This window comes from Pocillopora verrucosa, chromosome 8 (assembly GCF_036669915.1).
Source record: "Pocillopora verrucosa isolate sample1 chromosome 8, ASM3666991v2, whole genome shotgun sequence".
Taxonomy (NCBI): Eukaryota; Metazoa; Cnidaria; class Anthozoa; order Scleractinia; family Pocilloporidae; genus Pocillopora; species Pocillopora verrucosa.
Genome location: NC_089319.1, coordinates 15,411,707 through 15,483,795, shown reverse-complemented (window position 1 = coordinate 15,483,795; position 72,089 = coordinate 15,411,707). Strand labels below are relative to the sequence as shown.

The window sequence follows — 72,089 nt, the reverse complement described above, 5'->3', positions numbered from 1 at the left end:
GTCTAGTATCCTGCTTGCCATACAAGGATACTCTGCAATAATTTTTTTTTGCAATCCACTGCTGCTCAGAGTACTTTAGGCTGCTGATGAGATATCCCTTCTGGATATCCAACTCTACTGAGGCAGAGAACTGTACAAAAAAACAAACAAATGAGCAAATTAATTTGTTGTTGGAGAACAGTAAATTTTTGCAACTACAAAGTTGCAAAATATTTGTAAGCAAACTGTGCATAAGAAGTAAAAACACAATAAATGTGGTCATCAATGACGTATTTCCACCAAACTGTCTACTTGTACTTATCAAGAAAAGAAATCATAGCTCTATACACTTCAGTTTTAGTTCAGTATTCATGAATAAATAAGGATTGCTTGTAGACTTAAAAAACAAAACAAAGAAAAGTTTCTTATAATTACCCTCGATGGTAGTTGGAATTTTGAAAGCCATCCAGGAGGAACCTGTAGGTAAATATTTGTTTTCAAAAAAATTAAACTGTCTGATAACATCCTATCAATTCACTAATTAAACATTGGGTTTACTTCTTTTTATGCATGGTGCAAGTAAATACATATCTAATATATTTCAATAAAAATAAAGCAAATCTCGTAATTTTTGTAGGTGCAATCCCCGAGATTTCTCATCTTTAACTGACCAACTGGCACCTTGTGTGTTTTCCTTTGGGATATAATCGAAAGAAAGTAATCGATAATGTACTCTTCACCATCCTGCTAAGTTTAATATACAAGAACTTACTTAGACAGTACTCAGTTCTGTCGCCTCGTCCGTAAAACAGAGATCCTTGGGCGATTTACCCTTTTCTTTCGGTGCCAATGTCACCTCTAAATTTTCACAATCGCTGATGTTATCTGAATCATCAATCGACGTTTGAACCGTCTTAATCGAAGGACTTGATTCTGCACGCTGAAAGAGAGAGAGCCAAAAAAATCAGCTTAAGTGGATGCAAACAAAGACATAGACATAAAAATATCAGTTCATCTTTTCAAGAAAAAGATTAAGAACTCAGAGTGAGAGATCCTAAAATCAGAGAATCTTGAAATAAGTTAAATCCATCTTGTGCAAATGCAGTATTCGAACTGTAACCGTCTCTATCTCTCGTCGCCAAAATTTGATCAAGTGACTTTAATTGTGAAACCGCTGGGACTCAACAAGACTCGGGAGAAGAGGCGAACCATTCATGCGTCAAATTTTCTGGTGGGAAAATTAATTATCGTACCGACGAAGAACTCGTGTCATCTCTAGGTTCAGCGTTCATTGCAATCAATTTCTTGAACTTTAGACGCTCTTTTATAATAGGGATGTAGTGCCTTGGTACGTCTGCATCTTGGGCGATGGCAAGGAGATCTTGGCCATCGCAACTGTCCTTTTCTGCAAGATAAGATACGAACAAAGATCAATGGAGCGGTCAAGTTTGTGTATGTAAAGTTGCAGTAAAATGCGTTGTTAGGAAATTTCTTTTGTTTACCTTTCCTTTCTTAAGTCTCATTCCATGCGACTATAGCCAAGAAACAGCCTCTTCACTGATGAATTCGCTGCTATAATTCATTATTGTTTCCGACGCACGTGGTCTAGGTTCGACTTATGCGATCACAGGCGGCCCACGCTCACGTCTCGAGAAAAAGCCAACGATTAATTCGTTGTGTGACTCGGTGTTCAGTTATGAGAGGAACCGTTGAAAATTTGAACACGTTTTAAGGAATAGTGTGGGAAACGAAATATGGTCGAAAAAAGAAAATTATTTTTATATTCTTTTTTTTTCAAAAATTGCACCTCGTTGGGGCCAAATTGTTCAATCCTACTTGGCTCTTGGAAGGGCCAAATTGAGAAAAAGTTCCAAAGTAGAATTCATAGAGGCCAATTCAGATTTTGGAGGGGTCGAAATGATATCTGTCCCACCCGTTTGGCTTTTGGGGTCAATTTGGCTCTTTTCATTTTACAGTGTACCCCCCTCCCAGGGTAAGATGTAAGCGAGAAAAAGTCAGCGAAAACTTATCGTGTTATGACGTCACTCTTTTTTCAGACAACAGCGATCTACGAGGTGGTTTTCAGACAAATTTTGTGAGACTTTTGGGATAGAAACATTTTAAGAAGAACAACAGAAAACCATATATATCTGTTTTTCGAAGGTAACGATGTCTCCGTTTCGTTACCAACTGGCTGTGGAAAATCTTTAATATATTAAGCAGCACCAGTAATCAATCGGTTTTCTAGAAGAAACCGGTCTCAACTTCAGCCGCACAAACTCCACCACATCCCTCCCCTCCCTCAATCTCTAACCCTTCAACTAATTTCATCCTACGCACGAGGAACTTTTGTTCTCGAGACTCTCATGACTTGCAGCTGAAACGGAAAAAGATATTGTGCTTTGTAATCATAACAAAAGAATTCTAATTAAAATTTCATTCTTCACTCTCATTTTAAATGTGTTTTGCGAATGTCGGCGTCGTCATTGGAAAACAACGAACTACCTAGCGTTTTTCCTCTTTAACTCAAGTTGGATGCCACTATTTTGAACTTTCAACATTGAATATTTTGACGGGATTAAGTCAACGGTAAGCTGAAACTTACTTGCGGGCAGGTTCGCGTAAAATCAAGTCGTGGGAGGAAACCAAATCACCAGCAGGCGTTAAGGACAGTGTTCCTTGAATAAGTTGTACTATAATTTTGGTTGATGGTAAGACATTTTGATATAAAACTGGGCAGTTTGACTTGTGATGAATTGCGATGTTTGGTGAACTTGAAACCTAAAGCACGAGTCTCTGAAACAGTTAAGTAATAATTTAAGATCTGAAACGTCTTGAGACATTTTAGGAATGAGAGAGAGGGCTCGAAGGCTTTCTGGCCGAAGCTCTTATAAACAATTTGAATTCCAACCGAATCAATCACTATGTAGACATTTTTGACGAGTGCCGGACGTTCTACATGCGTGACTGTAGAGAAATATCCGGTCCTACTGTCACTGAAAATGTAAATATTTCAATGATCGTAAGATGTTTGAGTTAATTGATCGGAGCTCTGAAGTGCAATTTAACCGTTTCTGAATGAGAAGGAAAAGCCCTAACGCATTTTAAAGTTCTTACAGCTTGAATTCCAACGGAATCGATCGCTCAGTCTGTAGGCAGCCCTGATCTGCTGACAAATGTCACGTTTTGTTCAAGGCGTGGAACAAAAGAATTTTCCAGTCTTACTAACAAGAATGTATATACTTCAATAGCCGTAAGAAGTTTGATCTATGCAAACAAAACCGTGATATCATTGGAAGCTATATCAATATTCTGATAATTGTCCTCAGGTCCATATATTCAAAATACAGTCGGCTTTCTCTTTTCTTTGTTAGTAGAGGAAGTAGAGTTATTTACCAATTTGACCATTTATACACAGCAACCCTGTATTGAAATGGTATTTAGCAAACTAATTCACAGAAGTAGACAGTCATTGCTTGTATAGTCATATTAAGTAAGGTATCGAGAGTGTAAGAGTGCAAGCCTAAGCAAAGTAAATTATTTATCGGAATTATCAACTCAGTAACCAATATCAAACAAGTGAGACTGAAGATTTCAGTCTTCTAAGTGTTGCATGCACATGGGGTAAGACACCCTATTTACTTTAACAATCTCGTGGGGAGAATATATTCTGGTCTAAGATTTTCTGCCCCAATGTGTAATGAAGCTATGCCATTAAAATTACAAACGCATAAATTAAAATGTAAGGAAAACAGAATTAGAAATAAAGGTGTATTTGATTAAAATAGTAATTGCACTACACCTTTCTCTGCACTTTTAAATACAATGAATTTTAATTGAGATATATTCCCATGACATTTTAAAAGCTGAAGCAAATACATCCAGGATTAATAATTGGAGAGGTATTGGTCCACTGAGAAGAGAGCCTAGTCAAGCTGGGAAATGTTTCTCAACCAAAATAAGCTCTGAACTGAAATAAGAACATTATACTGGCACCTAACTGCTTCTTTGTCGACAATTTTCCTTTTAATTAGCTTATTGTCACTTCATCCAGGCAATAAGAGTTTGAAACTATAGTCTTAAATTCTTTCAGTGGTATATCCAGCTCACAACCTCAGTAATTTAATTAAGTCCTTTTTCCTAACTGTCAAGGTAGCCTATTTCCAGTCATCCAGAAGAACAAAACGTGATAACATTTTAATTACATTCTTTCTTTTTGCTACCAAACTTCAAAACACTGATACACCTTCATGAAAAGTGATTCAAGGTGAATGGCTATTTTTTCAGGAACAATCCCTCCTAAACATGGATAGGTAGACACTCAATTCAATGTGCTATGGAGCCAAAGCGACTGAAAGGAACAGTTATTAATTTTCCGACATTACAGTGTGCATGACGATACGAACGAAGTCCACGCTTATGATAATGTAAGATTACGAGACTTTGAAACGCATTTTGTAAATACATATTTGGGTACCCACCGACCAAAATGATAATTCAGTCTATTCAAAATAAAGCGTTGTTTTGTTTGTTTAACTTCAGCTGCGCTACCACATCATAGTGCTTAATTTATAGCCATCATGCTTTCTGCAAACGCTTCGTTATTTCGAGTCTGATAGAATCGTTTAATGCTGAAATGATAGACCTGAGATTTGACCGATTGACATGAAGAAAAGGCTGACGCACCAGAACGAAGAACTTTCCATCAATGCGAAGAAGCTACTAGAATCCTGCAATTTCTTGTTGGTCCATGCGATGAAAATCAATTGCAAGTGTTGAAGAAGGTAATCATGATTTATTTTAAGGAGAATCAATTTTCAGTATCTCGCCGAGCATTTTGAAATTAAAAAACGCTAGGTATTTGCTTCGGTTGTTTGGAATTCTCGAGGACAACTTAATTGGCAGCATTTTGATCTGAAGGAAAGGAGTATTTACACATTATGTAAATAATTGTTGAAGTCGATTGTCAGTTATGCTTGCAGCCGTTCTATTTTGGGTTAACAATAGTAGTGAAATCACTTAAAATTATATGCAAAGTTTCCATGAACAATGATCTTAGGATGTTCCATTTGTTCGCGATATATCTTATTTAAAGAAGGCCAAATTTCAAGTTTATCCGACATTTTCAAAATTGCACAATTCTATATACCTAGGGCTTATATCGATGAACGGTCAAAAAATTAAGGTTCTAAAAAATATTAGAATCCTCTTGCTTATCTTTTGGTAGCTATTAAAGCTCAGCTTAGAGGCTTTTTAAAATTATAAAAATTTCATGTGTCAAATATTAAACATAATACGCTACAATCTTTCAGAGGAAACGTTCACTATTCGTATGGCTTTGTATTTTGATTATTTCATCTTCTTCACCACACGAGGTACGTCAAGAATCTTTCTAGAAATTATAGAGACTGAACTATTATCACATTTGAATGTTTATCAACTCTCCTTTTTCCCTCTCTATTGTCGGTCTAAAAAAACACACGACTTGACTTACTATTTTATTTGAATGTTTTGGTCATTATAACAACAGTCCTCACTGCTCATGAAACAGTCATCTGTATAATTCTTCCAAAAAGTTAGATCCGTTCATTGCCATTTGAATGATTGATCCGTAAATATATTGCTTTAAGAGAACTAACATTATTGAACGAGCAATATTTTGAAGAGAATAAGAAGAGATTACATTTATTTTGTCTCTGAAAGATCGCATAAAAATTATCTCAGAGTGTGTCTGCTGACTGTTCTCAGTCTTCTGTGCAACGCACAGGAAATTTCAATTCTGCAAAGCAATGGGGAAAGAGAGAGTTAACTAGGACAAATTTGCCGGATTAAATCACCATCATTAACACGTATAATGATTTATTTCATATATATGTTTAAGGGTGAAGCCTTCTGAAAAGCATAAAGAAGTGGTCTACCCAGTTGTGTGCAATGGGTGCGGTGTATTACGTACAGCATAATAACGAAACATGGACAGGAATCTTTGCTTTCGTGCACTACATCTTTCTATATTGTATAGAAACTTTGAAATTTAACAGCATGTTGATTGTTTTATGCAAAGTAAGGGCACGAAATAGACTCAGCAGATGCTGGAAATTTCTTATCATTTTTGAATATACACTTTTAAGAGTCTGGTTGCATGGCTGATTTAGCAATGGAAGCCATGTTTGCTTTGCGTAACCGCCACGTGGCGAAATGTTAGCGCCACAATTAAGCGACGCTAAATGTAGAAGAGTTCTTCACAAAGTTAAGAGCAAGTATTTACAATGTAGATCAATCCGACAATCATATTTGAAATGTGGTGTGTGTGTTTCACGATGTTTTTGTATGATGTAGAGGACTGCCTAAAGCCTCTTAGCCGTAATCACGGTGGTGCAAATGCTTCAATGAAGGAAGATTAACACCGTCACTCTCTTACGCCAGCATCGTCGAAGAAATTTAGAACATCACTTTCGAGAAGGAAGATGAGAACGACACGAGTTTAAGCTGATATTGAATAATTTACCTTCGTTAAATCCCACCATGGACTGGATGAATAGTTATAGTTGAAGTTATATTTTCATTCGATATTTAAAGTGCAGCGGAATATGTTTTCTAGACAGATGATATCTTGGACGAACATGGCTAAACACATTTGGTCAAGAAATGGCCGAATGATACGACTAATACCTACTCTTAGAGCGGTGGTCCTCCCATATACACAAAGTTCCGTTAGAAATACATTGCATTGCGGCCTTTGCTTTGGAATCAGTGTAGATTTTTAAATCAGCACATCCATACAAACATAAATAAACTTTCTTCAGTCTCCCATTTACAGTGTAACATCCAAATGCTAATGTCTTCAAGCTAACTACATTAATAACTGATTATAATAGCGAGTTAATTCTATGAACAGTTTTTTGCATCATTTCATTTGGCTGAAAAGTGCTAAGAAGGGGATTGTTTGGGTCTTACAACTCAGTCTTCTTGCAGTTTTAAAGTCAAACAATTTAGAAATTTACAAATCTTGAGCTATCCGCTTATCTAAAACACCAACAAATGTCATTGATAGAGGAGTAGTAATTTCAGTTTTATGGGAAATAACTTATGACAGATATCATAGTCCATGCGAGCATAAATCAAATATTGATTTGCCAGTATATAGCTGTTCTCGTAAGCATCATTCTCTGGCATTTTAGTTAATGTGCATCGTGCTCAAATCGGGTGTTTTATTTACCTACGCTTGTATCCTCGTTTTCCGTGGGTATTTTTTTCTTACGAGAGATCACCCGAGAAGGAAAGCAGCAAAGGATTACTTTCCATCCAGCCATTTCCTAGCCACAAGTTTAGGTGATGAGAGGTTGAAGTAGAAGCTCTTCTGTAGCTTTTAAGGGCGTGGAAGACCATTATGCGGAAATCTAGTCTAAGATTTTAGACAGAGATAACACACAATGCTTTGATTGTCCTCTTTTAGAAGACAATGGCCAATGATTAAACTTTGAAGACTCATTTTGATTGCAAACTTTCATTGAAGTAAATCTAAAGATGCTGATTTTAACCTACATGTAGTTCAGTCAGGGAGTGGAATAGATTGAAATATAATTCTAAGTTATCGTCTGATTATCATAAAATACAGGAATCGTTTGTACTCGCCAGAGCAATTGTTTCTGAGCTTCTACCCGAAAGGATGTGAACAGCACTGCAAAAGTTTGAAAACGCCGCGGCAGAAATGAAATTGAAAACTGAAATAAGCCCCAAGCTCTTCTATCAGGTCTACGCGGCCATCTTCCCTGCGAGAGTGTGCCAAATGTGTGTACAGCCTTCCATGCAGATGACTCCAACCAAGTCACTCCTGATTTTTTCCCCAGTGGCATTCACTTCTTATCACAGATTCCATTTTTTCCAGACCGTATTTCCTATTTCGTATTTCCCACTTTTTACAACATAAACATGAGCATATAATATTTTTTCGAAGGGAACTTTACCAGAGTCATATCTTGCTTGATCTCTAAGAATGATCATTTTTAAGGTCGGTCTACTGTTTAGTCTATTTTCAATCTTGCAGTGTCTTGGGGGAAGAAAGGTACCGTAATACCGCGTTGTTCGTCGTCTAGAGCACACCCCGGAAGTAAAGATTAGATCGGTCCCGATTCCTATTTTCGCAGGCAACAAAATGTCAGAACATATTAAATGCGTAGTTGTGTTTAATCGGACCAAAAAAATTTATAGTTTTAACTTGTTTTATGTTTCATATTAGAAAAGCATGCCTTACAAAATGTAGCATAATTTTCAAAACCGAGCATGATTTAAAGCATAATTTGGAAAAAAAATCGGGCATGTCGGGCAATGCTAGCTCCATAATATACCACTTTTACCAGCACCATTCCTTAGGGCCTGGATATGCGTAGCCTGATAATTGGGTCCGATAAAAGGTATCGCTTTAAAGTACAGCAAGCCTTTTATCCCTTGTAAGTTTTACCTGTCAGTGATAGGAAGTGGAATGGAAGGGCTCTTAAATGCTCTTAAAGTGAGCTACTAAATGGAGCATAATACAGTGTGACGTCACGGAGCATCATAACAAGTGCTTCGCCTGATTTGCTCAGTTTAGCGGGCTAGAGGACGCCATTAATAGCGGACTTAAATTTTATTAAATTTAGACTGGCATTTGATATGAAACCATGGAATGTATATATTAACATTAATTCACTAGAACGTTAGTGTGTATGACCTTTAGCTGCTGCGATAAGTCTTTGTTCTGTATTTACCTGGTGGACCGAGACAGAACCTTGAATCAAAATACCTTGACAGGAAATGGTTCCACGAAGATGCGTCCACCCTAAGCATTTGTGGAGGATCGCATTCGCCATCTCCCTTGTGCTGGTGGCTCGTCGTATCTTTTCAGAAACGAAGAAACCCTTTGGGTCGTCCTTTTCTGTTTGGTGAAATATTCTGTAGGTAAATTATGCCACAAGAAGCTCGCTGGGATGATACCCCTCCTAAATCACATCTAGAATTCAAATTCCTAAATGGGATCGTGAAGCTCATTTCATGAAGGCCCCTTCAATACCATTTACAAGAGTGGTTCTTAAACAAGGTGGTTAATAAACGAATTCGTTTTCTTTCATCGTTTGATTAAGACCTCTTCAATCCCATCCCTAATGTGAAAAACTGTAAGCTGTAGCCTGAGATGATAAATAAGGAGGGAGTTCGTTTTCTTTATTAGATAAAGGGCAGAACTTTTCAAAGAAAAACCAAGTTCACTTAAAAAATTTCAAACGATCTACTAAAACTAAAATTGCATACCTGAGATGGCGACGAACTTCTCTTGCTGAAGGATTCAACTTTCTCCCGTTGACGCCACAGTGAAAGTACACAAAAAGCACTCAACAAATTAATTGCTTATTAACCTTTGCAGGGCAAAGATCATGGTCAACTTTGTAAGAACAATCCACCGAGCAAGCTGGTACGTTCTCGGTGGATTGTTCTTCCTATGACGGCAATATATCCATTACTTAAGAACAAAATGGAAGTTTACTCTACCTTTCTCAGGGTGACAGTGGGTGATAAGCTAATTCGTTTTTTTCATTACATTAAGCGATTTCCGGCTATAAGAAAAACAAAGTTCATTAAAAAAGTATAACATGATCTAAAGAAAGTGAAATCCCAGACCTGAGATGGCGGACGAAATTCTCTCGCTAGAGGGTTTGCCTTACTCCCTTGGACACCACTGTGAAAGGGAAGAAGACGAAGAGTGTGTTTCAATGGAATATGACGCTCTCATAAAAAATTTTGAAATAAGGAATTATTCTTGATTCCGCTATATTTTTACTTTTCGCCCTAAAGTTCAATCACCGTTTAGCAGCCTGGTTTAATTTTCAGAAATTTATCAGAATAACACTTATTTCCCACCAAGCATCCGCAAGTTCTGCATCAGTTTTAATGACTCAACATTTCATTCTCCAGCCATCCAACATAATCAATGAAAAGCCAAAACATTTACCTTGGGAACATGAAATCTCTTACCTTTCATTGCTGGTATGCGCAGCATGCGTCTGGGTCGGACAGTCAAGGTGGATATAGGTCAATATATATTTAGCCGGACGGTTCGGCCCAGCGGACGCATGCTGAGAAAACAAAGTTGTAAAAGCATCTGATAAACGGTTACGAGTAAGAGGCATCATTCTGTTCATCCGAAAGATTATGTTGTTAACTAATTTTTGTACAGCAAATATCATTGTCAACATTTGAATTGGAATCCACCGATGCGTTCTGTTGGATTTAATATCCAATCCCTAAAAACCAAATAAAGGCCTAAACTGCTTTTTTTAAAAAGTAAGACAAATGATACCTTTGTCTTTTGGCCTTATCAAAACACATCCTCAGCCTACAGGAAACTTCAACTCCGTGTTTTACGCGTAAACGTGATTACTTACTCTTTACTTGTATTCCATGATAAAAGACAATGTTGGTTTCCTTTCTCACATGAGCGCGCATAGTTTACTGTACTCTTTCAGCCGTCCCTCTGCTGCACTTCGCATTACCTCATTCCATCTTCAGGGGTCCGCACCTGGATCATCTGTGTGGAACGTGGAAACAAATGTGTTATAGGAATTGGTCCAATACCAAACATCACGGTCTCCCGATGTAGATAATAGATCCAATACTTCAGAACGAAGTGGAGGCTGTGGGTGATTAGCGAGGGTATAAATTTGGGTGGACAGGTTTTGTCTTTCAGGAGTCTATCGAATCATTCAGTTAGAACAGTTAGTTGCCTGCAAAGCGGACTCGATGGCCTCTTTGTATAAACATTTTTTGGGTTGTTATATACTTGCTAGCTTTTGCTGCCTTTCTCAGATTTGATGAGCTTGCTAACCTTGTTCGATCCGATGTTAAAATCGACAATGATATTAAAGTTATTTATTCAATCAACTGAAACTGATCAGTACAGGGAGGGAGCTTGGATTGTTTTAGCTTCCTCTGGGAAAGCAACTTGTCCGGTTGTTATGATGAACCTTTATTTACAAAGAGCTGAGCTTTCCTGCGACAGCCCTTTGCTTTGCTAGCTTGTCAAAACCTAATGTGGTTATAGGCCAAGAGCTAAAGGTTTAAGCTATTCGCAGGTAAGAGGATTAATGCTAGAGGCTTTTAAAGATATTGTACTGGATATTTCTGCCATTGGTACGCATAGTCTCAAGAGTGGCAGGGCTATTGCTACAGCAAATGCTGGCGTGCCAGACCGTTTTTTTAAGCGTTATGGCCGCTGGGCTCGTGAATCGGCTAAGGACGGGTATTTTCAAGATTCTTTATCTTCACGTTTGTCGGTTTCTTAGGTTTAAGGTATTTAGTTTTCTGGTGTGTACCGCTTTTTAATTTATTCTAGCATCTATTTACCTGGTCTTGCCCTGGTGATCGTTGTATATGGTGTACAGCTGGCCTGGGGTTTTCCTCCTAGGTGTAACTGGACGTACGGGGAGGTTTTTCACCCAGCTGCTGTTCCACAACCGCATATCAGTCAGCTTGTGATTTGGATCTTTGGAGCTAAACTTTATATGCATGGATTGTATTTCTTTTTTTTCTGATACGTCATATATCCTGTAGTCCTTTCAGAGAATAAACTGAGCGCTTGGCTTGAAGCGAGCCGCACCCATGGGTTGAGTATGTCCTTTTACTGGGTCAAACTGAGATTTAGAGGAGAGAACGGCCTTCCCACATATCGAGACAAAGAGACGCATTTTCCTTTGAAAGGTGCGATCGCCAATAATATTTCAAACGCTCTCCAATCTTTTCTTGTCCATGTCATCCTACAATGGCAAACAACTCGAAATATTTTACATTGGCGCCAAAATAATGATTAGGACCAACGTTGAGAACTGTGGTATTGTGTGTGGTTCTAAAACAAAATAAAATCACACTTTGACTTTTGCCATACCTATACTGTAAGTGGTGTCTCCTAAAGGAGCCGTTGATCAGTTCTTTCAGGTTTTTTTTATTCCACCCGCAAAACTGTAAAGGTTATGGCCTTGGCGTTGTATGGCATAGATCACATCCACAGCGATAACTTTTTTTTCCTTTAGCACGTTCGGTGTAGGTCGCAGAATCACGGATAACATTTCCAAGTAAACTTAAAGGACTCCGCCGGTCTTTTAGTAAATTAGCCCTCGGTGAGCTGTTGTTGTCTCGTAAAATTTCGATGACGCTTGGCGCCTCCTTTTCCTAACTTTAAAACTCTGTGCCGCGTTCAGACTTGATTTCCTCTTGTTATTGTTGAGGAACTGGAAGATACAGACAATTTACTTAAAACAACTACTCATTTAGAGCAGTTACAATCAACAAGAACATCACGACAAGAAAGAACGCCGCGTTCGTATATGAGGAGAAAACAGGGGGCGTTTAAGATATTCTCTCTACGTTATAAGCAAGAGGATCTCAGGATATCGTTTGGCGTGGAAATTGTACCTAGTAACGGTGATTTTCCTACACAATATACTTGGTCATTTTCTTCTGTACAAAAAAAGAAGATTCTCGAGAACTAATTCTTTTGCCATATTGGACTGGAATAATGGAATATATTGTCAATAATCTTGTTCTAACATAATAATTTGAAAAATTAATATACGACAGGAATTTCATCTAATAGGTTGACATCATATTTCACCATCCTACGTAGCCTACGTGTAGCCGTACCCTCCCCCCGCCGGGGTGAAACGGAGGCGAATTCCCTCGCTTCCGTTTCACCTCGGGGGTGAGGGTACGGCTACACGAGAACTACTGTCAATGTTTTGACTAGTAAGATGTTTTTTTTGTTTGTTTGTTTTGTTTTTGTCCTTTTTTAGGTTTAGTGGAGTTGTTAGAAATCACCAAGCAAAATTAATCCGCGACTTTCTTCCTTTAGGTGTTGTGCAAAAACAGATGAAGAGCCCGATGAATGGATTTGTCCTTCGTGTGAACAATTACCTAGAAAATCAGTTCTCCACGAAAAAAACTCCCTCGATTGCGGCCAAGCCATATTTCTCCAGCAGGGCATGCCGTAAATTAAGCACTAGCAGGCGTTAAGGACAGTGTTCCTTGAATGAGTTGTGCTATAATTTTGGTTGATGGTAAGCACAATCTGATATGAAACTGGGCAGTTTAACTTGTGATGAACTGTGTGTGATGTTTGGTGAACTTGACACCTAAAGCACGAGTTTCTGAAACAGTCAAGTAATACTGATTTAAGGTCTGAAACGTCTTTAGACAGTTTAGAAATGTAAGAAAGGGCTCGAAGACATTCTGCCCGAAGTTCTTACAAACAACTTGAATTCCAACAGAATCAATCGCTCTGTAGACATTTTGGACGAGTGTACGTTTTACATGCGTGACCGTGGAGAAATATCCGGTCTCACTGTCTCTGAAAATGTAATTAGTTCAATGTTTGTAAGATGTTTGACCGAAATAAAACTAGAATGAAATCATCAACAGCCAAGTAGTTAATTGATCAGAGCTCTGAAGTGCAATTTAACCGTTTCTGAATGAGAAGGAAAAGCCCTAACGCTTTTTGAAGTTCTTACAGCTTAAATTCCAACGGAATCGATCGCTCAGTCTGTAGGCAGCCCTGACCTGCTGACAACTGTACTTGTTAAAGGCGTGGAATAAAGAAATATCCGGTCTTACTGAAAAGAATGTATATACTTCAATAGCCGTAAGAGGTTTGATCTGATAAAGTACAAACAAAACCGTGATATCATTGGAAGTTATATCAATATTCTGATAATTGTCCTCAGCCTGAAGACAACTATTTTGCTCTCCAGGCAGGTTTATATCACATTTAATATACAGTCTGCTTTTCTCTTTTCTTTGTTAGTAGAGGAAGTAGAGTTATTTACCAAATTGTCAATGTATACACAGCAACACTGTATTGAAATGGTATTTAGCAAACTAATTCAAAGAAGTAGACAGTCATTGCTTATATAGTCATATTTAAGTAAGGTATCGAGTGTGTAAGAGTGCAAGCCTAAGCAAAGTAAATGATTTATCGGAATTATCAACTCACTAACCAATATCAGAGCAGTCAGACTGAATATTTTAGTCTTCTAAGTGTTGTATGCACTTAGTGTGAGACACCCTATTTACTTTAACAATCTCGTGGGGAGAATACATTCTGGTCTAAGATTTTCTGCCCCTCTCTAAACTGAAATAAAAACATTATACTAGCACCTCACTGCTTCTTTGTTGACACTTTTTCGTTTAAATAGCTTATTCTCACTTCATCCAGGCAATAAGAGTTCAGTGCCATAGACAGAACAAATAAACAAACTATAGTCTTAAATTCTTTCATTTATATCCAGCTCACAGCCTCATGTATTTATGTCCTTTTTACTGACTGCCAAGGTAGCCCATTTCCGGTTATCTGAAAAAAAAAAAAAAAAACGTGATCACATTTTCATCACATCTTTTATTTTCGCTATTAAACTTCAAAACACTGATACACCTACATGAAAAGTGGTTCAAATAAGATGAATGGCCATTTTTTTAGGAACAATCTCTCTTAAACATGGATAAGTAGACACTCAATGCAATGTGTTGTTGAGCCAACGCGACGCAGTACTTAGGAATGGAACAGTTGTTAATTTTCCGACATTACAGAATGCATGATGATACGAATGAAGTCCGATGTTTATGATAATGTGAGATAACGAGATTTTGAAATTTTTGGATACCCACTGACTATTATGATGATTCAGTATTTTCAAAATAAGCTTTGTTTTGTTTGTTTGACTCCAGCTGCACTTCCACGTCATCTTGTTTAAATTTACAGCCCCCATGCTTTCTGCAAACGCTATGATATTTCGAGTCTGATGGAATCGTCTAATGCTGAAATGATAGACCTGAGATTTGACCGACTGACATAAAGAAAAGGTTGACGCGCCAGAAGAAGGGAGAGCTTTCCATCAATGCGAAGAAGCTACGAGAATCCTGCGAATTCTTGTCAGTCCATGCGGTGGAAATCATTACCAAGTGTTAGAGAATCGAAAGGTGATCATGATTAATTCCTATGGAAAATCGATTTTCAGTAGCTCGCCAAGCAAGTTAAAAAGCGCTGGTATTCTTGTTGGTTCTTTGTAATTCTAGAGGACAACTTAATTGGCAGCATTTTGGTCTGAAAGAAAGGAGTGTTTATACACAACGTAAATAATTATCGAAGTCGATTATTAGCTATGCTTGAAGCCGCGTTCTATTTTGTGTTAACAATAGTAGCGAAATCATTTATAATCAAAGGCAAAGTTTCGGTGAACATTGTTCTTAGCCTATCAATTTATTCGCGTTATATCTTATTTAAAGAAGGCCAAACTTTAAGTTTATGCCACATTTTCAAAATTCAATGTTTTTGCGGAAACGTTCACTATTCATGTGGCCTTGTGTTTTGATCTAATCTTGTTCACCACGCAAGGTGCTTCAAGAATCTTTCTAAATATTATAGAGACTAGACTAGCATCACATTTAATCGTTTATCGACTCTACTTTTTCCCTCTCTATCGTCGGTCTAAAAAAACGCACAACATGGTCTTATCATTTTATTTGGATGTCTGGATCATTCTGACAACAGTCTTCACGGCTCATGAAACTAGCATCTGTACATTTCTTCCTAAAAGTTAGATGCTGTCTACTGTCAGTTGAGTGATTGATCCATGGATACACTGCGCTAGGAGAACTAGCATTATTGAACGAACAAAATTTTGAAGAGAATAAGAAGGGATTACCCTTATTTTGTCTCTGAAAGATCACATAACAATTACCTCAGAGTAAGGGTGTCTGCCGACTGTCCTGAGTCATCGTTGCAAGGCACAGGAAATTTCAATTCTGCAAAGCAATAGAGAAAGAGAGAGTGAATCAGGATAAATTTGACTATATCACCATCATTAACAAATATAATATTAATGTTTTATATATTTTTTTTATATATTTAAGGGTGAAACTATCTGAAACTGCATAATAGAAGTGATCTTAGCCAGTTGTGTACTATGGAAGTGGCGTAAAACAGCATAATTTGGAATCACCGACGAGAAACTTTGGCTTCGTGTACTGCATCTTTCTCAAATGTAAAGAAACTTTGAACTTTAACAGTTTATTGATTGTTTTATGCAGGGTAGGAGCATTAAATAGACTCAGCAGATGCTAGAGTTCCTCATCGTTTTTGAGTATACACTTCTAAGAGTCTGATTGCATAGCTGATTTAGCAATGGAAGTGATGTTTGCTTTTGCAGTGGCGAAATTTTAGCGCTACAATTAAGGACACACAATGTAGAAGTATTCTTCACAAAGTTAAGAGCAAGTATTTACAATGTAGATCAATCCGACGATCAAATTTAAAGTAAGATATGTTTGTTTAACTATGTTTTAGTTTGATATAAGAGAAGAAGACTAGCTAAAGCTAGCCGTAGTCACGGTGATTCAAATGCTTCAATGAAGGAAGATTAATACCGTCACTCTCTTACACCGACATCGTCGAAGAAATTTAGAACATCACTTCCAAGGAGGAAGATGAGAATGACACGAGTTTTACCTTAAGAATTTACCTCCACTAAATCCCACCGTGGACTGGATAAATAGTTATAGTTGAAGTTGTATTCTTCAGTCGATATTAAGAATGCAGCTAAGCATGTTTTTTAGACAGATGATATCTTGGAAGAACATAGTTAAACACCTTTGGTCAAGAAATGGCCGAATGATACGACCAATATCTACTCTAAGAGCTGTGGTCTTTCTATATACACAAAGCCCCGTGGGAAATGCATTGCGGCCTTTGCTTTGGAATCAATTGTTGTAAATCAGCACATCCATACAAACATAAATAAACTTTCTCTAGTCTCCCATTTGCAGAGTAGCACCCGAATGCTAATATCTTTGAGCCGACTGCATTAATAACTGATTATTATAACGAGTTAATTCTACGCACCGTTTTTTGAGTCTTACAACTCAGTCTTCTCGCAGTTGTTAAGTCAAAGTGTATAGAAACATTGAAATCATGAACTACCCTCCTATTTAAAACATCATCAAATGCCATCGATAGAGGAGTAGATAGATATCAAAGCCTATGCGAGCACAAAATGAAAAAGTAATTCGCCAATATATAGCTGCTTTCGTAAGCATTGTTCTTTGGGATCTTGCCAAATGTGCGCTGTGCTAAAATCAGGTGCTTTATTTACCAGTGCTTTCATCGTCGTTTTCGGTTGGTCTTTTCCTCTTACGAAAAATCAGCCAAGGAGGAAAGCAGCAGAGTACTCTCCATCCAGCCATTTCCAAGTTTACGTGATGAGATGAGGCTTTTATGGGTGTGGCAGACCATTATGCGGAAATCTGGTACGAGATTTAGACAGAGATAACACACAATGGTTTGATTGTCCTCTCTCAGACGACAATGGCCAATGATTAAACTTTGCAGACGCATTTTGATTGCAAACTTTCAATGAAGTTAATCTAAAAAATGCTTATTATAATCTACATGTAGCTCAGAGAGTGGAATAGATCAGAATATAATTCTAAGTTATCGTCTGATAATCATATAATGCAAGAATTGTTTGTACTCCCCAGAGCAAAAGTTTCTGAGCACCTACCCAAAAGTTTGTGAACATCAAAGCAAAGTTTTGAAAAGGCCACAGCAGAAATGAAATTGAAAACAGAAATAAGCCCCAAGCTCTTCTTTGTGTACAGCCTCCCGTGCAGATAATTCCACGCAAGATGCTCCTGATCTTTTCTCCAGTACTGTTCACTTCTTATTGCAGATTCCATTGTTCCTATTTCCCGTATTTCCTATTTTTCATTTTCCACTTTTTACAGCATAATCAGCATATAATTTTTTTTGAAGGGAACTTTACCAGAGTTATAAGTTGCCTGAGCTCTAAGATTGATCATTTTCAAGGTCGGTCTATTGGTCAGTCTATTTTTAATTTTGCAATGTCTTGGGGGAAGAAAGTTACTACAATACTGCGTCGTTTGTCGATTAAAGGACTGGGCATACCCCGGAAGTTGGATTGGATCGGTCCCAATTCCCGCTTTCATAGGCATGATTTCAAAACCAGGCACAATTTTAAGCGTAATTTGCAGTACTGTTACCATAATATGCTACTTTTACTAGCACAATCTATTAGGGCCTGAATATGCGTAGCCAGAAGAATGGGCTCCTGGCGTAGCCTGATAATGGGGTCCGGCGGCTTATACCAGGATAACCAGAGTGGTTCTTTCCTTTTAACAGAAAGCCTTTTATCTCTTGTAAATTTTATATGTTAGTGGTAGGGAGCCACTAAATGGAGCGTAATGCAAAATCCTGAGCATAATTTTGAGCACAATCAGGAGGAAGGGATTGACTCCGTTGTTTCCTGGTGTAAGCCGCCGTCAAAACATTACTACAGTGTGACGTCACGTAGCATCATAACAAGAGCTTCGCCTGGCTTGCTCAGTTTAGCAAGGAAACGCCATTAGTAGCGAATTAAGACAACTTAAACAGTACTTAAATTTAGACTGGCATTTGCACTGTACTGAGAGATAAGAAGCCATGTATACAATAACATTCACTAGACCGTTATTGTGTATGACCGTTAGCTGCTGCGATAAGTCTGCGTTCTGTACTTACTTGGTGGACTGGAATAGAACCTTGGAGGGATATGCCTTGGCTAGAAATGGCTCCACGGAAGTCCGTCCACCCTAAGCAATTGTGGAGGAACGTATGATTGCATTCGCTACCTCCCTTATGCTGATGGCTTGTCGTATCTCTTATTACACAAGAAACTAACTAGGATATGATCCCTTCCTAAAAATTCCTAAATGGGATCGTGTAGCTCATTTCATGAAGAGCCCTCGATACCATTCACAAGAGCAATTCTTAAATAAGGTGGTTGATAAAAGAATTCGATTTCTTTCATTATTTGATTAGGACATCGTCAATCTCATCTCTAATATTGAAAATTGTAATCTGTAGGCAGAGATGATAAATAATGGGGGAATTCGTTTTCTTTTATTAAATAAAGGACAGAACTTCTCAGGTAAAACAAAGCTCCCTTTAAAATATACACACGATCTACTAAAACTGAAATTGCAGACCTGAGATAGCGACGAAATTCTCTTGCCAGAGGATTTAACTTGCTTCATTTGACGCCAAAGTGAAATTACACAAAAAATACACAACAGAGCACGTTGCTTATTAACCTTTGCATAGCAAAGATCATAGTCAACATTGGAAGAGCAATCCACCGAGCAAGCTGATGCCTTCTCGGTGGATTGTTCCCCCTATGACGGCTATATGTCCATTACCTGAGAACAAAATGGAACCTTACGCAAACCTTTCTAGAAAAGAAGGCAAATTTTAATCTCAGGGTGACAGTGGTTGATTAACGAATTCCTTTCTTTCATTACGTCAAGCGATCGCTGACTACAAGAATCAAAGTGCTCTGTGAGCAAACTCGTGAATTGACACATGATTTTTTAGATTATGTTTAATGTTATCTGGTTTAGGGAATTTTGTGGTTGATTGCCATATCTAGAGTACGAGCAGTAGTTCAGTGTTCGCTAATGTAGCAAAGAAACAAAGTAACGTTGGGATAAGAAGGCATTACAATTGAAATGATCATGCTATTACATTTGACAAGATGGATGTGTCATGTGTTTTAAACGTCTATCCTTTTTTTTTTTTCAAAAGAAAAGGTTGGAAGTAAATGTGGGTGAAAAGTGAAATTTACTGTCTTTCGTTGTAAATATTAGAAAATCAAGGCAATACTGTCTTAATGAAAACATTAACGATTCCCTCTTTATCAAATGAGACAAACGGGAACGAGGTTTGAGTGATATAACTAAGCCAAGCCTGCCACCGTCATTTTGGATCTCCGCCTGGGTAGATTTAAGTCACGTGCTAGGCAACGTATAATCAATAACAAGATAGAATTTCATTTCAGGCCTATTTATCAATTTTGTGGTGTGTAACTTTCGCATTTTAGTACGTTGTATGTATGTTGAATCTTCAAATTGTCTTGAAACTTAAAAGAAAATTGTTCTTTAAAAATCCACTGAAAATCGGTAGCTAAAATTGTTTGTTTAGGTGTTATTTGATTTTCGTGTTAACTTATTATTTCGTCAATCGCCGGCATCTTCTGTTGTTTCACACAGGAAAAACACACGCGATGAAACGTAATGATCAATTTTGTCCTCAATCTCACGCTATAACAGAAAAAGCTTTTGAACATCTGTAAACTCCGAGCGCTTCGCAGTAAGTGATATTTTCAACGAATCTTCGGATTGTTTTCAAGTTCAAAGATTGTAAATTACAATTTTATGAAAAACGAAGGTTGTTCTGTTATTTCAGTGTGAATCCTTGCATGCCTGCCAGTCGCTGGCGCCGCTAGTTGAAACTTAAACGAAAAAAAAAAAGTTTTTTAAGATTATCATTGGCTTCTTTTTCACCCCACCACTATTCTTAGCGACAAAGGTCGCCATTTCGTCTATTTATTGCTCGCCAAAAACTATCAAATGCACTCAAAAGCCTAAAATCTAAAAAAAGTTTACAGGAATCGACCAATCGAGCGAGCGAGCGAGCGAGCGAATGCCATTCCCCACATCGTATCTATAACTCGCTCTTGCGCATGCGCGCAATTCACGAGTTAAAAACGACGTTCATTAAAAAAGAATGATCTACTGGAAGTGAAATTCCAGGACTAAGATGGCGGACAAAACTCTCTTGCCAGAAGGTTTACCTTGGGAAGAAGACGAAGAGTATGTTTCAATGAAATATGACTTTCTAATCAAGAATTTTGAAATAAGAAATTATTCTTGACACCACTCTTTACTCTATTCTAACTTTTCACCCTAAAGCTTAATCACCGTCTGGCATCCTGGTTTAATTTTCAGAAAATTATCAGAATAACACTTATTTCCTACCATGCATTCGTCGCAAGTTCTGCTTCAGGTTTAACTACTCAACATTACATTCTTCAGCTATCCAACATAATTAATGAAGAGGCAAAATATTTACCTTGAGGGCATGAAATCTCTTACCTTTTATCGCTGGTATGTACAGCATGCGTCTGGGTCGGACAGTCAGGGTGAATATAAGTCAATGGAGAGTTTTAGATCCACGTTTGGTGTGCTCACCAAAAACGTCAAACCGCGGTCAGCAGTTTCTACTCAGAAGTTAGAAGTTTCGAGACATTCAGCTTTTTTGATCGACGTCGACTTTCACCTGGAAAAAAAATAACACTTGTGCCGCCATCTTGAATTACGCAAAGGATGGAGGTCCTTCATTTCAAACATAAAATGTGGCCAAAAAATTGGTTTTCTAGTGTCCCAAATGGATTGTTTATAAAGAAAAGACTCTATCTCACATATATTTGTAGGATATACGTGAGAACTTTCGAACAGGAAGAAAAAAAGCGTCGAGGGAGTTCAACTGCTTGAAACTGCCTTGCGCGAAGTTTAAACGTGTACGACAAACGGCGAACGTGACCGCTGAGGTCTGGTCACGTGACTCCCAGACGTTTGCGGTCAAACGTATTCAGAAACAAACGTGGATCTAAGACTCCGTAATATATATTTAGCCGGACAGTTCGATGCAGCGGACGCATGTTGAAAAACCAAAGTTGTAAACGCATCTGATAAACGGTTAAGACTAAAAAACACGAACCTACATCGTTGTTCCTCTTTTATTCTGTCAATCCGAAAGAATATGTTGTTTCCTAACTTTTGTACAGCAAATATTATTGTCAACATTTGAATTAGTATCCACCGAGTACGTTGATGCGTTCTGTAGTATTCAATATCCAATCCGTAGAAACTATTTCAACTGAAGGCCTGAATCACATTTTTTCAAAAAGTAGAGGAGCGTAAAACTAATGATACCCTTTTTTTTACCACTATCAAAACACACCTCAGACTACAGGAAACTTCAACTTCGTGTTTTTGGTATAAACGTGATTTACTTACTCTTTACTTGTAACCCAAGATAAGAAACAATGTTTGTTTCCCTTCTCACTTGGTACGCATAGGCGGTTTATTGTACTCTTTCAGCAGTCCCTCTTCTGCACTTCGCATTTCCTCATTCCTGAATCATCTATGTGGAACGTGAAAAAAAAAATGTATAGGGTTTTGTCTGATGCCAAACATAGTCTCCCAATGTAGAGAATGGATCCCGACCAGTACTTCAGAAAGAACCGGAGGTTTGAAAAAAACCAAAATGTTGAGGTTGAATAACCCCACTGAACAACCGGGATGATAAAGATTCTGACAGGCTTGCTCATTCAAGGTGTCGAGGGTCATACACATGGACAATTTGTGTGAAAATAGTTACCTGTGAAAAGTTCGAAACAAGAATTTTCTTCCAAGGTCAGTAAAAGATCCAGTGCGCGAGAAAAAATGAGCCAACCACGTCAAAGAACTTTAACTGACCTTCGCATTGAAAGTTGACGCGGAGATTTCCTCAGAATTTTGTTTTTTGATTTACGGAGCTGTTTTTAGTTGTTTTGAACTTTCTTTCGTGCAAATTTGTTACCACTTTGTTTAGAATTTAAAAAAAAATCTAAGCTTTTATTTTATTCAAATGTTATGGTTATTTAAACAAATTCAATATGTATATTTTACGGAGTTTGGAATCTGGCCTCTTTTTTGTTGATGAATTTTTTAAAAATGATCCTTTCAATCTTTTTCGGGAAACGATGTGAAGTACGGTACGACGATACGAAATACAAGCTGACCTCTACATAGCTTCACTGGCCTATTCCGAGAATCCGAACCAAGGCAGTGCGAATTGCGAAATTTTCAGTTCAGCGTCGAACGCAATGCCGTATTACCTTGGCGTTACTACACTATGTGTTTGTTCCGGAAAACGATTCACCACTTTTTCAACCGCGAAAAGGTCACACTAGCCTCCTCATGTAAGGAAAAAAGAGCGTTTTTAGTGGCCATCACACTGCAACGGTTGATAGTGAGTTTGATGTGCTTTTTCGCTTTTCTAAAACCCTGATAACGCTAAACTAAGATTTACCTTTGAAACTCCGTTACTTAAAAGATCATTTTCCATTACATCTTTCCCATAGACGGTTTATGATTTCATTAACATGCAGCAAAAAAGACTGCCACACTGTGACGGAAGGCATAAACGCAAATTGTGAGAAATGTTTGAAGGTGTCTGTTAATTGACGTCACAGAGACTAATCAATTAAACGTGATTGATGTTGCGTGCGCGGTTTTCTACTCGTCAATCGGTGAAATTAGATGACTTTTCCTTACTAAAGCTGCTTCCGAGGTCACTCAAAAAAACTTAACCCATCATAGGAAAATGAACAATGAATCCTGAGCGGTCAATGATCAAATGACTACGCAGATGAAACTTTTGCTGATCAAACTAACAATGCTACTTATCAAAATGTTTTTGATTACCAGTAATTTCTCTTTTCCGTAAATGAATTGTGAAGGAGTTAGGTCATAAAGCAGTTACAACTGTTCGTATTCTTCAGTTATGGCTGGCTTGTCTAAAAACCCAAAAGAAAATTTACCTGAGGGTGCGAGAACTCGTCAAAACCCTCTAAAACTGAGAGAATGATAAAAGAAGGCTTTGCGATTCACTGATTAGAGGTTTTTCAGAAGTCCTCTTATTCAATATCATCAGGCCTCTTTTCATGGTTGTATTTGTCGACCTCTTAGCTCAAATCAGCAACTTAATATCAATGAACCCATTTCAACTTCGTCGTCTTTAAGGATGTTAACTCTTGATGCCATAGTCTTTGACGTAAGCCATTCGCAAAAGACGAAAAGTATGTCAAGTTTATGCTCAATTAAACTTGTCTCCTCTTCAAAAACTGTAAAAAAACTGCAAAGGGATTTACCACACATTAATCCGTATACAAGGAATTTTATGATTTCTCCAAACGTTCATATGTCACCTTTTTTCTTCAAGGTGTTTATTTTCGTTACTTTCATTTCTGTTGCTTTCGTCTGATATATGTCTTGTTCCCATGGTGTTTACGTGTTCGAAAATTTCATCATGGGATTGCATGACTCACTTTTAATGTGTCCACAGCTGTCACTTATCGTTTGCGACGACAGCGAATTTAAGCTCGTTAGTCGTCTTAGTGTGTTGCCGAACGGTTGTTTCTGGACTTGTACACAATGCAATTGATCAGTTAATAATAATGATAACAATGATAATAGAGATGATGATGACGATGATGCTGATGACAATAATGTTTATGAGAGACATAATGGCCATTACAATGTTAACTTACCAGTGTTTTTATCAAAAAGGGGTCTGCTGAAAATGATTACAAAGGACCCTAAAAAACTTTCTTAAAAATGTCAGAACAGAGTTGCATTATTAACTTAAGGTCCGAGTAGCCTGTGAACAGATTTCGATCCGTGAAAGTAAGATGCTCTTTTCTTAGTCTCTTTTCACACTCTCGGGCGCAGCCTTAATCATAACCAGCGTGTATAAGATTGCGTGAGTGAGGCCATTTAAATAATGAATTTGATACCGAGCAAGATTGCAGACTTTTTTCTTAGATGTCGATATCGATGCTATGACGTCATTTAGCAACCATGTTCGTCTTCTGACCTATTTGACCAAATACAGGGTTGCCTCACCCTGTATAAATAGGAGTTCCCAAGAGCAGATGAGCACATACAAGACAATCTTCAGACAAAGGAAACTGGATTATGGACTATAGAATCGAAAATGACCGTAATTCATTTGCCTCGAACATAAGACTCACAAACATGACAAAGGACTCCTATGAAAACTATGATAAGGCGCTTATTAGACTGAACTTATGCACTTAATGCAACAGAAGAACCAGTCATACAGGTCTTTAACTCAGTGAGAGTCCACGTTCTCTTGTAAGCAGGAAAAAGAATCAACAGTTTTCGTGTAGACTCTCGTCATGCAATTACTCTTTGAATCACGGTTATTTTCTAAGTGATGCTCGCTCCCACCACCTTTTACGTAACTTGGTGGAAGTCCACAATGAATTCAAAACTTGTTATGGAAATATGATAAATTGCGTCTGTGTTTACATTCAATGAAAAGAAATTGAAGCTGATTTACATAAACATTCGGACAGACTCGGTTATGTCACGTTTTTCTATAAAAGGCAATTATGCTTGCAACACAAAACAAAACATTTGAAGTTTATCCTTTTAAACGACAGAATCGCCCATTCATTGAATTCACCTACTGAGTAAATGTTCGCAAAACGAAACATTACGCAGTTCATTTCCTCATCAGACCTTGAGATGAAGTGTTATGCCAAATTTTAATCAAATCGGTGGGCGAAATTTACCGCAACTCTCAAGAGGTCAAAAATTCAAGCTGTCTCAGAGGATTTCTTTCACTTGCCTATCAGACAAAACTCTAGATAGATAAACACCTCTCCACCTGACTCAGGTAATGGCTTCCGCTCATTTTTGTCGCAACATCAGTTTCCGTCACTTGCATGTTTTCAGGATTACCCTTATCACCAGGACCAATAATTCCGCGAATAGTTTATTTGAAATGCAACTTTGTTCAGCCAATAAATCATATAGTGACTTAAAGGGTTTCATTCGATTAAAAAAATATTAATAATTTTCTGACACCTAAAAGGCCGTTCTGCAGTTTCAGACAATAAAACGCCGGCCAGTATTAAAAACAAAAAAATGAGCCAACCTTCACTCCTAAAAACTAAACGTTGAAGTGTTCCTCACAGGTTCAGAGCAGTCCTGGTCAAACATATGTCAATTTAAGGAAATCTGTTTTTTTCTTCCTTTAATCTGAAGTTAATTGCTAAGGAGGATGTTCTATTTTATTTGTTCTATATAATGACACGTTAGCAATTTGGCACCGTGCACGGAATACATTTTTCAGTTCTCTCGCTTTGTGGGAGTAAAATTTGGATGCCTCTCACCAACAAACTTTGTAGCTATTCATTCAATAGGCTAGTTAATACGCCTCTACGAAGGTTCAATTTTAAAAAACGGCCTTGACGAGGACAAAGGGAGTGCATAATGGCTTTCATAACAACAAAATATATAGAAACGTAATTAACTCTTCAGACGCGAACGTGGAATGAATTTTAATCCTCACTAAAAATATTGCTTTCATAACTAAATGATTAAAATTCAAACTAAGTTTCGTTTTTAAGAAGAACTTCGAACCCGAAAAGACTTTAACATCTTCTGTGGTTCAAGACTCCTTCCGAGCTTTAAGGTAAGTAAATTTTGTTCTGTTGGGGTACAATTCAATGCTGAAGTTGGAGAGACGGTAGACTTCTCTGGACGATTATTAACCAACCAGGATATGTTCATTCACCGACTTCTGTGAGAGATCAAAGATGCTGTTTTCACAGGTACTCTTTTATTTTCGTTATATTTCAATGCTAATGTGTTTTTGGGAAAGATTAAGGGAATTATTATTATCCGACTTATCGTAAAATAAGGTAAAATCGTTGACAAGGGAAATTAAGAGGTACATGCATACTCCATTTATGATTCCAAAACTATTTGTAGATCTTGTGTTAATTTTTGCATGAGAAGCCATTACCCACGGCGTCCGCAATAAAAACATCGAGTGGATTCACAACTGTTAGAGACAGTTTTCTTTTTTCAATTTAAAAGTGGAACGTCTGCAACACGTTAAACATCTTCCGTTCTTAGTTTTCTTTCAATTTCCTCGTGTTTTAGTTTGTGTAGCTTTGCGGTTCTAGCGGTGAAGTGATCGATTGCACCGAATACACATGATCGCAGTAACTCACGCTATATTCTGCTAGTAACAGTCAAGAGCTGGATGTGCCTATATCATTCGGGCATTATTTCATAGCTTCTGTAGTAAACTTTTACGTGGTTTCGTCAATTGTTCTCCGGTTCCCCTTTGACAAGTGATAGAGGGTTATAGTACCCTCGTCTCGTCCCGCTTCACCCATAGTATAATCTGTATGGCCAAAATTCAATCGAGGGTTCCTCGTTCCGGTACTTTTGAAAACTACTCTATTTGAGAATCTTTTGCCTTAAAAATGAAAGATTTCTGACACACGTCAACGGTGAATAAACATTGCCAACATGATCAAATTGATATTTAATATGGACCAATGACCAAGCTCTTTTGGATAAAAGGACTGAATATTATTCTCGTTAGTTATTTGCAGTTAAAACGTGCGAAACCGAAAAAAAGAATGCAAAAAGGTGAGGGCTACTACCCAGTTTCCTTTGTTTTAATGCACAAATTAATTATCCAACAGATGAGAATCGAGTGATTGAGTGAGGGGGTGAATGTTAGGTCCATACGTAAACTTCAAAGTAAGTCATACCATGAGATAATCAAAAGCTCCTTGAGGCTACTTTGTGTTATGTCTTTACTATTCAATTAAGAGATGAGTACGTGAACCGTTTGCCATCCCCTCCCATGACGCATGACGAACCTTGAATGACCATTTGATTGTCATCTTTAAAAGCGTGCAATCTGTGCCCAAGAAAGTAAGAAAGAAAAGAACTCCAAAGTCTTAAAATTTACCTTGACAGCTGAGATGGAGATTTTTGTGGCACCGCGTAGTTGATTTCAACCAGTCTTGTCTTCAAGATGATTTTCGCGAAGTGTTTGACTCCCATTTGGCTCTATATTGCACGTTTTGCGGCTGATTTACCATCTTCTGAGTCTTTACAATATTCATTCAGCCTATCGTCTGATTTAACCTGTTTTGAGGTGTTACGTATCTCGTTGGATTTTACCTTTCTTTGTTACACTATTACCGTGTGAGCTATTTCGCTCCTGGTCTGGCTGCGTGAATCTTATTAGCGAAATATTAAATTTTATTACTTTCGTGGGCACAAACTGGATTTTCAGCAACAATTTTGTGTCTCTAGTTGATTTTAAGACTTGAGGCTCTTTACTTTCCTGTTTAGTATTATTTTTGCATGTTTAAAGAAGGAAAAACCAACTATTTCGATATTCATTTCAGCGTTCGGCTGCGACGGATGCAATTTTGATTTATGTCGATAACTTCATGTACTCACGCAAACATTCCCACCTTTGTCCCACCTGCCTTCAGATATATGATCAGAAGACGGTAGCACAACTTTGGTAACAGAAACAAACCTAGTGGGGGAGGCAGGGGATAACGGGTTTAATCAAAGTTGCTATGCATAAATTAATTGTCTGACAGATAAAACTGAAATCGGGTGAGTGAGTAGGTAAGCAAGAGAGTGAGCAAATTTTAGGTCCATACGTTAACCTCACGGTATGACTACGTCACACCATGAGCTAAAGTGATAATAGTATAAGTTACGAAGCATTGAGCATAGCCTGAATTTATCAAAGTCACCTACGACTGAGACTGTGGCAATTAAAATGTAATAAAGAAAAACAGTATGTTATAATTTCTCACATTGACTCCACGAAATTTTTTCTACACTGAGTAAAGAACCAAAAATCGGCAACCGGATCGAGCCAGTTGGTGGCGAGTGTGGTTTCATGACTAAATCAAAATTTAAAGGACCGTACGTATAAAAGATGTGTAAAAACAAAGGGAGAGAACAGAGCTTAATCATTATCGTAAGGAACCTTAATAGTATGATTAATACGACAATAAAGTCAAACAGTGACAGTTAATTATATTATAATACAGATCAACTTGGGTTCTGTAAGGCTGAGAGATCTGCTCAATTTGATCACCTCAGAGGATCCGGGTTTGCGGAGATACACAGCGCGCTTCTTTTCCCAACAAAGTGTTTGTTTTAAATCAGTTCCAATCCCATTTCTCCCTCGCTATCCTCATTCCTCCTAGGAAAAATAGACTAGTTTTGACTGCAACGGCGAGTAGAGGTGTCTTTAAAAAGGTTTTTTTTTTGTTACACAAGGTAACCTTCGGGGTGGAAGAGTAGAAGACCGCAGAATGATGTTTACTTGGCATTTGTACTTAATGCAATCATATATTCAAGCAGTACTCTACATATATATAACTTATTACATGACGTCTTTAACCCTTTACATTCCAATATCAGAATGCATATTCTCCAAACTGTTCTCTATATATTTCCCTATGTGCTGGCAAGGAGAATTTGTTTAACAATCAAGAGGTTCCTCAGTCGATTATCATTTCCTTTATTCTCATGACCTTAATGTGTGACTCAGGGGTGATATTGAACAGAGGAATTAGATGCTAGTCACTCTCAGGGATTAAAGTTTTATTAGCTGTACTCAGTGTGTAGGGCAATACGGCTTGAACCTCATAAGCCTGGGCATGAGAACAAAACCCTGACAACAAATATCACTTCGAGTGCTAATATGACACATGGTTAGCCCGGGATGAGTTGTGCGAAAGCGAGGCTTGTCAGGCCTTAGTGTTTTGTTTTCATAAAGCGTTCTCTAGAAGCGTCTCACATTTTCCATGCATCTAATTGGTTTTATACTTGTATCCTACCAGATACAGGCAGGATGAAATCTCTCATAGGAGAAAATTAAACTCGTCATTTTCTTAATTTCCCTGTTCGCGTTCGTATCTGAGGAGATAACAGGGGACGTTGCGCAATTCGTCGAGCAGAAGAAGGAAAGGATTTTGTGGCCGTTGAGAGAAGAAGATATTATCTCTACATTATAGGCAAGAAGATTTCAGGACATCTTTCGACAGGGAAATTGTACCTAGTAACGACAGTGATTTTCCTACACAATGTACTTGGTCATTTTCTTCTATAAAAAAAAAAAGAAAGGAAGATTCTCGTGAACTAATTCTTTTGCCATATTGGACTGGAATAATGGAATATATTGTCAATACTCTTGTTCTAACATAATAATTTGAAACAAAATTTTGACGACGAAGGTTACCTCATATTTCACCTTCAGCCGCACAAACTCCATCACATCCCTCCCCTCCCTCAATCTCTAACCCTTCAACTAATTTCATCCTACGCACAATGACCTCTTGTTCTCGAGACTCTCGTGACTTGCAGCTGAAACGGAAAAAGTTATTGTGCTTTGTCACCATAACAAAAGAATTCTAATTAAATTCCATTTTTAACTCTCGTTTTAAATATTTTACGCAAATGTCCGCGTTATCAATGGAAAATGACGAACTCCGTGGTGTTTTTTCTCTTTAATCCAAGTTGGATGTAACTTTTTTTAACTTTCAAAACTGAATAATCTGACGGGATTAAGACAACGAAAAGTTGATGTTACTTGAAAGCAGTTTCTCGTAAAATCAAACCGTGAGAGGAAACCAAATCACCAGCAGACGTTAAGGACAATATTACTTGAATGAGGTATACGATCATTTTGATCGATGGTAAGCATATTCTGAAATAAAAATAGGCAGTTTAACGTGTGATGAATTGTGATGTTTGGTGAATTTGAAACCTAAAGCACGAGTCTCTGAAACAGTCAAGTAGTAATTTAAGATCTGAGACGTCTTGAGACAGTTTAGGAATGAGAGAGAAGGCTCTAAGGCTTTGTGTCCGAAGTTCTTATAAACAGCTTGAATTCAATCGCTCTGTAGACAGCCCTGACAGCTCTGACCTACTGACAACTGTGCTTGCTAAAGGTGTGGAGCAAAGAAATATCCGGTCATACTGACTAGAATATATCTACTTCAATAGCCGTAAGAACATAAAATACGAACAAAACTGTGATATCTTTGGAAGTTATGTCAATATTCTCAAAATTGTCCTCAGCCTGAAAATAACTATTTTCCTCTCCAGGCAGGCCCATATCACATCCAATATACTGTCTGCTTCTCTATCTTTTTGTTAGTTGATGAAGTAGAGTTATCTCCTGAATTGTCAATTTATATACAGCAACCCTATATTGAAATGGTATATATATTTGGCAAACTAGTTCACAGAAGTAGACAGTCATTGTATATATAGTCAAATTCAAATAAGGTATCAGGAGTGTAAGCGTGCTAGCCTAAGTAAAGTGAATTATGTATCAGAATTATCAACTCACTAACCAAGATCAGAACAGTAATACTGAGGTTTTAGTCTTCTAAGTGTTGCATACACTTGGTGTGGGACACCATATTTGCTTAAACAATCTCGTGGGGAGAGTATATTCTAGTCTAAGATTTTCTGCCCCAAAGTATAGTGAAGCTATGACAAAATAAGAAACGTGACGTAGAAACTTTGAGTTAAAATGGAACGAAAACACAATTAAAATAAAAGGTGTGTTTGATTAAAATGATAATTGCACTACACCTTTCTCTGCACTTGTAAATACAAGGAATTTTAATTGAGATATATTCCAGTAACATTTTAAAAGCTGAAGCAAATGCATTCAGGGTTAATAATTGGAGAGGTATTAGTCCGCTGAGGAAAAAGCCTAGTCAGTTGGGAAATGTTTTTCAGCCAAAATAAGCTCTAAACTATAGTCTTCAATTCTTTCAGTGGTCTATCCAGCTCACGACCTCAGTCATTCAAGTCTTTTTTACTGCAAAGGTAGCCCATTTCCAGTGATCTGAAAGAACAAAACGTGATGACATTTTAATTACATCCTTTCTTTTTTCTATTAGACTTCAAAGCACTGATACACCTACATGAAAAGTGATTCAAATAAGGTGAATGGCTCTTTTTTTCAGGAACAATCTCTCTTAAACATGTATAAGTAGACACTCAGTGCAATGTGTTATTGAGCCAAAGCGACGCAGTACTTAGGAATGGAACAGTTGTTAATTTTCCGACTTAAGAGTGTGCATGATAATACGAATGAAGTCCATGTTTATAATAATGTAAGATAATAAGTCTGAAAAATATGTTGTAAACGTATTTTCAGACGCCCGCCGACTGCAATAACAATTTAGTATTTTCAAAGTAAGCTTTGTTTTGTCTGTTTAACTATTCCAGCTGCGCTGACACGTCATCTTGTTTTAATTTACATTCCCCACGCTCCTTGCAAACACTAGGTCATTTCGAGTCTGACAGAATCGTTTCATGCTGAAATGATAGACCTGAGATTTCACCGATTGACATGAAGAAAAGGTTTAAGTATTAGTGGAAGGAAGGACTTTCCATCAATGTGAAGTCATTGGCAAGCATAGAGAATCGAAAGGTGATCATGATTTATTCTTATGGAGAATCAGTTTTTAGTATCTCGCCATGCATTTTGAAGTTATAGAACGCTAGGTATTTGCTTTGGTTCTTCTGAATTCTACCTTTTAAAATCATAGGAAAAGTTTTCCGTGAACATTGATCTTGAGCTGTTCCATTAATTCGCGGAATATCTTATCGAAGGAAGGCCAAACTCTAAGTTTATCCTGTATTCTCAAAATTGCACAATTCTATGTACCTTGGGCTTATATTGATGAGAGGTCAAACAATAAAGGTTCAAAGAAATCCTGCCGCTCACATTTTGGTAGTTATTGAAAGCTTGGCTTCTAGGCTTTGTAAAATTATAGTAATTGCATTTGTCAATGACAAATATTAAAAATGAAGTGCAATGTTTTAAAGGGAACGTTCACTATTCATGTTTTGTATTTTAATTATCTCATCTGGTTCATCACACGAGGTACCTCAAATATCTTTCTAGAAATTATAGAGACTGAATTAGCATCACATTTAATCGTTCTTTGTCGACTCTTCTTTTTCCTCCTAAATTGTCGGTCAAACGGACACACAACTCGAGTTTATTATTTTATTTGAATGACTGGATCATTGTAACAACAGTCCTCACTGCTCATGAAACGGGCATCTGTACATTTCTTCCAAACAGTCAGATTCTGATCATAGTCAGTTGAATTATTGATCTAATTATTATTATTATGGATACACTGTGTTAAGAGAACATTATTGAGCGAACAATATTTCGGAGAGAATAAGAAGGGATTGCATTTATTTTGTCTCTGAAAGATCGCTTAACAATTACCTTAGAGCCGACTGCTCAGGAATCATCTGTGCACTGCACAGGGAATTTTAACTCTGCAAAGTAAAAGAGAAAGAGCGAGTGAATTAGAAGAAATTTGAATAAATCTCTATCACTAAGTAATATAATGTTTACATATATATATATATATATATATATATATATGATATATATATATATGATATATATATATATACACATTAGGGTGAAACCTTCTGATAAGCATAGTAGAAGTGTCCTTAGCCAATTGTGTACAATGGAAGGTTATGTAACGCAGCATATTGTGGCAAGATGGACAGGAAAATTTGGTTTTGTGTACTGCATTGTAAAGAAACTTTGAACTTCATCAGTTTATTGATCGTTTTATGCAAAGAGAGAGCACGAAATAGACTCTACAGGTGCTGTAATTTCTTGTTATTTTTGGGTATGCATGGTTACATGGCTAATTTAGCAATAGAAGCCATGTTTGCTTTCGTAACCGCCACGTGGCGAAATTTATCTACAATTAAATGACGCATAATGTAGAAGTGTCCTTCACAAATTCAAGAGCAGGTGTTTACAATGTAGTTAGATCAATCCGACAGTCAAATTTGAAGTATGGTATGTGTGTTTAACTATGTTTTAGTATGATATAAGAGTAGAAGACTGCCTAAAGCCTCTTAGCCGTAGTCACCGTGGTTCAAATGCTTCAATGAAGGAAGATTAATACCATCACTCTCTTACGCCAGCATCGTCGAGTAAATTTAGGATATCACTTTCGAGAAGGAAGATGAGAACGACACGAGTTTTACCTGATATCGAAGAATAGCTATGGGGTTTGACATATGACGAATAATAATAAATGTCCAAGCCACGTTGGAAAGAGAAACAATCGTAATCGATCTTCGTTTCTGTTTATGCCATTCATAGCACCTCACGAGCCCTGGTAACGCTTTCTTAATTTTGTCTTATTTCCTAATTACCCAAAGGCAGATGGCCCACTTAACGATTTATAAATATTTGCAGATCACCTTCACTAAATCTCGCCATGGACTGGATAAATAGTTATAGTTGAAGTTATATTTTTCAGTCGATATTTAGAATGCAGAGGAGCATGTCTTTTAGGCAGATGATATCTTGGAAGAACATGGTTAAACATGGTCAAGAAATGGCCGAATGATACGACTATTATCGGCTCGAAGTGCGGTGGCCTTTCTGTATACACAAAGCCCCATGACAAATATACTGCATTGCGGTTTCTGCTTTGGAATCAATTGTAGATTTTCAAATCAGCACATCCATACTAACACAAATAAACTTTTTTTAGTCTGTCATTTACAGAATAGCACCCAAATGCTAATATCTTAGAGCTAACTACATTGTCAACTGATTATGACAACGAGTCGATTCTATGAACAGTTTTTTTGCATCATCTCATTTTGCTGAGATGTGCTAAGAAGGGGATTGTTTGGATCTTACAACTCAGTCCTCTTGCAGTTGTAAAGTCAAACAATTTAGAAATATTCAAATGTTGAGCTATCCTCTTGTCTAAATTGCCATCAAATGTCATCGATAAAGGAGTAGTGATTTTACTTCAAATGGGAAAAAAACTCACGACAGATATCAAAGTCCATGCGCGCATAAAATCAAGAATTGATTTGCCAATATATAGCTGTTCTCTTAAGCAGTGTTCTCTGGAGTTTAAGCAAATGTGCATTATGCTAAAATCGGGTGCTTTATTTACCCTCGCTTTTATCGTCGTTTTCCGTGGGTAATCGTTCAAATCTTTTCCTGTTACGAGAGATCTTCCAAGAAAGAAAGCAGCAAAGTATTATTTTCCATCCACCCATTTCCTATCGCTAAAAGCTCAGGTGATGAGAGGTTTAGGCAATAGCTTCTCTGTGGCTTTTATGGGTGTGGGGGACCATTATGCGGAAATCTGGTACGAGATTTTAGACAGAGATAACACACAATGGTTTGTTTGTTCAGCCGCATTTTGATTACAAACGTTCATTGAAGTTAATCTAAAAATGCTTATTGTAATCTACATGTAGTTCAGGGAGTGGAATAGATTAAAATATAGTTGTAAGTTGTCGTCTGACTATCATATAATACAGTAATCGTTTATACTCGCCAGAGCAAAAGTTTCTGGGCACCTACCCAAAAGTATGTGAATATCTCTGCAAAACGCACAGCAGAAATGAAATTGAAAACGGAAATAAGCCCCAAGCTCCTCTACCAGGTCTACGCGCCCATCTTCCCTGCGAGAGTGTGCCAAATATGCGTACAGCCTTCCGTGCAGATGATTCCACCAAAGACCGCCCTTCTGATCTTTTCTCCAGCAGCATTCACTTCTTATTGCAGATTCCTTCTATCCAGACCGCCACAGCAGAAATGAAATTGAAAACGGAACTAAGCCCCAAACTCTTCTACTAGGTCTACGCGGCCATCTGTCTTGTGAGAGTGTGCCAAATATGCGTACAGCCTCCCATGCAGATGATTCCACCCAAGATGCTTCTGATCTTTTTTCCAATGACATTCTCATCGCAGATTCCTTCTTTCCAGACCGTATTTCCTATTTCGTATTTTCCACTTTTTACAGCATAATCAGCATGTTTTTTTTTCAAAGGAACTTTACCAGAGTCATAACTTGCTTGATCGCTAAGATTGATCATATTCAAGGTCGGTCTATTGTTACAGCAATACTACGTTGATCGTCGTCTAGAGGACTGGGCACACCCCAGAAGTAAAGATTGGATCGGTCCTTGCTCCCCCTCCCACAGGCAACAAAATGTCAGAACATATTAAATATGTAGTTGTGTTTTATCGGAGCAAAAAAATTATAGTTTTGACATGTTTTGTGTTTCATATTTGAAAAGCATGCTTTACAAAATCTAGCATAATTTTCAAAACCGAGCATGATTTTAAGCATGATTTGGAAAAAAACGGGCAATGCTAGTACCATAATAAGCTACTTTTACTACCACAATCTATTAGAGCTTGGTTATGTGTAGCCTGATGATTGGATCCAGGAAAAGGTTTCGTTTTTAAGTACAACAAAACTTTTATCTCTTGTAATTTTTACCTGTCGGTGGTAGGGAGGAAGGGGAGGGGGGAGGGGTGGAAGGGTTCTGAAACACTCTTAAACTGAGCCACTAAATGCAGCATAATGCAAAATCAGGAGCATAATTTTAAGTTCAATCAGGGGGAAGGAGCTGACTCCATTGTTTCCTGGTATAAGCTACCATCGAAACATTACAACCAGTGTAACGTCACGTAGCACGTAGGAGAAGCCAGTAGTAGCGAACAAAAACAACTTAAGAGCGTTTGTCTGTAAAAATCAAACATATCGCGGCAAGGGTGGAAAATTCGATTTCTTTCTTATTTTGATGTTAAATAGGCTAGACTATAACTAAAATCACTGGATACTTCTTTTAGCAAAATATCTTTTTATTTCAGAGAAAAATACAAATACAGAAATTCTGTTAAAATCGTCATTTTTAGCAGCAAATTATTGCACGAGTTTGAGGGCTTCGCGTGCAAAAACGAATCACTATCTCGTCTTTTAAACACTCAAATCTTCTTTTTCGATCTCATAAGACCTCACAAAATGATTTTTGTAAACATTGCGCTCTTCTTTGCGCTTAAAAAAATTTAATTTCGAAAGCATGCATTTCTCTTCAGTAAAAATACTTCGTGAATAAAATTAATTTTCGCCATGTGCTAAACCTTCAAATGGATTAAGCTTTTGGTAGTTGAATTTCGAAAAGATGTTCTCAATATTACTGTAAAAATTTGTTTGGGCAAATGATTGAGAGCGTTACAAAAGCTCTTCAAAGTCCGTTAAAATGCAGTTATTTGACCTTTTGCGGTCAACATTCCAGTCGCGAGTCACACATATTTTAATATGTTTCAACCCATATGAGGCCGAAAAATGTACATAGAAAGATATTTCCAAATGCTCTAACCCCATTTGCCGCAGAAGACCGATCCAGAGACCATTTTAGTGTAATTCTCTTGTCGTTCGTCGTATTTAGGTCTGTATAAGTGATAACGTCCGATGAAACCACCAACCCTGTCGAACACCATCTCGTTGTCAAACGTTCGATATCTTTCTTCACTGTGGCATCTTATTCAACGGTTCAGTTGACTGTGAGTATTGCTCAGCTTACAATGCACTAAAAAATTACATCTCACTGTCCTATTCAATGCTAAACTGAATTGACTACAAACATGTACGCCCTTTGAGTATTTGGGTTGTCACGCAATACTGGTGACAAAGGAACTTAAGGGGGTAGGTGAAGGGCAAAACTCCATATAATTAAGCACTATCAAAATTGAACTCTTGGAACCTACAAAATATCTTATTCCGTAAATATTTTTGTAATAGTGTCATCTTTTTCTGGTGACAAACAGTAAAATACATTTATTTATTTATTGCAGGGAATTATTCTTGTTTTTTTAGCGCTCTGTGCCTGTCGTACTTATTAGGGGTGTTTTTCTTTCCAATAAAATTGCAAGGAATACCCCAATAGCATGAAAGAGAACCTTTTGTACATTTTTACAACACCATGCTACAAAACGCAGTGGTTGGGATGTGTGGCTTATGTGAGGCTGGGGTGCTATGCTCCGTGGCCAATGGGTGGGGCTTGCCTAAGGGAGTGGTATTATTAACCGCTGTTAACAGACCCAACTACTGTTTAAAACCATAAACTACAGAGGGGCCGACATATGTGCACTCGGCACAAAATAAGGTGGATCTCATCTTCAGGACCGGTAAATTTGAAAGCCGACTCATGACTTGCGATATTCTTGGTGCATGAAAGTAAAGGAACAATTTCCGTTTCACGCATTCGATCTCTATTGTTGAAACCACAAACTCCGCCAATAAGCAACTTGAACGAACAACAACCTTCCTTTTTTATGTAACAAAGTTGACTGTGTAAGTTAGTGTACCGAAGCCCCGCCTTGAGCGAACAATAGGCATCGTGTAATTACCATAAACCAGGTTTTGTTTACTTAGGCTTACTATTTTTTGCAGGTACTGAATTTAGCTTTCCAACGAGTATTAGCCAAAGGCCCGATCTCCGCGACTTGCATGTAAGAGATTTCGATGTTCACATCAACAAAAAAGCTTAGCAGCTGAGTGACGTCTTTTTACTTTCGGATGTTATGAGTAGTACTAAAACATGGAATGACCTAAAACCACCTAAAACCACCTACAACCACCTACAACCATCTACAACCACCTCAAAAATTTCAACAACGACCTACAACCACCTCAAAAACATCTAAAGCCACTCGCAAACTGTCTAAAACCATCTAAAACAAGGCATAAATGTCTTAAATAAGGCGAAACGACAACGCGTCACGTACATGAAATACGAGAATCGAATGAAACCTCCACCTCCCCCTGAAATCTTACTCTCCTTGGTCGCATGTATAATCAACTATCACACGAAATGAAATGCGAGAGCATGCCAATTATATTTTTTATTACCTCAGTAGTAAAAGACCTACAGAACTTTAGTAGCAGATGTTTTGGCTCAGTTTCATTTGATTACGTAATGGTCCAAGGTAGTGTTTTTCTCCATTTATAATCTCAGGAATGGAAATGTAATCGGAGCAAAACGTGAGTCGCTATTGCGTAAGTGGCACCACTCGTACAACTGCATACTGTATGAATACCAGCACGATGGCGTTCGTGCCAAAGGAAGATTCCAAATGTACGCACAGTTCGCTTGAAATGTTTCTAATGATCATTCTTACTCATACTTTTTCTAGACGTGAGCCAAAACGTCTGCTGGTACCCAGGGTAGAAAAAGCCAAGTCAAGTCAGTCTTGACTACGAGTTTGTTATTTTACTTTATTATTTTTTGTAACTTGATAGTTCATTTGTAAAGTTATTTAGGTCTTTTACCACTGAGGTAATAAAAAATATAATTGGCATGCTCTCGCATTTCATTTCGTGAGATGGTTGATTATGCATGGGACCAGGGAGAGTGGTTTTAGGTCGTTCCATGTTTTGGTACTTACCCGTATAAATACGAAGAGCGACAAGATAACCAAAGAAAAATGGTCTTTGAATCTTTCTTCTACGGCAAATGAGGTTAGAGCATTTGGAAACGTGTACCCATGTACATTTTCCGGCCTCATATGGGTTGAATCATATTAAAGTAGGTGCGTGACTCGCGACTGGAAAGTTGACCGCGAAAGGTCAGATAACTGCATTTTAACGGACTTTGAAAAGCTTTCTTTTCGCTCTCAATCGTTTGCCCAAAGAAATTTTTATAGTAATATCGAGAACATCTTTTCGTAATTCCACCGCCCAAAGCTTAATCCATTTGAAGGTTTAGCACATGCTGAAAATTAACTTTACTCACAAAGTACTTTTACTGAAGAGAAATGTATGCTTTCGAAATTAAATTATTTTACACGCAAAGAGGAACGCAGTGTTTACAAAAATCGTTTTGTGAGGTCTTATGAGGTTGAAAAAGAAGATTTGAATGTTAAAAAGACGAGATTGTGATTCGTTTTTGAATGCGAAGCCCTCAAACTTGTGCAATAATTTGCAGCTAAAATGACAATTTTAACAGAATTTTTTTATTTGTATTTTTCTCTGAAATAAAAAGACATTTTGCCAAAAAAAGTATCCTGTGATTTAAGTTATAGTCTAGCCTATCTAATATTAAAATAAGAGAGAAATCGAATTTTTCACCCTTGCCGCGAAATTTAGAATTTGTCTGACTTTTACAGACAAGCGCTCTTAAACTCTATTGCAATTTAGACTGGCATTTGCACTTTATTGAGAGATAACTGAGAAGCCATGTACACAATAACATTACGAGAACATTAGTGTGTATGAACTTTAGCTGCTGCAGTAAGTCTGTGTTCTGTATTTACTTGGTGGACTGGGACAGAACCTTGGTGGGATATGCCTTGGTAGGAAATGGCTCCACGGAGGTGCGTCCACCCTAAGCATTTGTGGAGGGTCGCATGATCGCATTCGCCACCTCCCTTGTGCTGGTGGCGCGTCGTACCTCTTTTTAGAAACGAAGAAACCCTTTAAGTCGCCCTTTTATGTTTGGTGAAATATTATTTAGGTATATTGTGCCACAAGAAGCTCCTTGGGATGATATCCCTCCTCAATCACTTCTACAATTCAAATTCCTAAATGGGATCGTGAAGCTCATTTCATGAATACCGTTCACAATGCCTCTTCAATGCCATCACTAACATGAAAAATTGTAAGCTGTACACAGAGATGATAAATGATGAGGAATTCGTTTTATTTTATCAGATAAAGGACAGAACTTTTCCAGGAAAAACAAAGTTCATTTGAAAATGTTCACAAAATCTACTGAAACTAAAATTGCAAACCTGATATGGCGACGAAATTCCCTTGCTAGAGGATTCAACTTTCTCCCTTTAACGCGACAGTGAAAGTACACAAAACGTTCACAACACATTAATTGCTTATTAACCTTTGCGAAGACCGAGTACGCTGATGCGTTCTGTTCGATTCAATCATTGATATCAAATCTCTAGAAACCAAATAAAGGTCTAGACTACTTGTTTTAAAAAGTAGAGGAGCGTAAAACTAATGATACCGTTGTATTTTTACCACTATCAAAACACACCTCAGACTACAGGAACTTCAACTTCGTGTTTTATGATTACTTACTCTTCACTTGGTTTCCTTTCTCAGTTTGTCTCTTGAAACTTACTGAAACTTAAGTAACTTACTTACTTACTTTATTCATTTGATTTTTAGATAGCTTACTCACTGGCCTATTCTGAGAATCCAAACCAAGGCACTGCGAATAGGAAAATTTTCATTTGAGTGTCGCCGGAACGTAATGCCATATTGCTTTAGCTTTGCTTTACTACGCTATGTGCTTGTTACACTTGAAGTGCCACTTTTTAAACCAATCAGATTCAAAACTTAAACCAATCAGATTCAAAACTTAAACCAATCGTGTAAAGGTCATACTAGTTCTCCCATGTAAGAAAAAACGCCTTTTTAGTGGCTATCGCACCGCTAAGGTCGATAGTGATTTTGATTTTTCCCTTTTCGAAAACCCTGATAGCGCTAAATTTAGATTTACATTTTTAATTCCGTTGCTTACATAGTCATTTTCTATTACATCTTTCCGAAAAACGGTTTATGATTTCGTTAACAGCAAAAAACACTGCCACACTATGACGAAAGGCATAGTCGCAGATTGCGAGAAAGGTTTGAATGTGTTTGTTATTTGACTTCACAGGGACTAATCAATAAAACGTAATTGATGTTACGTACGAGGTTTCTACTCGACAAGAAGGAACAACGATGATCGGTGAAATTGGATAACTTTTCCTTCCTAAAACTCATCGTTGTTCCTTCTTGGAACAAGAAACTCTTTTCGTTTCCAATTACAGGTAATTTGACTACAACGGCAAAAAAACTCGAAATATTTTACATTAGCGCCAAAATAATGTTTAGGACCAACATTGAGAACTGTGCAATTGCGTGTGGTTCTGAAACAAAATAAAATCGTGCTTTGAATTTTGCCAAACGTTTACTGTAAATAGAGAGACTTTTAAGGTTTCACGATTACTGTCGCTGATCACGACTTTCACAAGAAGTGCTGTCTCCTAAAGGAGCCGTTAATCAGTTCTTTAAGGTTTCTGTGATTCCACCCGCCAAAGCCGTAAAGGGTATGGCCTTGGAGTTGCATGGTGTAGGCCACATGTACATGGTTGATGTACCTGTCAAAACGATGGATAGTGAAATACCCTTCTCAAATAAACGTATACGACGATGTTGAAACCTCTAGGTCTTTGATTTCGATCAATGCTCTTCTCCTAACATGATAATTTGAAACAAAATTATGACGACGAAGAAAAAATTAATATACAACAGGAATTTTATCTGGTAGGTTGACATCATATTTCATCTTCAGCCGCTTTAACTCCACTAACCCCCTCCCCTCTCCCAATCTCCGAACCAGGGGCATTTCAAGAAGAACAACAAAAAGCCATAGATATCTTTTTCGAAGGTAACGATGTCGGATCATGTGTACTATAGGTGGACTCGGTCGACATATCGGGTGACAGTCGACCGATATATCGGTCGACTATCGGTCGACTATCGGTCGACTATCGGTCGACTATCGGTCGACTATCGGTCGACTATCGGTCGACTATCGGTCGACTATCGGTCGACTATCGGTCGACTATCGGTCGATAGTCGACCGATATATCAGTCGACTGTCACCCGATATGTCGACCGATAGTCGACCGATGGTCAACCGATATATCGACCGACTGTCGGCCGATGCATCAGCCGATATGTAGCGATCAACCGTCGGTCAAGTAGCGGTCAAGTGTCCGTCAGGTGTCGGTCAGGTGTCGGTCAGGTGTCGGCCAGGTGTCGGCCAAGTATCGGCCAAGTATGGCTCACTTACCGAGCATATCGCTCAGAAGAAAATAGGCTAAGAAAGAGTGCGAGGTTTTTTCGATATATGTTCCGATTTGGTAATGGAAAAATACATTGTAAAGTTGGTCGCTCTTGTGTAATTAATGTTGTACCTTAACGTATTTCCATTATTCCTAAAACTACCCGGCTTATGCTCTATCCCTGATGTCATGCTGCCCTTAATCCAACATACCTAAAATAATTATTATTCCTTCGCTCTTATAGCTCTAACAGGTCCTCAACGTTATATTGCTTGTACAACGTTACCGATATTAACTGTCCAGTTTATGTCGGTGATGGGATGCACCTAAATTGTGGGTGTGGGTAAATGGAAACTTCTCGTAGACTTCCACCTCCAGAAGTGTAGGGGGAAAGTAATGTTTTTAAAGTGCTACTACGATCAAACTGTCGATATCCATTTTTTATAATTTCGTGTAAAATATGACTGTCTAAAATACCTTGCTAAATATCAATCCATTACGACCATCAGAAATCTTTTTTTTATTTGTATTTTTATTTCCGAGAAGTTGCAGTCGCTATTTCTTTATCTCGTTCCAATTATAGCCTGGTTGAGTATTGGGGAAAAATGACGTCACATGCTCAAAATACCTCGCGTAAAATAACTCGAGTGTGCTAGACTATTGCAATGTTTGAGTTTATTACAGGTACAGTAAAAACCCTTTTTCAAGAACCTTGATTTTAAGGAAAAAATAGATTAACTGAAAATGTTAGACAAAAATTGTCCATTAAAACTCCTTTTACACGAGAACCTGTTTTAGCCTAAAACTTTGAAACAGGTTCTTTTTTTGAGAAATTCAGTCAAAGCAACAAAACACAGTTCCATGTATTAATTTTGCGTTTTGTTCTGTTTATCTCAATAGCTTTGTTAACTTGCTAAACATATGCTTGGATTTTTAACATATTATGCATACAATACCAAAAATAGGCCACGCCCTCCAATGACAAACAACTAATTTATTTTGAAAACTAGACTGCGAGCAGTGGGCGCGATCGACGAGCAGTGAGCGGCCAAGCTGCGACCTCTTTTGGCTGTGACTGGCGCCCCTGCTGCTTGCAGATCACGGCTTCGCCCCTCATCGCTCGTCGATCACGTCCACTTTTTCCCCGTTCGTTCCAGTGGGATTTCACAGCAAAAGAGACTGCTCGCAGTCTATTTGAAAGCAAGAACCTGTTAAAGAAACTGAGTAGCCAAATTTTCCAGTTAAGCACCATCTTTTATAATAACCTTCTTAGCCTTGCTTGGAAAAAATTAGGTTCCTATAAGCGGGTTTTTACCGTATATGCTTCTGAGTCTAAAATTGAAAAAAATACCAAATTGCACCAATGTTGCACTAAGGTCACAGGAACTGTCCCGTTTCAGAGGAGGGGGGTTCTTCCGTAAATTTTGAATAAGTGTGTGCCTCGAAGAGTCTTAAACCCTGTCCCAATTTAAGGATGAAACAAACGAGAATTGTCCAAACACGAAATATGACACCCTATTCAAGGAAAAACAATAACTAAACAACGGCTAACCACGCGCATCAAAACACAAATCTCGATAAAATCGCTTTGCTGACAATTTTAGCGGAATTTTCTTTTTGTTTAGCTGGCCATTTACACACAGCACTTTTTTAGCTGATACAATTTACATATCCTATCTAAAGATCACAACGAAAACACAATGCTAACAGAGGCAAAACGATAACCGCCAAAACCATACCCTGTCCCGCGGCACACACATGTATATGGGAGTACCCCCACCTCTGGGTATTTAAAGTGGATATTGTTCTGCTATGTCCTCCATCAACCGTCCAAAACAGCCATTCGGGTGAAGCTCACCATGCCATCTTCTCCACATGAATTTCTTAAGGTATTCTTGTAGGAAGTTAGGATTTGTGATCCCTTTCATCTTTTTAAATTTGTCCTTTGCTGCAGACCAATTGCTCTCTGCGTGTTGTGTGTGGACACCGGTGATTGGGTCTACAAAGTTAACTGAGTGATTAACCGTTTGGCGATTGAAACCCAAGACCCTTTGCATTTGCCTGTATGCCGCCCATTCATCAGTATAAACCAAAGAGCCTGGTTGTACGTGTCTTTGGATAATGGTCAAAAGAGTACGCGCATCTCGCCTTCTCACAAGCTGTAAATACGGTCGAGCGGGGTCATACTGTGTGTCAAAAAGCCCAAGAACCCACCTCTCTCCTCGAGTTCAACGTCCGCTTTGGAACTGTGCTTAAGAAGAGACAAATTTCATTAAAACGTGTTGAATATATAGAAACAAATTAAGAAAGACTGTTTCCTAGCAGGTGCAGGACATAAGTGGGTATTATAAACTGAAATACGGTTGATGTAATGTTTCCTATGTATGTTAGTTGATATGTTTTCTGTTGTAAAAAAGACCTAAATGAAATATAATGTATACGAGGCATCGAGGTGAATCTCTTTATGGGCACATTTCTTGATTACACATTTATTGTTAACATTTTAAAGGTAAAATGTGCACAGTTTTTGGCATTTTGGCTCTAATCTGGCTACAGATTTAGCCGAAGATTTTGGGAATAATTCGGATGGCGCTATTTTTCTGTTGAAGTCACTACGGTGAGATGCTGGGATGGAAGAGAAGAGAATAAAACGTACTATAGCCATTTGCCAGAAGAAGATAAGGTACAAATAAGCTTACATGTGTTCAATTGATCCTCAAAGGATAGTGACTAAAACACCACACGAGCACTACGAGTAACATACAAGTACATACGAGTAATTACGAGTCATACGGGCGCACACAGATACATATGAGTAACATAAAAGTAACATACGAATACATGGAGTAACACACAGATAACATACGGTCAAATGTGGGTAATACGCATGAAATCTGTAAAGTAAAATACAAGAAATTGGAAATCGTCGATTTGTTTTTCACTGCTCGGTATGGAGAGAAATTAGCATTTGAGGGTGCGTGTGTCTGCGTGTGTGATGGGGCTGGGGGGGCTGGGAAGAGACCTTCCTTAATGCTTCCTGTGAGCCTATTACTGCATAAAATAGCAATAACAAAACTAATAATAAATTCAAATACTATTCAATCCTGTAGGCTGAACAACAACGCTGATTTCCTACGGTTACCACCCTCCCGAGGTAATACCCGGGACAAGATCGGCCCTTGTGACCCTAGGGTGGAAAATGTTTGAAGTTTTCAGTTTTTCCCGTGGGTAGGGGGTTGGGCAACTTCAAATAACTACCCACGCAAAGACTCCTGGGGAGAAACGAGATATATATTATTTTATTATTTTTTATTATTATTTCATTATTTCTCATTTCTTTTATTTTCATTGTATTTCTTATTATTAATTTATGTTATTGCTATTTTATGCAGCAATAGGCTCACACGAAGCACACGCAAACACACCCTCAAATGCTAATTTCTCCCCACACTACCCCGTTTTGTACATATGATATCATTTGCACATTTATTGCGATTGACTACCTAAATTGCCCCGGCCTGCTCCCGTACTGGTGCCGTAGCTCAGTCAGTAGATCTAATTCGGAGGTCGTGGCTTCAATTCCCACTTGGTCAAATTTTCTTTGCCCCGTGAGGACTCCCAAATTTCCTTTAAAAGGGTAGTAACCCAGGGGGATTTATTGTATCGGCAATATTGCCTTCTTCCAGCACCCAAATGTTTATTTAAAAAAATATTATAATTTATATTACGGGTGCTTCGCGGTTCACATTCTATATCTATATCATTTGAACCAATGAATACACCGAGCAATAAAAACAAATCGAAGGTTTCCGAGAAAGGTCCAATTTCTCGTATTTTACTTTGTAGGTTTCGTGCGTATTACCCACATTTGACCGTATATTTCCTGTGTGTTACTCGTATATATTCGTAGGTTACTTGTATGTAATAAAATGTAACTCGTATGTATCTGTATGTACCCATATCTGACTCGTATGTACTTGCACTTCTATGTTACTCGTATGTAACCCGTATGTATCTGTTTGTACCCGTGTGTCACTCGTATGTACTCGTATGTACACGTAGGTACGTGTATGTTACTGTTACGTTACCAATGAATACACCGAGCAGTAAAAACAAATCGAAGGTTTCCGAGAAAGGTCCAATTTCTCGTATTTTACTTTGTAGGTTTCGTGCGTATTACCCACATTTGACCGTATATTACCTGTGTGTTACTCGTATATATTCGTAGGTTACTTGTATGTAATAAAATGTAACTCGTATGTATCTGTATGTACCCATATCTGACACGTATGTACTTGCACTTCTATGTTACTCGTATGTAACCCGTATGTATCTGTTTGTACCCGTGTGTCACTCGTATGTACTCGTATGTACACGTAGGTACGTGTATGTTACTGTTACGTTACTCGTGTTACTCTTGTGGTGTTTTGGTCACCCTTCAAGGCAACCTTGATACCTGGGGTCATGTTGTGTACCTACCTTGGACTTGTAGTTAAACTTTGATTCATCGATTTGTATAATTACGCCTGGACCGCCTAACTGCGGGATTGGGTGGTAATAAATGGTAATAAATTCTGAATAAGGACATTTTTCTTTCTAATATACTAGGATTTGTCAAAGGATCCAATTTACAAGGAATTCATGACAGGTATTTAGGCGTTCTCGAAACAATGAAAGAGAACCAGTGCTCCCTTACAGAGGCCATGCGACTTTCTGGTGTCCCACGGAACACCCTCAGGGACTTTATAGGCATCTGCGAACTCGGAATCATCGACAAAGAAAAGTACGAGAGAGTGGTCCAATTGGTTAAGGAAAAGACGGGTAAGGTGTCGATGAAATTAATTGAATCGAAATGTAGGGAAGCGCTCAGTGATTATCGCGCCCAATCAAGTAGGTTAAAAACCGAGCAAAAGCTTCTCCCGTTTTACCCAAAGGATGATGTTTATATGGGAAAATAATTAAAGAAATTAATTAAACTAGTTCATCCATTATCTTAACGTATTTACTCTATGAAGCGCCACGTTTATTTTTTTTTTTTGGTGCGGGACGCTCATTAGAGAGCGGAGCTTATTCAACAACCATCACATTTCTGAAAAAAGAGATGGCCATAAAGGAAATTATAACCATAGCCTTTTCAAACTGAAAAAGATTATACCAATGTAATTAGTTTCCTCAAATAAGTGCCGCCGGCAATATTAGATGCAGCACTCATTCTGGGTGGGGCTCAAACGAGTAAATACGGTGATTTTATTGATTATTTACCACTATTGATTTTTTTGTTCTATTAGTCTCAGTTTTGTTTAATTTTTTTTTCTTTCCGGCTATGACCCCTAGAACGTCTGTTGTTATTAGGTGTTACTCGCTTGAATTCTTCGACGCTCTTACTTTTTGGGTTTTAGGTTAAATAAGATTCTGTGTATTTGTTTTTTTATAATATTTTCATCTCCACGGACAGTTTATACTTAGCAATGTGTTAACAGAGTAAAATTTTGGCTAAAAGAAATTGTTGTTAGGATTTAAAGAAAAAGGCCCTTTTAATGTGTGCCAAGAAAATGTTTTAGATCACTAAGTTTTGAAGGAATTTTGGTTGTTGTTACTGTTCTTTAGGCTTTAAATGTAGATCATAATGATAATTGAATGCTATGCAATAAGGTTGTTGCATCTTTTTTTGAAAACGAAAACGAGTAACCAAAAATTACTGCTTTTGGAACGAACTTCGTAGCTGATAGTGAACTGTTGATAATTATTAATTACACATCCACTTTTATATTGTACAAAACCATAACAAGTTATCCTGAAATAAAGTTAATGGTTGAAAGATGTGTAGCAATGTGAAGCACTTATTATCTTAATCTCCATGATCCCGACGGGGTTGTATGGGCAACGGTTATTTGCTTTTGTTTGATCGAAGCTCACAGTCTAAGTCGGAAGGAAGGAGAATCCATGAACATGCGTGCTCATGCTATCTCTCTCTATTGCGTTGAAGCAACGAGAACTTCGACCAAGCAGTGGTAAATTGCTTTAACCCATAAAGCCATTTGGTATTGTCGCATACGCTTTTAAGCTTTTGTCGGACAAATATTTCGAAACAGCTGTATCCCTATAAATTGGATTTACAAAGCTACGGAACCTAATACGATCTATATTTTCAACCGTCACCACCATTTAGTACACCAGCGTTGAAGACTACATTATCGGAAAATGAAATTTCCTTACTCGCGGTCCAATGAGAACAAACAGGGTTAGAATTGTTTTGACGTTTACTAAAAACACGCGCTTGATATAGAACGAAATAGAAATCAAAACTTTATAAGTGCGGCTGGAAGTATTGCGAGTTCACTCTACCGACGTCCCGTTTGCCGTTATGTCTCAAACTGGAGGTTTTTAACCCTTTAAATAGTCGAATTGTGTGCTCTTTATCGACAGTCGGTGACACTTTTTTTTTAAAGAATAATGACAGCGGCGGCGGAAAAAAGTTAAAATGCCAGCTATTGTCCAATGAAATAAGCTTCCGAAGCACAGATAATAAAACCAAATATAACCTAACCTTTGAAAAGGGTGTAGTAAGTCTCCAACGCAATAAACATCGTGCGTTGTACATCTCATAATTTTGATGTACTGTAAGTGAACACAGATCCTTAATTCTCACACCACATCTATCTCCGGAAAAGTAACAGGCAAAGTCAATAGGTTGAATATACTTGAAAAACTAGCGAGGGTAAAGGACCGTGTACTTAGGTATGACATGTATTTATAGCAAAGACCCTTCATTAAGAAAGAATGCTCAATTTGATTGGTTTACAAAACACATTAAAGGGTCGCCTCACCCAAGATATGTTAATTACGATAGACAGATGTTTTCAAAAGAAGACACCCACCACTACAGCTAATTCATTTCAAGAAAAGAACATGCATCTTAATTAAAGGGGCACAAATATGCTTTGATACCTAAAGTAAGTTGTACAAAACATGGTCTAAGGTCTCTTCGTTACTTCGCCGCTGTAAGGACTTGGAATTCGCTGCCGGAGACGACACGCACCATGGCCGGCACAAGAGAAATTTAAAACTGGATTCCAGACACGCAATTTACATCTAAATTATGAGGTAATCATATTACTTATTAGAGTTTTATATCTTTTATCGTGGAATAAACCCTCCCCCCCAGGGGGGCAATTATCGGCCAAGTATCAGTGAAGTATCAGTGAAGTGTCGGTCAAGTATCGGTCAAGTGTCGGTCAAGTATCGGTCAAGTGTCGGTCAAGTATCGGTGAAGTACCGGTGAAGTATCGGTCATGTATCGGTCAAGTATCGGTCGTGAATCGGTCAAGTGTCGGTCAAGTTTCGGTCAAGTATCGGTCAAGTGTCTGTCAAGTGTCGGTCAATTGTCGGTCAATTGTCGGTCAAGTATCGGTCATATATATCGGTCAAGTATCGGTCATGTAACGGTCAAGTATCGGTCAAGTATCGGTCTTGTATCGGTCAAGTATCGGTCATGTGTCGGTCAAGTATCGGTAAAGTATCGGTCAAGTATCGGTCAAGTATCGGTCAAGTATCGGTCAAGTATCGGTCAAGTATCGGTCAAGTATCGGTCAAGTATCGGTCAAGTATCGGTCAAGTATCGGTCAAGTATCGGTCATGTATCGGTCATGTATCGGTCGAGTATCGATGGTTTAAGACTATATTGGTCGACACATTTATCGGTCGACTATCGAACGATAGGCGGTCGACTGTCGACCGATGGTCGACCGATAGTCGACCTATACCCGGCATATCGGCCGATGTATCGGCCGATATGTCGACCGAGTCCACCTATAGTACACATGATCCGGTTAATTTAATGGCCCATTTCATTTTATGGGATGAAAATTCTGCCTCAGAGGATGAAATATACCCAACTGATACATGCAAAAGAGCTTTGCTCCTGTAGTTTGTTCCTCCAGCATAACCTGGGAACAAAACCCTCCCTGTGTAATGAGTCTTCAGTGGCCTGTGGGGTGAGCTGGAGGTCCCTCAGAAATAAATGCACTAAGCCACCATTTTTGTGCCTACTGTGCAATCCTTCTGGGAGGGCCATAGACACTATGTCATGGTGTCCTGTACGTCTGTAAACCTTCCCCCAAACCTTGCACAGTTTTCAAAATGGTGGACTATTGTGAGACACTCATATTACATCTCTTGTGACCCATCCTGGTTCAGTTCTGATACTGGCCATCGTGGAACAGATCTAATCAGGTTTCTTAGGATTCACTTTTTTGGGGTTTAGTTAAATTTTTTTCACAGGGTCTGTCCTCTTCATTTCAACATTGTTTTCAATTTGAACATAACAACTAAGTCATCACACATTCGCACATGTGCATTTACTCTGAACAAATTCAGCAAATCCTATGAAAAATAATTTAAATTGAAATTAAAAAAAAGACAAATAAAAGTTGATGTGGCCAGGGCTCAAACCTAATACTTTCAGAGCTAGACGAGTAGGTATTATCCATAGTGCCAGGAATGCAAAGTGGACGAGATGTGAAGTTTTGAAGTAAAATAAATTTGATGCATATTTAATAAGTGTACCTATTCTATTAAATTCATTTCTTGTCCTCAGCCTGTCAATTGACCTGTGTACAAACTCTGTGCTAAGTTCCCTTTTGTCACAAGTTTGACATCCACACGAGCTTTTCATTAACCCTCTGCATTTTAAACCACACTAGGTTTATTATTGCAATACTCTACAACTATACAACAGAAGGCACGAGCAGTCATCGATTGCCTTTCATGGAAGTGTTAGATTAACCCGATCAAAGCTTGCGGTTCCGAAGTCAAACTTCTCATCTTTGATACGCAACAGTGGTACTGAAGAATTCATCATCTCTATGACTGCTGCAGTAATCTTTCGATGTCATGTTATCCTTAATTCTTGTGCGACATGGATCCTTTTGGATTGTGTGAAAGAAAGCAAGAGATTTCCGAAAAACTCCATACTCATGATTCTTGGATAAAGCCGTGGTGTTAAAGGCAATCTATTGTTTTCGCTATTGTTTTCTTTATCCAAGTATAAAGCTATGCGGAAATCTTCCCATATTCTCTTTCTACAGTTCAAAAGCTCGACTTCTTAACCAAAAGTAATTGGGAGTGGGAGTCAAATTTCTGAGTGTCAGAGAAACTTACAAACTAAGTCAAACATTGATTCCCAAGGGAGAGTCGCATACCTTTAGATGGTAATTGGCGCAAAAGCTCCTTCCAAACTCGACATTTCACTCGGAAAACTCTCCTCAGAATTAAATGGTCCTCTTTAGTCGACGAGAGTACAACTGATTGATCGATCGCCTGATCGACGAGAAAATTGTGGCGCAAAATTTCAAAACAATCTAAAATTAGCAAAAGCGCCATTTCCCCTCCATAGTAGTTACCAGATCAACTCAATTTTAAAATTTAAACGGGTATAATCTATAAATTTAAACGGATATCTAGTTAAGGTTTTGTGTTTTGTCGCAGTCGCGTCGGAACTTGAAAGGAAAGTCTTTGTGGAAATTAAATGCCTCTAATGTCATATATGCCAACTCCCCCGGATTATCGGGGTGTCTCCCTTATACAGAGTCAATCTCCCGCTCTTCCCTACGGGTGACCAAAACTCCCGGATCAAAGAAAGTTTGGACCAGTTGCCCGCAAAAAAACTAAGATTTAAGCTCCATATGTTCCAAAATTCTAAAATTATCTGGCTTCTTATGCTTGTTTTACGGTTTCTGGCTTCACTTTCTTGCGCGATGCACGTTATTCGTTGCGAATAAAAAGAAGAAAGTTTCTTCTTTGTTACTCCTAGAAAGGGGTGGGGGGGTAGGGGGAGACAGGGGGGCCAGAGTCTTCCGTTTCTGGTACCACGTTCTCCCGCTTCCCGTACTTTTTTGCCCCTTTACCTCCCGACTCCCACCCTTCATAGTATCGCTCCAGTGTTCAGCTTAATCAAGAGGATCAGACACCCGGGTGTAACTTTCAAACTGTGCCAAAACTTAACTTGTTCATTTTCTGGTTGGTTTTTTTGTTCATTGGGTACCCCCTTCTTCTCCCGGGCTCCGGCTCCCGTGTCCCCTTCCATTATATAAGCGTGAATCTGATTGGATAAGTATTCAAACAATTGAAGACCCTGACAGATAGATCCACGTTTTTCCCGCAAAATTGCTTGTAGGGGTCCAAATCGAAAATTATCCGGAGGGGCCGCATTGGCGAATTCGGTCGGGGGGGGGTTGCTAATCTGAAAAAAAAATCTCCAGGTTTGAGTTGGCATCTCAGTAATTTAGTTGTGCAAGAGGAAGCCTCCCTAAAAAGGTTTGTGAAAGGTCATATTTCTCACATACATTGTATTTATCAAAATATTTTACCTTATAACTATAGCCTGGGTAAGAGCTCAAACCATAGCCACCCATCATTTACTAATCAAGGTCAAACAAGAGTGTCCCTTTGACAGTTAATAAAAAAACAACAACAACACTATTATCCATATAATTTAAAATAATCAATTTTCTTGCACCACTAAATACACCTATTAAAGACACTGACCCACTGACTAAAATACCAAATACAATTTTCTACTTAAATCATTTTTATCCTCCCTGTTTTACCATTACCTATGCTATGGAAAGTTATAGAAAGTTTTGTTTTTATTGAGAATTGAAATTTAATCATTTGTCCCAAGATGTAGGAGTCAAGTTAATCAACTGTGTGTTGATTGTGATACTGCAACTGCTATACCTCGTCAGGTAAGGAAGTTGAAAGTTGGTGTGGCTATTTGTAACACCTTGTTATTGTTAGTGTTTTGGTGCACTTTCAATGGTGCATTTTGATCCTCATTATTATTCTGAGAACTGGAAGTTGTTTCCTTAATAGGTTCACTTTGTTATCGGCTATCATGCTTTTTGATAGTAAAGCATCCACACCTAAGGAATTTCAATTCAGTTATCTCCATTGATGTTATTAGGATTAAATCTAATGTGGTTGGCTTCTTTAACCCTTCATGTGTTACGAGGAGAGTCATGGTCAATATACCGCCGTAATTCTCGGTGGGCTCACTCCAGTTCTTCAGCCCCTGGATAAGTGCATCAGTAAGCCATTCAAAGCAAAAGTCCGTGCGCAGTACAAAGCCCGGATGGTTAACGGCCCATTTACCTACACGCCTTCCGGAAAGAAGCGAGCGCCCAGTAAAGAGATGGTGTTGCGGTGGATCGATCGAGCATGGAGAGAGATCCCAGTTGAGTTGATAACGAGATCGTTCATTTCCTGTGGCATCAGCAATGCTCTCGATGGAGCTGAAGATGGTGGGCTTTGGGATGATGAGGAAGAAGAAGCAGAAGACACAGAAGAGCTGATTGACAACGAGTTCGAGACAGAAAGCGAAGCCGAAGGCGACGAGTAGCTGAGCTCAGCCGAGCTTTCAAACAAACGGGTCTTTTCATAGCAACCCCGATTCTTTTTAGAACCAATAAATCAGATAAAGTCAATGATCAACGTTGTTTTGTCTTTTATTTATTTATTTACCAGTATTTATTTACATACTCATCTGTTTATTAGGGAAATTTGGAAAAGTTATATTTTGTTGCGCGAAAATACTCGGTTATAAGACGCACCCCAAGTTTTGAGCAGATTTTGATCAAACAAGTATATTTTCTCGTAAAAAATGGTGCACCTTGTGAGTGAATAAATACGGTACCTAACGTCGTACTAAACAGGAACATGTCCTGTTTCATTGGCGTGTTCTGAAACCGCCATATTTTGAATGCAAGCAAACTGTAGCATGGAAGTGCAGTAGATAGCGATAACTACCTTTGAAACAAAAAGGGCCATGTGTTCAATATTTTTTTCTTTTTTCGCCTTTGAAGGAATTTAACTGAAATGGAACAGGATCGCGCGGAGCATTTTCAGTATTTGTATCCAGTCGGGGATTCATTTAGAGGTCCAGTGGATTCCACGTACTTTGAATCAGCAGGCTGACTATATAAGTCGATTAATTGATACCGATGATTGGCAAATTACCAACGAATTTTTTCTATTTCTTGATGAACGTTGGGGGCCCCATACTGTTGATTGTTTTGCCAATTATTACAATCACAAACTCCCCAAATTCTTTTCAAGATTCTGGAATCCCAATACTACAGGTGTCGATTTCTTCTTTCAGCCTCTTGGCGGGGAAAATTGTCTAGTGGTTCCACCCGTGGGTATTGTTCCACGTGTTTTGCATTATATGAAGTGTCAGTATGCCGTTGATACACTTGTTGTACCCTTCTGGCCTTCAGCTCATTACTGGCCATTAACTATGCACAGATATGGTGATTCTCTTGTGGTCCACGTTATTCGCGCTGGTAGGGCAGATGCTACAGCAAAATCCTATATGCGAGTTATTAAGAAGTTTTTGGATTGGTGTAAAAGCAAGCAAATAACACAGGACGAAATCACATGTTTCCGTATTTCTGAAACGTGGCGGAAACATGCAACTCCATGTTTCCGTTATGTTTACGTAAAAGTGGTCCGGTTCCGTTGTATACGCAGCAACGGAAACGCGAGAAAACGTCACGAAACCGGTAACGGAAACACAGGTTATCCGTCGTGTTTCCGGAACGGTTTAACATGTTTCTGCCACGTTTCCGTTTACGGATTCTTGCAATTTCGTCCTGTGTAAGCTTTGAGCTACCTTTTCCTTTAGGTGTCGTATCTCTTTATTTGTTCGAAGTCCAACAGTCTTGTAGTTCTAGTTCTTCTGTAGTTTTGACCCACGCCGCCCTTAAATGGCTACATTCATTTGTTCCTAGTCTTGATTGTAACCCATTCGATAGCGATTTTTGCAGAAATATTATCGAATCTGCCAAACGCCAGAGGTCACAACCGATTGTGAAAAAGAAACCCATTACCACAGAAATCATTAGGAACATATTGGACGTTCATAACAAGGAAGATTCTAATCTGAAGGATCTTCGTATTGCCGCATTATGCTCATTAGCTTTCGCAGGTTTTCTTCGGGATGACGATTTATGTAATATCGTTCCGAAGCATATTGAGTTTCATAATGATTATATAAGGATTTTCTTACCTCGAAGAAAAACAGATATTTATAGGGAAGGGAATTATGTCTATATTAGCGCTTCCACATCTAAGTACTGTCCTGTCGGTGTCTTAAGAAGGTAATTGAACCTTTCTGGGATTGACAGCAATAGTAATCTTCCTTTATTTAGACCTCTAACTTTTCACCCTAGTAATTCTAGCTTTACCCTGAGAAGCGGTGAGATTTCTTATACTAGATGCAGGGAAATTCTTAGAGATTGCCTGAGTAAGCTAGGTTATAATCCTAATAATTTCGGTCTTCATAGCTTAAGATCCGGTGGCATTACATCTGTAGTGAGTAATAGTGGTCATTCGATTTCAGAAAGACTACTTAAAATACATGGTAGATGGAAGTCTGACTCTGCCAAGGACATGTACATTGAAGAGAGCCTTGAGAATAGATTACAAGTAACTAAGTATTTACGCTTGTAATATCATTGAGCATTTATATTTCACACGTTCCTTTATTCTTTATATTAGCGTAAACAATAAAGCGTTCTACTAAGGAACTGTAAAAAAAAAAAAAGTAATAATTTTTGTATTATGATTAAATGTACTTAATGTAATTAATCTAATATCATTGGGCATTTATATATTTCACACGTTCCTTTATTCTTTATATTAGCGTAAACAATAAAGACTTCTACCAATGAATTGTAAAAAAAAAAAAGAAAAAAGAATAATAATTTTTGTATTATGATTTAATCTACATGTAATAAACTGGGTTTTGGACCCGCTTACGCATCCTACCATACTGCTTGTCTGATTTATTTATTGCGGGAATTTAAGGGTAATATAATTTACGTTCGTTTGAGCGAAGCGAATTAGAACGTAAAGCCTCTTTTTATGACCTTGCAGTTACCTTGTTGCGACGGCGCCTATCCGTCCCCAACAGCCACTTTAAGGCCTACTTTCTGTCCTTCTCGCAGGAAAGGAGTATGCTTCGGTTTTGGAATCGACATCCAAAGTGAACAAGTCCCTTTCCCGTGGCGATAGCGGAGCGCCTAGACGAAGATACAATCCATATGCAAGGCCTTCTCCTGCTCCTCGTTCGCCTTCCGATGCAGTTTGCTTTTACTGCGGAATTCCGGGCCACCGCATGGCACAATGTTACAGAAAACAGCGAGACTCCGATTGCGCAAAGTTCTGTGCACAATAAGGGTCGAAGTCTTCCCCTGATCCCACGAGCAAGCTTCGTTAAATTTTGCCTTTGGGGCTGTTAATTCTGCTTTCATTGAAGTACTATTCACAACACTTGAAGTACAAAGACTGAATCTCAGAGGTATTTCTACTCAAACTGTGTTAACGAACCCCATTGAGTCTGCAATCCTTAGGGATGTTGAATAGGGATAAAAGATGACTCTCACTAGCATTCTGCCCTTCAAACGTGATCAAGCGCCCGGAAAAGAAGATGGCGACGGCCCACCCACCCAACCCTAATCACTTGAAGTTCGGGGTCGAACATCACTATTAGAAGGTTTCCACCTTCTTCTTGGCACTCGATCAACGCTCCCATACCTCTATTCAACAATGAGTGCAGGTGAGAGTGTTATAGAAGAGAAAACTGTTTCAGTCTAATTTAGATTTATTGTGTGTCCTGCACCCCCTTCTTTCCTCCTATCCCTTTACTTTCACCCTGTTGATGAGAGTCTTGAAGGAAGTCTAATTTTACTCTGATTACCGGGGCCAAGGCTGTCAGCTTCACCTGTTAATTCTCCCTCCGTTTGTATTATTTTTCAGTTCCGCAATTCTCTTTTCAATGATCTTTTCATCCCACTATCGTTTTCCCTAATTCGGTAGCGTGGGTTACCAGTTCAGGATGTCCTCTCTATACCCAAGCCCGGGAGATGTCAGCCAATGGCCATATCTCGGAGTCTTTCGTCTCGACTGTTCTCGAAGGCAGCACTCTCACAGATGTTTCTATGTTGGCCTTCCCTGATCCAAAACATTTCGTTGCCAGGGAGCTTCATCTTGAATTGTGGTCTTACGTTGCTTCTTTGACCCCTTGCGACTTGGCGCCCCAATTACTCAATTGGATTATGAATTCATTAGACGTCCATGAGTTTTTCCAACACTTTAAGGGCTGCTACAAAGGCGAAGCTTACGACTCCACCCTCCCACCCCGCAGAGTCTTTCTGAACCACCCTTCTAGCAAGCCGTTTGTCAAGTTCATCTCTGCTACACTCTTGGATAGATTGTCTACAGGTGCCATCTCTCTATGGGGAAAAGTTGGGGAGGTTCAACCGCCACACCTAGCTATGCCACTAATCGTGGAACCCCTTCAAGCCACGTTTATACAATGACTGTTTTCTCAACCTGTGGATCGCAGATCGCTCTTTTCAGTTGGATAGTCTTCGTGATGTTGTTAGATACACTCCACTAGACTCTTTTCAGACCATTTGCGATGGTAAGTCCGGTTATGACCATATTTTAGTTACTCCGTCTGGTAGAACATATTCCACTCTCTGTGGGGGGGCTGGTTTTTTACTAGTAATTCTCTTCCTTTCAGGTGGAAATCATCTGCATACATTTACCATTTTGCTTCCCAGGTTGTTCCCACACCCTGTAAAAATTTCAGTTCTCAGCGTGACTCAAATTTCACCATTCCTAATGCGGCCATTGTTGTTGTTTCCTACTCTTTGGTTTCATTAGGTTATTTCCTTGGTCTGCAAAAGTCCATTCTTGTCCATGCAGGTCCCTTTTCTCGGTTTTACGTCGCACTCCCATTTACAGGCTTTCACCCTTCTGCAGTCTAAAAAGGAGAAATTTCTTACCCTTCTAAAGTCTATTTTGTCATCCTCCCAAGTGGAGCTTCTGACCCTCCTAAAACTGTTCAAAGAACTTCAGGAAGCTGTGCAGCAGAATGAGGCCAACTCCCACAAAATCAATGTTGAAGGGATCAATACACCCAAAGGAGAAAATCGTCATAAAAAAGAGTAAAAGAAATATAACACAAGACAACATTCTTAAGGCCCAGTGCAAAGCTTTAATTTTAAATCAGGAAAATCTTAAGCTAAAAAAAAGGAAACAAGGATTTGAAGTGTTCCTTCTGAAACAAAGATCATGTTTGATCCCTATTGTGTTAATAAATATAAGTCCATGAATGAAAAAAATCGAGAATTTAAGCATAACTAAAGTTGTAAGTTATATTATGGACATGTGAAGAAAGTTGTAAGTACATAGGATTTATCTAAATAAAGAATGCCCATGTTTTGTATAATTAAAGATATAGTGTTTTATAGACAAGTAAAGAAATTTATTTACTTCTTTATCATGTATATGTATAACATCTTATCAGGACAAGCAGGAAAATTGTAATACAAAATAAAAGTACATTTGTTCAACAACTGATTTGAATACAACCCATGTATCTTCCTTATGACTTTTGCCATGATAATATTAGGGCATCAATGTCATTAAATTTACAGGCAACAAGCAAATTTTTTTTTGAATAAAAGAGACAGCACCCTTTGTTTTACTGTTGCAGTATTACCTAGTAACGATATATGGTCATGTATACATACCAATAGCAGTGATAATTCACGAAAGGTGACCGTGCAAAAAACATTTTGGGGCTACTGACAATAAATTTCAGGTTACTTAGTAAATAAAATCCTTTCTGTCTTGCTGGTATGTTAATTGATGATGTCAGCATCTGAGAGTGTCCAAAAAATGAATATTTGGCTGAGAATTAGTAAAGCTTCCAGGGGAAATGTGTCAGTCAAGAACATTAACAGCCCAAACTCAGTGACCCTGACTTTCTACACATTGACAAAGCTTTACAATATAGACCTTTTCCTCTGAGCCATTTGCCTGCAAAACTGAACTATTTACTTTAAACACCATATTTAGTTTATGTAATGACATGATTTTGAATGCAATTTGGTGTTAATAAGCATGAATAAAGACAGCAAAATTGCACAAGCCTGTAGGGCGAGTGCAATTTGTGGTCTTTGAAATAATTATGAGTGTTTGTTCACACTAAATTGCATTTGAAATTATGTAATTGAGTAATTTTTTTTAAAGACAACAAGTGGGTAAGTGCAATTGCAGGCGTTATCCTCTTATAACCCAAAGGAGGAGTGGCGTATTATCCACCCCATACTGAAACCTAACCAGCAACCCTTACGGCAGGATCCTGATAAGTTAAACTCATTCTTTGCTTGTACTTCCGAGAGAACTTTACCTTTTAGTAGTGACTTATCTTCCCTTCTTGAAGAACCAATAGAATCTCTACCTGATGATAGCCCAGCTAATTTCAAACTCTGAGAAGTGCTCCACGGCAAGGTCCTGTGTATGCTGAAATTGTTAAGATCTGATACATGTACTTGCCCCAACGGTATCCTTGTCAAATTCACTAAAATGGTGGCTGAATCCATTGCTGACCCCATCACAACTATTATCAACAACTGTATCAGGAAGTACAATTTTCCTGAGGCATGGAAAAATGCAAGGATCAGTCCAATTCCTAAAGTTGATCAACTGAAGTCTGAGGAACACTTTCATTCCATTTCAATTATTCCCACACCATCAAAAATCTTTGAGAAACTTGTCGTGCTTCAGATGACCATTTTGTAAAATATAACTTAAAACTAAGTTATCAATGCTTGGTTTCTCTAAGCCATATCTGCGCTGGTTGAATAGATACTTGAGTGACCATTCACATCTTGTACAGATCAATGATCGTATATCTGAATCATTGTGCATTTATTTCTGAGGGACCTCCAGCTCACCCCACAGGCCACTGAAGACTCATTACACAGGGAGGGTTTTGTTCCCAGGTTATGCTGGACGAACAAACTACAGGAGCAAAGCTCTTTTGCATGTATCAGTTGGGTATATTTCATCCTCTGAGGCAGAATTTTCATCCCATAAAATGAAATGGGCCATAAGATTAACCGGATCATGTGTACTATAGGTGGACTCGGTCGACATATCGGCCGATACATCGGCCGACCAATACCTGACCGATACATGACCGATACTTGACCGATACTTGACCGATACTTGACCGATACTTGACCGATACTTGACCGATACTTGACCGATACATGACCGATACTTGACCGATACATGACCGATACTTGACCGACACTTGACCGACACTTGACCGACACTTGACCGATACTTGACCGAAATTTGACCGACACTTGACCGATTCACTTCCGATACTTGACCGATACATGACCGATACTTCACCGGTACTTCACCGATACTTGACCGACACTTCACCAATACTTGACCGACACTTCACTGATACTTCACTGATACTTGGCCGATAATTCATTGCCCCCCCCCCGGGGGGGAGGGTTTATTCCACGATATAAGATATAAAACTCTATTAAGTAATATGATTATCTCATAATTTAGATGTAAATTGCGTGTCTGGAATCCAGTTTTAAATTTCTCTTGTGCCGGCCATGGCGCGTGTCATCTCCGGCAGCGAATTCCAAGTCCTTACAGCGGCGAAGTAACGAAGAGACCTTAGACCATGTTTTATACAACTTACTTTAGGTATCAAAGCATATTTGTTCCCCTTTAATTAAGATGCATGTTCTTTACTTGAAATGAATTAGCTGTAGTGGTGGGTGTCTTCTTTTGAAAACATGTCTATCGTAATTAACATATCTTGGGTGAGGCGACCCTTTAATGTGTTTTGTAAACCAATCAAATTGAGCATTCTTTCTTAATGAAGGGTCTTTGCTATAAATACATGTCATACCTAAGTACACGGTCCTTTACCCTCGCTAGTTTTTCAAGTATATTCAACCTATTGACTTTGCCTGTTACTTTTCCGGAGATAGATGTGGTGTGAGAATTAAGGATCTGTGTTCACTCACAGTACATCAAAATTATGAGATGTACAACGCACGATGTTTATTGCGTTGGAGACTTACTACACCCTTTTCAAAGGTTAGGTTATATTTGGTTTTATTATCTGTGCTTCGGAAGCTTATTTCATTGGACAATAGCTGGCATTTTAACTTTTTTCCGCCGCCGCTGTCATTATTCTTTAAAAAAAAAGTGTCACCGACTGTCGATAAAGATCACACAATTCGACTATTTAAAGGGTTAAAAACCTCCAGTTTGAGACATAACGGCAAACGGGACGTCGGTAGAGTAAACTCGCAATACTTCCAGCCGCACTTATAAAGTTTTGATTTCTATTTCGTTCTATATCAAGCGCGTGTTTTTAGTAAACGTCAAAACAATTCTAACCCTGTTTGTTCTCATTGGACCGCGAGTAAGGAAATTTCATTTTCCGATAATGTAGTCTTCAACGCTGGTGTACTAAATGGTGGTGACGGTTGAAAATATAGATCGTATTAGGTTCCGTAGCTTTGTAAATCCACTTTATAGGGATACAGCTGTTTCGAAATATTTGTCCGACAAAAGCTTAAAAGCGTATGCGACAATACCAAATGGCTTTATGGGTTAAAGCAATTTACCACTGCTTGGTCGAAGTTCTCGTTGCTTCAACGCAATAGAGAGAGATAGCATGAGCACGCATGTTCATGGATTCTCCTTCCTTCCGGCTTAGACTGTGAGCTTCGATCAAACAAAAGCAAATAACCGTTGCCCATACAACCCGTCGGTATTGTAGCGTACAATTTTACGCTCTTGTACGACAACCTTTCTTGAAATGGCTGTTTACACTCTCTCCTCCGTAGCGGCCTATTTGTGTCACAAGTAGGCTGGGAAGAGTGAAAAGAAAGCGCGCTCACATTTCTTTGGAGGAGGGACTGGTGGAATAAAGGGGGGACATAAACGGTTACTCCGCGTTCGAGAGGTTTAAACACGAATTATAGGTGCACCAACAATTATAGGTGCTGCACGATTTGTGCGTCACAATGAACATGGCGATGAAGATCGCACCGAGAACCTGGAAAAATAAATGATTTATGAAGCAAAACAATGGTTGTTTGCAATTGTTTTAAAAAAACAGTGGTTAATTTCCTTACTGTCCTCCGTAATACAAGATGTATACTGATAACTGCAGTTTGTTATCCAAAAAAAAAATTACATTCCAAAACTCAAATGGGAAATGGTTTTTGATCGCATGCATTTTAGCGAAAGCTTAATTAACTTTCTTTCCTTTGATTTGTAAAAAGGCAAGATTTTTCGAGTGGTAAAACTGAGCTCTCCAATTTGAGTGGATGGAGAGGGAACTACTCACGCGCTAAGAGAGTAGCGCGGTAAAAGTTTTGTTTCAATTTTTTTTTCTCCCAAAGATGTGCTAGGGTTTTCCCGAAAACTTTCCTCTGTTGGAAAAATGAGGGGAAAAAAATGCTTGCAGCTCGAAAATTCCCCTCATTCCCCTCCCCCATTTAACTTTCTTATTTCCGTCCATTAAAAATAATGAGGATCATGGAGATTAAAATAATAATTGCTTCACATTGCTACACATCTTTCAATCATTAACTTTATTTCAGGATAATAATGGTTTTGTACAATATAAAAGTGGATGTGTAATTAATAGTTATCAACAGTTCACTATCAGCTACGAAGTTGGTTCCAAAAGCAGTAATTTTTGGTTACTCGTTTTCGTTTTCAAAAAAAGATGCAACAACCTTATTGCATAGCATTCTATTATCATTATGATCTACATTTAAAGCCTAAAGAACAGTAACAACAACCAAAATTCCTTCAAAACTTAGTGATCTAAAACATTTTCTTGGCACACATTAAAAGGGCCTTTTCTTTAAATCCTAACAACAATTTCTTTTAGCCAAAATTTTACTCTGTTAACACATTGCTAAGTATAAACTGTCCGTGGAGATGAAAATATTATAAAAAAACAAATACACAGAATCTTATTTAACCTAAAACCCAAAAAGTAAGAGCGTCGAAGAATTCAAGCGAGTAACACCTAATAACAACAGACGTTCTAGGGGTCATAGCCGGAAAGAAAAAAAAATTAAACAAAACTGAGACTAATAGAACAAAAAAATCAATAGTGGTAAATAATCAATAAAATCACCGTATTGACTCGTTTGAGCCCCACCCAGAATGAGTGCCGCATCTAATATTGCCGGCGGCACTTATTTGAGGAAACTAATTACATTGGAACATAACCATAGTATAATCTTTTTCAGTTTGAAAAGGCTATGGTTATAATTTCCTTTATGGCCATCTCTTTTTTCAGAAATATGATGGTTGTTGAATAAGCTCCGCTCCCTAATGAGCGTCCCGCACCGAAAAAAAAAATAAACGTGGCGCTTCATAGAGTAAATACGTTAAGATAATGGATGAACTAGTTTAATTAATTTCTTTAATTATTTTCCCATATAAACATCATCCTTTGGGTAAAACGGGAGAAGCTTTTTCTCGGTTTTTAACCTACTTGATTGGGCGCGATAATCACTGAGCGCTTCCCTACATTTCGATTCAATTAATTTCATCGACACCTTACCCGTCTTTTCCTTAACCAATTGGACCACTCTCTCGCACTTTTCTTTGTCGATGATTCTGAGTTCGCAGATGCCTATAAAGTCCCTGAGGGTGTTCCGTGGGACACCAGGAAGTCGCATGGCCTCTGCAAGGGAGCACTGGTTCTCTTTCATTGTTTCGAGAACGCCTAAATACCTGTCATGAATTCCTTGTAAATTGGATCCCCTGACAAATCCTAGTATATTAGAAAGAAAAATGTCCTTATTCAGAATTTATTATCATTTATTACCACCCAATCCCGCAGTTAGGCGGTCCAGGCGTAATTATACAAATCGATGAGTAAAAGTTTAACTACAAGTCCAAGGTAGGTACACAACATGACCCCAGGTATCAAGGTTGCCTTGAAGGGTGACCAAAACACCACAAGAGTAACACGAGTAACGTAACAGTGACATACAAGTGCCTACGTGTACATACGAGTACATACGAGCGACACACGGGTACAAACAGATACATACGGGTTACATACGAGTAACATAGAAGTGCGAGTACATACGAGTCAGATATGGGTACATACAGATACATACGAGTTACATTTTATTACATACAAGTAACCTACGAATATATACGAGTAACACACAGGTAATATACGGTCAAATGTGGGTAATACGTACGAAACCTACAAGGTAAAATACGAGAAATTGGACCTTTCTCGGAAACCTTCGATTTGTTTTTACTGCTCGGTGTATTCATTGGTTCAAATGATATAGATATAGAATGTGAACCGCGAAGCACCCGTAATATAAATTATAATATTTTTTTAAATAAATGTTTGGGTGCTGGAAGAAGGCAATACTGCCGATACAATAAATCCCCCTGGGTTACTACCCTTTTAAAGGAAATTTGGGAGTCCTCACGGGGCAAAGAAAATTTGACCAAGTGGGGAATGAAGCCACGACCTCCGAATTAGATCTACTGACTGAGCTACGAGACCAGTACGGGAGCAGGCCGGGGTAATTTAGGTAGTCAATCGCAATAAATGTGCAAATGATATCATATGTACAAAACGGGGTAGTGTGGGGAGAAATTGGCATTTGAGGGTGTGTTTGCGTGTGCTTCGTGTGAGCCTATTGCTGCATAAAATAGCAATAACATAAATTAATAATAAGAAATACAATGAAAATAAAAGAAATGAGAAATAATGAAATAATAATAAAAAAAAATAATAATAAAATAATACATATCTCGTTTCTCCCCAGGAGTCTTTGCGTGGGTAGTTATTTGAAGTTGCCCAACCCCCTACCCACGGGAAAAACTGAAAACTTCAAACATTTTCCACCCTAGGGTCACAAGGGCCGATCTTGTCCCGGGTATTACCTCGGGAGGGTGGTAACCGTAGGAAATCAGCGTTGTTGTTCAGCCTACAGGATTGAATAGTATTTGAATTTATTATTAGTTTTGTTATTGCTATTTTATGCAGTAATAGGCTCACAGGAAGCATTAAGGAAGGTCTCTTCCCAGCCCCCCCAGCCCCATCACACACGCAGACACACGCACCCTCAAATGCTAATTTCTCTCCATACCGAGCAGTGAAAAACAAATCGACGATTTCCGTTAAAGGTCCAATTTCTTGTATTTTACTTTACAGATTTCATGCGTATTACCCACATTTGACCGTATGTTATCTGTGTGTTACTCCATGTATTCGTATGTTACTTTTATGTTACTCATATGTATCTGTGTGCGCCCGTATGACTCGTAATTACTCGTATGTACTTGTATGTTACTCGCAGTGCTCGTGTGGTGTTTTAGTCACTATCCTTTGAGGATCAATTGAACACATGTAAGCTTATTTGCACCTTATCTTCTTCTGGCAAATGGCTATAGCACGTTTTATTCTCTTCTCTTCCATCCCAGCAAGTCGATCTCACCGTAGTGACTTCAACAGAAAAATAGCGCCATCCGAATTATTCCCAAAATCTTCGGCAAAATCCGTAGCCAGATTAGAGCCAAAATGCCAAAAACTGTGCGCATTTTACCTTGAAAATGTTAACAATAAATGTGTAATCAAGAAATGTGCCCATAAAGAGATTCACCTCGATGCCTCGTATACATTATATTTCATTTAGGTCTTTTTTACAACAGAAAACATATCAACTAAAATACATAGGAAACATTACATGAACCGTATTTCAGTTTATAATACCCACTTATGTCCTGCACCTGCTAGGAAACAGTCTTTCTTGATTTGTTTCTATATATTCAACGCGTTTTAATGAAATTTGTCTCTTCCTAAGCACAGTTCCAAAGCGGACGTCGGAACTCGAGGAGAGAGGTGGGTTCTTGGGCTTTTTGACAAACAGTATGACCCCGCTCGACCGTATTTACAGCGTGTGAGAAGGCGAGATGCGCGTACTCTTTTGACCATTATCCAAAGACACGTACAACCAGGCTCTTTGGTTTATACTGATGAATGGGCGGCATACAGGCAAATGCAAAGGGTCTTGGGTTTCAATCACCAAACGGTTAATCACTCGGTTAACTTTGTAGACCCAATCACCGGTGTCCACACTCAACACGCAGAGAGCAATTGGTCTGCAGCAAAGGACAAATTTAAAAAGATGAAAGGGATCACAAATCCTAACCTCCTACAAGAATACCTTAAGAAATTCATGTGGAGAAGATGGCATGGTGAGCTTCACCCGAATGGCTGTTTTGGACGGTTGATGGAGGACATAGCAGAACAATATCCACTTTAAATACCCAGAGGTGGGGGTACTCCCATATACATGTATGTGCCGCAGGACAGGGTATGGTTTTGGCGGTTATCGTTTTGCCTCTGTTAGCATTGTGTTTTCGTTGTGATCTTTAGATAGGATATGTAAATTGTATCGGCTAAAAAAGTGCTGTGTGTAAATGGCCAACTAAACAAAAAGAAAATTCCGCTAAAATTGTCAGCAAAGCGATTTTATCGAGATTTGTGTTTTGATGCGCGTGGTTTGCCGTTGTTTAGTTATTGTTTTTCCTTGAATAGGGTGTCATATTTCGTGTTTGGACAATTCTCGTTTGTTTCATCCTTAAATTGGGACAGGGTTTAAGACTCTTCGAGGCACACACTTATTCAAAATTTACGGGAGAACCCCCCTCCCCCGAAACGGGACAGTTCCTGTGACCTTAGTGCAACATTTTTTTCAATTTTAGACTCAGCATATACGGTAAAAACCCGCTTATAGGAACCTAATTTTTTTCCAAGCAAGGCTAAGAGGGTTATTATAAAAGATGGTGCTTAACTGGAAAATTTGGCTACTCGGTTTCTTTAACAGGTTCTTGCTTTCAAATAGACTGCGAGCAGTCTCTCTTGCTGTGAAATCCCACTGGAACGAACGTGGGAAAAAGTGGACGTGATCGACGAGCGATGAGGGGCGAAGCCGTGATCTGCGAGCAGCAGGGGCGCCAGTCACAGCGAAAAGAGATCGCAGCTTGGCCGCTCACTGCTCGTCGATCGCGCCCACTGCTCGCAGTCTAGTTTTCAAAATAAATGAGTTGTTTGTCATTGGAGGGCGTGGCCTATTTTTGGTATTGTATGCATAATATGTTAAAAATCCAAGCATATATTTTCCAAGTTTACAAAGCTATTTAAGATAAACAGAACAAAACGCAACATTAATACATGGAACTGTGTTGTTGCTTTGACTGAATTTCTCAAAAAAAGAACCTGTTTCAAAGTTGTAGGCTAAAACAGGTTCTCGTGCAAAAGGAGTTTTAATGGACAATTTTTGTCTAACATTTTCAGTTAATCTATTTTTTCCTTAAAATCTAGGTTCTTAAAAAAGGGTTTTTTACTGTACCTGTAATAAACTCAAACATTGCAATAGTCTAGCACACTCGAGTTATTTTACGCGAGGTATTTTGAGCATTTGACGTCATTTTTCCCTAATACTCAACCAGGCTATAATTGGAACGAGATAAAGAAAAAGCGACTGCAACTTCTCGGAAATAAAAATACAAATAAAAAAAAGATTTCTGATGGTCGTAATGGATTGATATTTAGCAAGGTATTTTAGACAGTCATATTTTACACGAAATTATAAAAAATGGATATCGACAGTTTGATCGTAGTAGCACTTTAAAAACATTACTTTCCCCCTACACTTCTGGAGGTGGAAGTCTACGAGAAGTTTCCATTTACCCACTTTCTGTTTAGCAATTTATTAAAGCTTTGAATATCTATCATCTTGAGGCCTCCTTTATCGTAATCATTGATCATTTGTGTCCTTTTAATTTTGTCCCCTTTGCTTTCCCAGAGAAAGTCATATAGCAGGGTATTGTTTTCCTTAAGTGCATCCTGATGCGTTGGAAGAGAGGTTAAAACATGTACAATTTGGGATAATGCGAAAGCTTTTATGATCGTGATTTTACCAAGAAGAGTAAGTCTCCTAGCAGACCAGCTGCTTAGGATGTTTTTTACTCTCTCAATTTTTTCTGAAAAATGGCATCGCAGAACACATCAGAACGCTTTAAAGGTAGTTCAAAATGCGATGGAAAATTTGGAGCTATGCGATGTTTGGAGAATTTTTAATCCAAATGGCAAGAGGTTTATCTGGAGGCAAAGACAACCAGATATTCATTGCAGACTTGATTTCGTTTTAGAAAGTCAACTACACTACTTACCCGCTTATAAGAATCTGAGTTCTCAGTTCTAAATGTACTCGTAGGGTATACTCATGTGAATTCTAATTCAAAACCAACATGTACATACTACCGTTTTTCATAAATTATTTATACCAAATTTAGAGATTTTTATAGTTCATACATGTTTAAGTTCACTACTTTTGAGAGTGACGTCTTTTATCTTTGCCTGAAGATCTTTAAGGTTAATTTCTAAAACAGGAACCTGTTTCAAATTTAGGCTAAATAGGTTCTTATGTAAAGGGGGTCTAGATTGATATTTTTAGGCTAACAGGTTCGTGAATTCTAAGTTCTTATAAGTGGATTAGTACTGTAGTTCCGATAGGTGGGTGCCGCGGAGTTCCCTATTTAAGGATAAAAAAAAATTGATACCGTTGTTACGGCCCAAACACCCAAAAAGACGCTCTATTCTAGGTAAAATAACAATAATAAAAAAACCAACAACGTCTGACCTCGCACTGCAAAAAGAAGTCTTTATTAAATCGCTTTGCTTGAGTTTAACCGCCTAGTTCAGTTTCAAAAGATCATTTACTTTTCGTTCAGCTGGGCAGTTACACACTGCAATTTTAGCTGATACAATTTAGGTGCATCCCATCACCGACATAAACTGGACAGTTAATATCGGTAACGTTGTACAACCAATATAACGTTGAGGACCTGTTAGAGCTATAAGAACTAAGGAATAATAATTATTTTAGGTATGTTGGATTAAGGGCAGTATGACATCAGGGATAAAGCATAAGCCGGGTAGTTTTAGGAATAATGGAAATACGTTAAGGTACAACATTAATTACACAAGAGCGACCAACTTTACAATGTATTTTTCCATTACCAAATCGGAACATATATCGAAAAAACCTCGCACTCTTTCTTAGCCTATTTTCTTCTGAGCGATATGCTCGGTAAGTGAGCCATACTTGGCCGATACTTGGCCGACACCTGACCGACAATTGACTGCTACTTGACCGACAGTTGACTGCTACTTGACCGACAGTTGATCGCTACATATCGGCTGATAGTCGACCGATAGTCGACCGATAGTCGACCGATAGTCGACCGATAGTCGACCGATAGTCGACCGATAGTCGACCGATAGTCGACCGATAGTCGACCGATAGTCGACCGATAGTCGACCGATAGTCGACCGATAGTCGACCGATAGTCGACCGATAGTCGACCGATAGTCGACCGATAGTCGACCGATAGTCGACCGATAGTCGACCGATAGTCGACCGATAGTCGACCGATAGTCGACCGATAGTCGACCGATAGTCGACCGATAGTCGACCGATGGTCAACCGATAGTCGACCGATAGTCGACCGATATATCGGTCGACTGTCACCCGATATGTCGACCGAGTCCACCTATAGTACACATGATCCGTGACGGTTTGGCAGGTAATGTCAAAGGTCATTTAATCAGTAGCACAGCTCAAGTCGATGAAGGTTTACATCCATATGTTTCTGGAGGCCCTGGAATCTATATTTTCCAGCATGAATTATGAATCAGGTTTGCTTACAGTTGAATGTAACACTGTGGCTATTTTTAAGAGCGACGGTCAGGAAATATCGACCAAAATCTTAATTTCGTGGCAAGAGTTGAAAAATCGCTTTCTTTCGTTTTTGTCCATAAGTAGCTTTTAGGTAGATAAGATACCTGATGTGGATTGTTCCCACCAAAAGCTTTTTATTTTTTAGAAAAATTAGAATATCAGTTTTTGTGGTCGGAGTCACAAAATTGGGTAATCATTTACGTGAAATTTGCATACATCAACTTGTCTCCCGTTCGCAAACAAAGTCGCACGGAGAAATTTGGACACTTTATTTCAACAGAATCACCGTTCTTCTTTTACTAAAAGATTCTTTTAGAGCAAAAGCGACACTCACCGAGCAGAAATTATTCAAAAATAAGGAATAGGTTTTATGGATAACAAAAACTCCGTTTTGTTATTGATTTTCGACGGCAATATTGCATATGTGGTATAACTCCAAATTGACTTCATTCTAGTTAAATCCTACATTTTGACATACATCTAAACCATACCTGGGAATTAGCTTGGGTTATTGAAGGAAATCTTTATAAGGCGGTATCGAAGTTTAGGAATTTTCATGGTGGGTCGGCGGTAATTGTGTAAACACTTCCAGTTTCGAAATCCATGAAAGTGGATATTTGATCCCCAAATAATCATTTTTCTTAATCCTTGTAGGTTTTACAGTTGCAAAGTTGCGTTTCTACTTAAAGAGTGAGATAGAAAAAGCCAAACTGGATGAGTTTTGGCCATTTTGAAACGCTAAACTCTTTGTTTCGTGACTAAACGTGATATTGGGGAGTCGATCAGTCACGAAATCACATATTAACAATGCATTTCTTGACGGCGTATGAGAACAGTGTAAGGGTAACATTGAATGAGTAAAACAGCAAGTTTTGGAAAATATGGCTCTCAAAACTCGGTTACCATGGTAACGTCAATGCTGACGTACAAGTCACGACGACTTTAATATGTCCCCAGATGATTTTTAGGAAAAGTCGCTGGGTTTGGTGCTATAAGCTTGGGTGGTTTCGAAATTAATCAACTTTTAAGCAAAGGGGGCTTCAAACCTTTCCCGGTCTAAATAGGGTTAAGGGTGTGAATAAAATAGAAGAACGTATGGAATGCCACGAGTAAACGCAAAAGCTAAACCTCGCTCAACTTTTACGTTTACGTGCGACCTTTCAAACATTGCCTCTATTTAAATTACGCGCCTAAAAGCTACGTGTGTATGCACGTGAAATTTACGCGACAGTGGGAATCCACCCTTATTCACCTACCTAGACGCGAGCAGTAACCAATTAGAGAGCACTCATGTAGTAGGCAGTCGAGTAATGTTCATAATACACCTACGCCAGGCGCGCAACAAAGTTATTTCCCTTTTTCACTTTCTTATTTTACCTTGAAATCAGTCTTGAGGTACCGCTTTGCCTCCTTTAAAGCTTCCTTTTGTGTTTTTGCCCATGTAAGACCCATTCCGTTTTCCCCAAGCTGGTGCACGACGTTCACAAGGTCTTCAAATGCCTGCGCACCAGAGCAGCTTACGTAATCTAACCCTTGCAATGACTTGCGAGTCGAAGTGGTACAAACATGCAGAATTCTTAGCAGTGTACTGCGACTCATGGGTGTGAAATCATGCTCGGCAGAACATTTTTGGTACTGGCAAACGATTCGTTCAGGTATCATGTTCCGTACCATATTTGGAACTTGGACGACCTCGTTAGTTGACAATGTTATTGTCTTGGCTCCGAATGGAAGATCTTGAATTACATGGGAGCTTGTGATAAAGTTTAGGAAATGCGCTAATTTTGCTTCAGGTATGAATAACTTCGTTTGTGCATTGGTAGGCACCAGTTTTCCACTGCCGTGGACTGCATCATGCTGCCTGGCGACCTTAAACCTGATAACTTGTCAGGCCTGGGATTCACTGTTGAATTGTTGCCAAGCTAACCTTATCAGCCATTATGGACAATATCTTCCTGCGAGAATCCCTTCCGTTTGCATTTTTGTAGCAGTTTGCCAGCGTGTACATCAATTCTTTATCCAAACCACTAGAACAAGTGTGATTTCCAGTTTCATTTTGTTTTGAGGACATAATAGATTCCCAGAGAAGATCTAGATCATTAGGCACTATTTCACCAAGAACAGCTGAAACTGCTTGCTTGGCTTTGCGCTAAGGTGGTCAATAGGTTCTTCCGACT

The 72,089-nt window shown here is 38.5% G+C and overlaps 1 long non-coding RNA gene across 1 annotated transcript in view; it reads right to left on the bottom strand.

Moving 5' to 3' along the window:
• LOC131776849 (uncharacterized) overlaps window positions 1-1,662 on the bottom strand; it is a 3,064-nt gene extending 1,402 nt beyond the window's left edge. Inside the window, exons 1-5 of the long non-coding RNA XR_009339587.2 lie at window positions 1,482-1,662; window positions 1,233-1,384; window positions 752-919; window positions 415-456; window positions 1-130 (exon numbers count right to left, since the gene is read on the bottom strand). The exon at window positions 1-130 is cut by the window's left edge and continues 1,402 nt beyond it. This is a non-coding gene — a long non-coding RNA (uncharacterized lncRNA). The remainder of the gene's footprint in view (window positions 131-414; window positions 457-751; window positions 920-1,232; window positions 1,385-1,481) is intronic.
• Window positions 1,663-72,089: the final 70,427 nt, after the last annotated feature.